Below are 72089 nucleotides of genomic sequence, written 5' to 3' on the forward strand. Positions count from 1 at the left end.
TGCAAAAATATGCAAATTTAATTGAATCATACACAATTTGCTAATCACAATAAGCTCATAGGAAAAAAAAAACCTGCCTTGTAAGTTCCTAGCTTTTGGAATGAATCATTAACTAATTAATTTAGTATTTGCACCATATGATTTTTTTTATTGAATAAGGTTTTATAGCAGGGATCTGCAATTAGCGGACCTCCAGCTGTTGCAAAACTACAAGTCCCATCATGCCTCTGCCTCTGGGTGTCATGCTTGTGGCAGTCAGAGTCTTGCTTTGCCTCATGGGATTTGTAGTTCTGCAACAGCTGGAGGTCTGCTAACAGCATATCCCTGTTTTAAAGTATACCATAATTGGAACATTTAGCAAATTAATCTGTGGACAATAATACTGATTGTTGGACAAAAAATAGAACTTTTTGAAAAGAGTTGTTGATAAAGTCGATTTGATAGCTATAGTCATGCAATCAAATTTTTACAATTTCTGATGGACCTTAGACTGCATTTTTTACAAAAAAGTGGCAACCACCCCAACCTATAACTGACATTTGCAGCTAGGTGCAAATGGAAGGGTGATGTACATCCTTAAAGGCACAAGGACATGAGGTGATGCCCAACAAAAGCACAATGGCAGTGAAGACATCCAGTGCACCCCTGCACCCAATTCAACCAACTGTACAAAAAAAGTGGCGACCACGCCTACTATAACAGGCATTTTCTGCAAGATGCCCATACAAGGGCAATGTGCATCATAGACGAACAGATTTCTGAGAAAATGTACTCTCAAGCCTGCAAAATAACCAAACCGTGCACATGCCACGGGACCTCTGTATGTACTGTGGTCTTAATTCTAAATTCTCAGAGCCTCATAGTAGGAGCAAAAATAAGAATGGATGCATTAAGGGCAGGTATGCCTGGAGGCTGGTTTGTAAGTGCTTTTACTGGGCATCCTGTCCATCTCTGCGCCTTTAAGGAGGGATCGGCTGCATCCAGGCAAATTCTTTTGTTTCTTTGTGATGTGCCTTTGCTCTTTGTGTAAACTATAGAAGGGAATGCCAGAAAAATCAGATTAAAGAGTCTGAAATCATTTACAGTATTTATCGACGTATAACACGCACCGGTGTATAACACACACCCCAAGTTTAGGAGGGAATTTTGTGGAAAAAACTTTTAGGAGGGAAATTTAAGCAAAAAAAACTTACATTTAAATGCCCATCAATGCAGCCTTATCAGTGTCCATCTAAAGCCTCGTCAGCGTCATTTGCAGCCTTGTCATTGCAGCCTGCCCTCATTGCAGCCTTGTAATGCAGCCTGTCCTCATTGCAGCCTTGTCATGCAGCCTGTCCTCATTGCAGCCTTATCATGCAGCCTTGTCATGCAGCTTGTCCGTCGTTGTAGCCATAGTGTATTGTCCGCTTATTTTTTTAAAAATGGCGCCGCCGAGATGTCCTGTGTATCTCGGCGGCGCCCGGAAGTTCGGCGCCTGGCGAGAAGGGCCGAGGCGGCCGAAAGCCGCGAGAAGGGCTCTGGGTGGCTGAAAGCCGCCCAGAGCCCAAAATATCGTGCGGAAATCACGGAGTATCGGCGTATAACACGCACCCGCACTTTTCCTCTGATTTGAAGGGGAAAAAAGTGCATGCTATACGCCGATAAATACGGTAATTGTTGATAAAAAAAAAGTCTTATAAAAACAGCCAACACATTTCAATGGCAAAATCTCTCCCTCTTCATTACGGCTCAAACTTGGATGAACTCAGTGACTTCACAGATTTATATTAGAGACAGTATTGAACTCTCCTCATGGAGAAACAACTCAACATCAGTTGCTAAGCAGCAATGGAGGGTGTTTTCTGTTTGTGCATCATGGGCAGAGCTCACGTCAGTAGATTTATTTTCCTATTGTAACCTGTCATATTCTCATATGCTGTTGGCCTGCTACAAAAAATAATAAATGCATAATTAAATCAATGCTGTAATGCCTTTAAAATGTGGACATTTGAAAACATTAATGGTATTTTGGAAAAATAAATAAAAATAATTTGTAACCAGAACAGGCTTTCCTGGTGCCTTCATGGCTGCAGACAAATGATAGAGCTCCACCCCTATCCCCACCTACAGGACCAGTTAAAATGTATACATGTGAAAGGCTCACTCCCCTCCTCATTCTTCTTTTATTCCTCAGACCTTCACCTACAGTTTCAAAAGGGTATATTCCTTACTGAACCTGTCAATGTCTGCCCGGGTTTAGCCCCTCTCAAGTGCAGTCCCATTGCCTTAGATTGATAATGCACCATTAAGGGTGAGAGCCCATTCTCAATGTATTTTGGGGACAGGGGAATTACTAATCAGCTCTAGTTCGGTGGCTAAAGGTTTCAGTGTCTGAATATTGCTATTGATCTGACCCCAAATTACACTTTTTGGGGAGCAGTGACATTATAACATTGATCAGTGCTATAAAAATGCACTGATCAATGTATAAATGACACTGGCAGGGAAGGGGTTAACACTATGGGGGATCAAGGGGTTAAATGTGTTCCCTCAGCGTGTTCTAACTGTAGAGGGTTGGGCTGCCTGGGACATGACAAGGATAGCTGTTCCCGATCATTGGGAACAGCAGATCTCTGAGATGTCACCTGTCAAAATGGAGATCCTCCTTGTTTACAATTGCAGAACCCCGTTCTGCCTTTGTATACAGCGATCGCGGGTGGCTGGTCGACATCGAGTTTGCCAGAGCCGTGGGCACACTCCTACGGTGCGCCCGCAATCTAACATGCACAGACTGACCTATGGGTACGTTGGTTCATGCAGGAGAGCCGACCTGCCACTGTATACGTACGGCGGCTGGTCGGCAAGTGGTTAATAAGTTATTTCTCACAGACAGCATGGGCATACTGAGAATTGCACATCAGAACACATTCTGCTACTCCTCCTGAATATGGTAATACCATATATGTTAGACTTCTTCACAGCCTAGATGCATCGAGGGGCTCAAAATTCATAAAGCAACTTCAGTCTTTCAAGAGACATAATTTATGCATCTAATTTCCTGACCACCTATGACATTTTCTGGAAGCCTTGGAGCTTCAGGACAGCAGAAATGGCTACAAAATTACCACATTTAGAGAGCAAAAACCTCCCCAAAGATATTTTATAAGAGATTCATTTTATGAACTATTGTTTTTACTACAAGTTTTTAGAAATTATAGAAAGAAAATAAACTTTTTTTTTTATACAAAACTGTCTGGCTGTGCCTAAAAAAAAAAAAAAAGAAAAAAAAAATACACACACTGCTATGTTCACTTGCAAGGAATTACAGGAGGCTAAACAAAGAACACTGGTCTGGAAAAACTGGCACTGGAGTGGTGGTGAGCGGGAACACTGTTGCTGCCTTATATTGGTCTGGCAACAATGGGACTGGTGTGGCAGAGATTAGGAACACTGTTGCTGGTGTGTATTGGTTTGGTAACACAGGGATCCTTGTGGTGCCAATCAGGCTTCACTAGTCTAGTGACAGTGGCTCTGGTGTGGTGTCAGTCAGGAACACTGTTGATTGCAGCACTGGTCTGGCTATACTGGGACTGGTGTAGTGGTGATCATGAACACTGTTACTGGCTTACACTGTTTTGGTGACACTGGGACTGGTGTGACAGTGATAAGAAACACACTTGTACTGGTCTGATGACACTATGACTGGTGTGATGGTGATAAGGAACACCATTGCTGATTTACACTAGTCTGGTGATATTGGAACTGGTTTGGTAAAGATCATAAACATTGCTGCTAGCTTACACTGGTCTGGTAACACTGTACTAGTGTGGCAGAAGTCAGCAACACTATTGCTTGCTGCACTGGTCTGGTGGCCTAGGGACTGCTGTGGTTGCAATCAGGAACACTACTGCTGGTGTTAGGGCCGAACAGTCCGGGTTTTGAATCATGTGTCCGGGTTTCAGGCGGACTGAAACCTGGACACTTTATTCAGATGTGGCTGTGGCTCCCCAAGTAACCAAGATAATCACATACAAATCTGTTGCCATCCGGGAGCTGTGGGTGGCTGTCTGGGGGGCAGGTTCGGCATCACTGGGTCACTGGGGTGCAGGGTGTTGATGTCAGCAAGAGCAATTTGGCCACACCCAAGTTTTGCTGAAGCACGCTATGTGCACCGCATTACTACTCTCCTTGGGGCACCCAAAGGTGTCCCAGGCTGCTAAAGTGTTCAGGTTTGGCTTTAAGAGAAGGTGGCAACCCTAGCTGGTGTACATTGGTCTGGTGACACACCAGACTTGTGTGGCAAGAATCAGGAAAACTGTTGTCTGCATTGGTTTTGTGCCACTAAGGCTGGTGAGGCAGGAACACTGGTGCTTGCTGCACTTGTCTGGTGACACTGGGACTAGTGTGGCTGCAATCAGGAACATTGTTGCTGGCTTACACTGGTCTGGTGACACTGGGACTGGTGTGACAGTGATCAGGAACAATGTTGCTGGCTTACACTGGTTTTGAGACACTGGGACTGGTGTGGCAGCGATCAGGGAAACTGTTGTTGTCTGCACTGGTTTGGTGACACTGAGGCTGGTGTAGCCACAATCAGTAGTAAAGATGAGGGTATTCTGGCCCACAGAGGTTCGATGTCCAACAAGCATGTAAATACACTTAAATGTCACTTGGGGTAAGCAAGTGACCAAACTAGTTCATAAAGTTCATAAGTCCATATAAATTAGTAAATCGGTTGTAAAGCCAGAAGGTTTTTTTATCGTAATGCTTTCCTTGCATTAAGATTAAAAAGCCCTCTGTGTGCAGCAGCCCCTCTCAGTCCCCCAATACTTACCTGAGCTTATCTCGATACAGCGATGTTGCAGAACAGTGTCGGCTGCCCGGGTCTCTCCCTCCTTATCCCTCTGCCATTGGCTCCCACTGCTGTCAATCAAAGTAAATGAGCCAATGAGGCGAAAGAGGGGGCGGGGCTGAATTGTGGCTCTGTGTCTGAATGGACACACAGAGCAGTGGCTCAGCTCGGGTGCCCCCATAGCAAGCTGCTTGCTGTGGGGGCACTCAGCAGAAGGCAGGGGCCAGGAGCACTGGCGAGGGACCCAAGAAGGGGAGGATTTTGGCTGCTATGTGCAAAACCACTGCACAGAGCAGGTAAGTATAACATGTTTGTTCATTTTAAAGAACAAAAACTGAGAATTTAGTATCACTTAGTGCACCGGTGGCTGCCATCCTCAGAGTCTGGCCAGCCCTGTGTGGAGGGAATGAAAATAGAAAAGGGAAGCGCCACCTAAGTGCAGTATTAAAATAAGCTGATTTATATGCAAAGAGTTAAAAACACTCACAAGATGTGGCATGAGAAAAAAACTCATCAAGTAAATACATACTATCGGCCGCTCCTCTCTGTCCCACAGGCACCACCAACCAGAATCCCGACAGCTGTACATGGTGTTGAATAGGCGTCCTAGCCTAACCCAAATAAATCAGCCTATTTTAGCACGGCGCTTCACTTTTCTCTTGTGGCCACAATCAGGAACACTGTAGCTGGTTTGCACTTGTCTGGTGATACTGGGACTTGAGTGGCAATAATCAGGAACACTGTTGCTGGCTGCACTCGCAACACTGGGTATTGGGATTACTGGAACTGGTATGATGGTAATCAAAAACACAAGTGGGAATAGTAACCAACAAGGACCAGGCCTAGGGCGACACTTTGCAGGGGGGGCAAAAACTGTTCAGACCGCCCGCACTTAGTACAACTTGCGGGGACAGAGCTGGAGACTAATGCTCCGCTTACCTTCATCCGCAGCATCCTTTCATCTGGCCCGGGCTTAGTGTCAACTCAATGGGAGAGAGGAGGACGAGGGGAACTTCCAGGCCAACCTGCCCGCTCAGCAAGAACTGGTGCCTCTTCTTAAATCATGTAAGTGCACTAGTTCCAGGAGGAGTTTGAATGATGTAGCTGTTGGCTCCTATCTTTGCCCACCTCCTGTCAGTCAGACCTGTGTAGCTAGCACAGAGCTGAGGAAGATTTTAAGAACACTTCCACTTCAAATCAGCAGAGCTTCCCCTCATTTCAGATCTCCCCCTCAGATTTAGAGCTACTGAACTTTCAAGTGCACTTTCAGTGCAAAGTGGATTTGCCTTTCGTAAATAACCCCCAATGTCTCTTCCTTCTGTGCTCAACAAGAGCAGTTGAGCTTAATTTACAAATGCTTTCTATCTTTGAAAAAGGTCATAGGTGTGTGGCACTACCTACTAGGCAAATCATTATATAGCAATAGGATCAATCAAATATAAAGTGCTCAGTATGAATTCAATTAATGTACAGGTACTGCAATAAAGTGCTCCGTGCTACAAATTCATTAAACAATCCACATTCAGTAAATATTCATAGGCATTCATAAAGCAAGTTATACATATTAGCCAGTTCCCGACCAGCACACGCCGATGTACGTCGACAGAATGGCATGGGCAGGCATATTGGCGTACAAGTACGTCCATTCTTTAATGCCGCCCTGCCATCGCGAGTGCTGATCGGGACCCCCGTGAGTCCGGTCACGGGTCCCGCGGACTCGATCACCACGGGCATACCCGGGATCGTCTCACGGGGAGGCTGAATGGAGAGATGCCGTTGTAAACAGCATCTCCCCATTCTGCCTAGCAACTAGTGATGCTGATCTCTGCTCCATGTGATTGAGTGTGAGTGTTCACTAAATGAAAGCCCAGCCCCCAACAGTTAGTAACACGCCCCTAGGAACACTTAAACCCTACACTGCCACCCACTGGTTAACCCCTTCACTGCCAGTGTAATTTACACAGGAATCACTGCATTTATATAGCAGTGATTGCTGTATAAATGACAATGGTCCCAAAAATGTGTCAAAAATGTCTGATGTGTCCACCATAATGTCGCAGTCACAATAAAAATCGCTGATCGCCACTAGTAAAAAAAAATTATTAATAAAAATGCCATAAAACTATCCCTTATTTTGTAAACGCAATAACTTTTGCGCAAACCAATCAATAATTGCTTATTGCAATTTTTTTACCAAAAATATGTAGAAGAATATGTATCGGCCTAAACTGAGGGAAAAAAATGTTTTTTTTATATATTTTTGGAGGATATTTATTATAACAAAAAGTAGAAAATAATGCGCTTTTTTCAAAATTGTCGCTCTATTTTTGTTTATAGCGCAAAAAATAAAAACTGCAGGGGTGATCAAATACCACCAAAAGAAAGCTCTATTTGTGGGAAAAAAAGGACGTCAATTTTGTTTGGGAGCCACGTCGCATTACTGCGCAATTATCAGTTAAAGCGACGCAGTGCCGAATCGCAAAAAGTGGTCTGGTCTTTGACCAGCAAAATGGTCCGGGGCTGAAGTGGTTAAAGTCAGAGAAATCAAACGTAAAATGAAATGACAAAGAAATTAAAATAAAAAAGGAAAATATGTTGATCATAATATAGCCAAAACTACTGATAAGGCTATAGCCAATGACATTTGAATGTTATCTGGGTATACACTGGGAACATAGACCTAGGAGGTGTTAAACAGTGGGCTGCTATGTGTAACTAAGGCAACAAGGAGATATGGAGGATGGGTGATGACCGGGTGACATGAAACTATAGGTGGGGTACTGAAGGGATTCAGGGAGGAGAACCATACTCGGAATGATACCACACATCCCAGATCTTGTCAAACCTGCAACAGCACCCTCTACCATAGCTGTCATATACTCCATTCTACGTATGTCAGTAATAGCTTGCAGAAACTGAGCTTGGTTTTGGGGGAGGGAGATAGCCAACACAATGGAATGACTCTCTTTGCAGGTAGTAAAATATTGGAAGCCAATCTATTAGAGGTCTTTCCCAGACCCAGAAAAGGGAGGCCCAGGAGGAAATGTAACGGATCCAGTGAAATGGGGGAGTCAAAAATTTGCTGGAGAAGAGACATCACCATGGACTAGAAAGGAACAATCAATTCACAATGGCAGAAGATATGGTAGTAAGTTCCTCTAGTTTTACCACATCTTAAACAGAGGGGGTAGAGGGAGGGGTCAAAATGGTGCAATACCTGGAGGGTCCTAAACCAAAAAAAATTACACTTTAAATGCTGTCTCTCTCTGCACCACACATCTGGATATTTTGGAAGCTGAGGTCCATATTTTTGCCCACTGTTGGAGAGAGGTTGGTTGTTGTATAATTTGAGTCCATTTGCGCATATAGGAGTGGAGTCTACAGAGAGTGGAAGGGTCTCCTGAAGCAATTGGTATAAATCAGATATTAGTTGTGTTTGGGGGCGCCCTTGGAACAGATGAGTTCAAAAGTTTTTTATTTGGAAAGGGTAAGGGGATGGTGAGAGAGTTGAGAAGTTGTGGTTTATTTGGAGATAGGAATATGACATATATTTCGGGATCTGATATTTAGATTGGAAGTCTACAAAGGGGCAACATTTACGTGTGACCGGTTATACACAGTGGCAAAGTTGGAACAGACCAGCCTGTGTCCAAGGGAAAATTTGGGTGTGGGATAGGCTGTCAGAGAATTAAGGGATTAAGGATTACATTAGCGAGAGGGGGGGGCATGGGGATGAGAGGGAGAATTTGGTGTGACATGAGCGCCATATCCTCAGTGGAAACGGCATAGGGCCCAAACAGAGGCTATAAAGTTTGGGATCTGAAAATAATGCAGGCAACCATACAAGAGAGCAGGGTTGAGCCAGAAACAGAGAACCCATCTCTATCTCCATCCACCTATTCAGCTGCCTTAAACTGGACCAGGCCACCACTGCACGTAAGTGGGAAGCCAGGTAATATTTGTAAATGTTCGGGGCTCCTAGTCCTCCACGGCTTCTGGGGGAAAATATCACTGAGCTTGCCACTCTATGTGTCCCGTGTCCCGTCCTTCCAGATAAAGTTAAGAAACCATTGTTTAATCAATTTTAATTGGGCTATAGGAATAGGGATAGGTATGGTTTCAACAAAATACAGTAGTTTTGGCATAACTGACATTTCCAACACATTAATCCTACCTATCCAGGATATTGGGAGGGGATTTCATCGAGAAAGCATGGCCTTGATGTCCTTGAACAGGGGGATATAATTGGCTGAATATAGGTATGTTTGTACCTTGTATATTTTCTTAAAACTTTACAAAAAATCTATCAAACATAAAATTCCTGTCAGGTTTTTATTTCTGGCTGTCACCCAATTGGGGATATTTGCCTCAAATCCTGTCCCCATGACTCCATACAAAAAGGGAAGTGTGGGGGGGGGGGGGGTGAATTTGTCACTGGACAGGAAGTCAAAAAAACTTATCAAAGTTCTTACCCTTCCTCCCTCTTTAAAAAAAAAATATATATGTTTGCACATGTTCACATTCCTGTTGTGCAATACTAGTAGCCTTTAGATGAAAAAGGGAAGGACAGTCAATTCATTTTTCAATTGAAAACAATGTTTAATAGACTTTCAGATAGATGAATTTACAAGAAAACCTGGAAGTAAAGTCAATAAACTTTAGAATTTTTTCTATCAGCTTATCAAATTACTAATTCCAGTCCAAACCTTTTTTAAGTTTAGGATAGAGTGGGGAAGGTTTAAGCCGGCTATACATGGATTGAATCTTGGGGTGTTCAGCAGTTGTCCAGATTTGATCCATCTATGGGCAGGCTGGTTGTACTGAAGTTGATCCATCAATCAACTTCAGTATATCTAGCCCATGGGATATTTGCATGTTATTACTGCCAGTGACTATAGACGCTGGCAGTAATCACTGTGTTTGGGGAGGACTCCCTACTGGCAGGACACAATAGTGTTTGCGAGAGGGATTTCTCTATCAACACTGATTGTGTTGATGGGGTAATCAATCGATTTTCTTTCCTGCAACCTACACTTAAAGTGTCTGTGAACTGGGGGCGGGGACCCGACTCTGTTTTTTTTTCTCCAATTATTCCCACCATTTTGCTTACATGACCGGGCATTCTCAACCATGTAAGTGAATGAGGCCGATGACATCAATGGTTTTCTGTAAGAACCACTGACAACAGAAAGCTCTCATACTGTATATAATAGCGGAAGTAATGCCTCTTCTATACATGACAATCATATCCCTTCAAAACAGGGCTCAAGTCCTGCGGGAATGCATGGGAACGGAGTTCCTGTACTTTTTCCACAACAGGAACTCAGTTCCCGTTAGCAGCCGTGTCCTGCAAGACTTTGAAGTATGCAAGCTGTGTGGTAGGTGCTACACCAGCATCTGCCGACACAGCTCGCAATAGTAAGTGCCGCACACCTGACCATTCAGGCATTGCCAGTAGGGGGCCCCATGACAGCTTCCGCTTCGATCTACCTGTCAATCACAGCTAGCTGACGGGTAGATCAGGTCTAGCTGATGGGTAGATCAGCTATTCTGCTCACAGGACATGCAGGGAGAGAGGTGCGCTTAGGGAGGAACATCAGTTTGGGGTGGTAAGCTGAGCACAATACCTGTCAAAGTTTAATGCCAGGAGGGAAGTTTATGTGGAAATATGTGAAGGGTTGGAATAGCAGCGAGTGTGTGTTGGAGCCCTGCAGAGTTTGCAGCCCCCCAAGCTAACATACATCTCCTAAGCAGGAACACATCACTATCTCCTCAAGCATTCTGTCCAGATAATGTGCAGTTCATTTATGACCTTTCCGTTTAACCCTGTGTTATCCAAACTCTGTTCAATGAAAAGTGTAAACTCACCACATAAACACTCTATATACAAAATAAAATTCCCCAATAAAGATCAGAACATGATGTTCACATTTGCATGGAAGCACAATTGAATGAATGCTGATTATTCAGAGAATTACCACATTTATGTTTATTGAGGATTGTTTTTTTTATGCACTAACAGTTAAGCTTCATACACACAATACAAAAATTGGATGAAAAATACCACTTTTGAAGCGTTCGTGCACATGAGCGTATGATTTTTTATTTTTGGGTGGGGGAGTGGATCTTGGGTGGGAGTTCCCACACTTTTTTCCCCAGGACTTGACCCCTGCTTCAAATCAATACATTTTCGGGCCATTCTTATGAACATCTGAACAGCCAAGGTTCGGTCCAAACTTACGTTCAGATTGAACATTCAACTCATCCTTAATAGGCAGCAGCCAGCAAGATGTAGGACACACTTCATTTGTGGTAAATTGTGTAACTAAAGCTGTATACCCAAAAAGATTTTTAGAAGGGGAAGTATAGATGTGGATTGGTATGTTAATATCCATTTTTTGGTGTTTATTGATAAGTAGTTTAGGATTCAAACATTGGAAAGGTTTAATATGAAACACTTCTGCCAATGGTTTTCTAATAGTGTTATTTTTTTTGCCTTTTAATAAAATAGATATACTGTGCTTGTGTGTATGTCTTGAAAATTACCTTAATAAAAATGTATGGCCTTGGCTATAAAGGAAAGCAGTTATTGCTCTCCTTTCATCTCTATAAACCTTTTACTCTGCAGAACTGTACAGTCAGTTTACTTGGGCTGTTCACACCCCTAGGCTGTCCTACTTTTGTTTGGTTTGTGCTCACAACCCTTTTCAATCCTAGCCTGTGTTGCTATCTTGGGTCTTTCTAATCCAACACTGAGTAATGCATATTTTGTAAGCGAACTGCTATGCTTTAGGCTATTTTTGTTTTGTTGTTATTGTGTTTTTGGGTTAGTTAGTGCTTGGATATTTTGTCTTAGCAGTATGGCCACTGCCCACAATTCCACATCAGGCAAAATGTCCCCCTTAGTAAATATATACAGTGAAAAAGTATTCATGCCCCTTGACATTTTCCACACTTTGTCATGTTACAATCAAAAATGTAAATGTATTTTATTGGGATTTGATATAATAGAGCAACACAAAGTGGCACATAGTTGTGAAGTGGAAGGAAAATGATAAATGTTTTTCACTTTTTTTTACAAATAAATATGTGTGGTGTTTGTTTGTATTCATCCCCCTTTACTCTGATACCCCTAACTAAAATCTAGTGGAACCAATTGTTTTCAAAAGTCACCAAATTCATAAATAGAGTCCACCTGAGTGTAATTGAATATCAATATAAATACAGCTGTTCTGTGAAGCCATCAGAGGTTTGTTAGAGAATGTTAGTGAACAAACAGCATTATGAAGGCCAAGAAACACACCAGACAGGTCAGGGATAAACAAAGCTTTGAACATCTCATGGACCACTCTTCAATCCATCATCTGAAAATGGAATGAGTATGGCACAACTGCAAACCTACCAAGACATGGCCATCCACCTAAACTTTCAGGCCATGCAAGGAGAGCAAGAGAAGCAGCCAAGAGGCTCATGGTAACTTTGTAAGAGCTGTGGACTGAGGTTCACCTTCCAGCAGAACAATGACCCTAAACATACAGCCAGAGCTACAATAAAATGGTTTAGATCAAATCATATTCATGTGTTAGAATGGCTCAGTCAAAGTCCAGACCTAAATGCAATGGAGAATCTGTGGCAAGAATTGAAAGTTGCTGTTCACAGACACTCTCCATCCAATCTGATAGAACTTGAGCTAATTTGCAAAGAAGAACGGGCAAAAATTTCACTCTCTAGATGTGCAAAGCTGGTAGAGACATTCCCAAAAAGACTTGCAGCTATAATTGCAGCAATAGGCGGTTCTACAAAGTATTGGATCAGGGGGGCTGAGTACAAATGCACACCACACTTTTCACATATTTATTTGTAAAAAATGTTGAAAAGCATTTATAATTTTCCTTCCACTTCACAATTATGTGCCACTTTGTGTTGGTCTATCCCATAAAATCCCCAACAAAAACAATTAAATTTTTGATTGTAACATGACAAAATGTGTAACATTTCTAGGTGTATGAGTACTTTTTTTCAAGGCACATAATATAATATAATATATGTATAGTATCTTACAAAAGATTGTACACCCCTTACATTTTTGTAAATATTTTATTATATCTTTTCCCGTGACAACACTGAAGAAATTACACTTTGCTACAATGTAAAGTAGTGAGTGTACAGCTTATATAACAGTGTAAATTTGCTGTCCCCTCAAAATGACTCAACAAACAGCCATTAATGTCTAAATGCTGGCAAAAAAAAGTGAGTACACCTCTAAATGAAAATGTCCAAATTGGGCCTAATTAGCCATTTTCCCTCCCCGGTGTCATGTTACTCGTTAGTGTTACAAGATTTCAGGTGTGAGTGAGGAGCAAGTGTGTTAAATTTGGTGTTATCTCTCACTCTCTCATACTGGTCACTGGAAGTTTAACATGGCACCTCATGGCAAAGAACTCTCTGAGGATCTGGAAAAAAGAATTGTTGCTCTACATAAAGATGACCTAGACTATAAGAAGATTGCCAAGACCCTGAAATTGAGCTGCAGCATGGTGGCCAAGACAATACAGTGGTTTAACAGGACAGGTTCCACCCAGAAGAAGTTGAGTGCACATGCTTAGCATCAGAGGTTGCCTTTGGGAAACAGACGTATAAGTGCTGCCAGCATTGCTGCAGAGGTTGAAGGGGTGGAGGGGTCAGCCTATTAGTGCTCAGACCATACACCGCCCACTGCATCAAATCGATCTGCATGGCTGTCGTCCCAGAAGGAAGCCTCTTCTAAAGATGATGCACAAGGAAGCCTGCAAACAGTTTGCTAAAGACAAGCAGACTAAGGACATGGATTACTGGAACCATGTCCTGTGGTCTAAAAAGACCAAGATAAACTTATTTGGTTCAGATGGTGTGAAGCATGTGTGTGGTAGCAACCAAATGAGGAGTACAAAGACAAGTGTGTCTTGCCTAAGGAATGATTCCGTCGAACATTTTCAGCCGGAATGTTCGGTCGTGTGCATTAGCTTCAGCATATTCCCTTAGCTAGGTAAAAAATCACTTTGTAAATAATTAATGTTCTATTTCTTTAATAAATATCTAGCAATCTACAAAGGGACAAATAGGGTATTGCTATCTAGACTGGGGTGTTTTACCAGTGACCTTCATGTTATGCCCCCTTCCAAAAATGTGTTCCTTACTCCACAAAGTTCTATCTGCTTAATGAAGCACAGCTGTGATTTTGGAAGATCTGATTTGCTGATTGATGGGTAATATTACAGTCCTCTTCTATACCATATTTTCCATAGTTTCTTTCCCTCTACTATTATTTAGGTTTAAGTTATACTGGCTCCATGCGTTTCCCAGCCAGTTAGGTGCACTACACATTTAACCAGCACAATGCTGTTCATCTGAAAGGTCTAAAAGTGTTTATAAAAATAAGTGGAAATGGCAGCCTTTATGCCCTACCAGTTTTTGTGAACTCTAGGCTTTTTGTACCCTATATATCATTACGTTGTTACCGTAGGTAGGCAAGTTAGTTACTGAAGTTCATATCCTCTACAGAAACATCTGTGAGGTGGTACTGGAGCTTGGAAGACTTCAGTCTCCCATTCGTACATACAGTATGTCATAGATGGAAATGGAGATGGAGACTAGAATCCCTCAATCGACTTCTGTTAAATCAGCTCTGTTCAAAACCACTGGTTCATGGTTCATGGGTTCCTGTGAAGCAATAGGTTTGGCCTACTCCTTTTGCATTGTTATCTCCATATGATCTTGATCTGTCTCCACATCAGCTGCTTTACCTCTTGGTCCTCTAGTGACTGACATTGAAGAGTGAGTTCTGGTATTTCAGATCTAGGTATTACCAGGTCTGTTTCTTTTGGCTAAAGCAGATGTTTCTTTAGGTGAAGAAGGCCAAAGCCCAGTGGGTGTACTATTGAGGGTCACAGGGGTCGCAATTGCAACTTAGCCCCTGCTCCAGGAGGGTCCATGCAGCCTCCCAGTCACATTAGGTTTTGTGGCGGAGGGCAATTAAAGGAACCAATCCCCTGTATGCAGCAGCAGAAAGCCAAGGGTTTGACAAAGAAGCAGTTTGCTTTAAAATGCATTACCCTTATGCCATGTACAAACAATCGGATTATCCGGCGAACTTGGTCCGGCAGACCAGAGTCCGCCGGACAATCCGCTCTTGTGTGGGCTCCGGCGGGCTTTTTCTTCCCAAAAGTCCGGCGGACTTAGAAGTTTTGACTGAATCCTCCCATCTGTGTGCTAGTCCGCAGGACTTTTGAAATTAACGGACTTGTCCACACACGGAGAAAAGTCAGTTTATTTTGAACGTGGCTCCAGGTAGACAGAACTAGCTAAGGAAGTCAATGTCGCCGCCTACATCAGCGAGATTGACACTTCCCTAGCCCCGTCACCTGGTATGTATTTAAAGGGGAAGCCCTACACCAAAAAAAGGCATGGGGTCCCCCCAAAGTCCATAGCAGACCCTTATCCGAGCATGCAGCCAGTCAGGAAAAGGGGTGGGGATGAGCCGTACCAGGCCGCGTGCACTCAACATGAGGGGGGGTGCTTTGGGGAGGGGGGCCCTGTGGCCCCCACCCCAAAGCACCTTGTCCCCATGTTGATGAGGACAAGGGCCTCTTCCCGACAACCCTGGCCGTTGGTTGTCGGGGTCTGTGGGTGGCTTATCAGAATCTGGGAGCCCCCTTTAATAAGGAGCCCCCAGATTCCAGCCCCCTACCCTATGTGAATGAGTATGGGGTACGTTGTACCCCTACCCATTCACCTGGGGAAAAAAGTGTACATAAAAAAATGCAACACAGGTTTTTAAAATACTTTATTAGACAGCTCCGGGGGTCTTCTCTTCTTCTGTCTTCGGGGTCTTCTCGCCGAACTCCTCCGCTATCTTCTGCTGGCTCTTTTACTAGTGGAGGAGGCTGGCTTTATCCTTCGTCACCGCTGTCCGGGGGTCTTCTTCTGACTTCGGGGGTCAGGCCTCCGCTTTCTTCTTCCAGCTCTTTTACTAGCGTTGGCCCGGTCTTCTCATGCTGTTGCTGTCGCTGCCGCCTTCTGCTTCTTCTGCTTCTTCTTTCTTCTTCCGATGTTGACACAATGCTCTATCCAGCCTTAATGGCAGGGACGCGTTGTGCGGCGACTTATATAGGGACAAGGGGCGATGTCACCGGGTGATGTCACATTTTGGCGCAGGGTCCCCTTATAATCCATACCAGACCTGAAGGGCCTGGTGTGGATTTTGGGGGGACCCCTATGCAATTTTTTTTTAATTTGGCACAGGGTTCCCCTTAAATTCCATATCAGACCTGAAGGGCCTGGTATGGATTTTAGGTGGACCCCCACGCAATTTATTTTTTACATTTTGGGGGTTGCCCTTAATATTCATACCAGACCCAAAGGGGCTTGTTAATGGACTGGGGGTGACCAATGCCCTTTTTTCAATGAGTTTTATCTATATTGCTGAGACCCGACAATTCATTACAGCTGCAATCAGTTTTAAATGACAATTTTTCCTTTAGAAATGTAATTTTGCTGTGGTACCGTTCTAAACATGGGAAAAATATGCCACTTTACAGGCATACTATAGACACCCCCCAGGCATGATATTTAAAAGAATATTTAATTTTTATTGTTTCACTTTAAGTATTAAAAAAATCACCGCTCCCGAAAAAATGTCAGTTTAAAATAAAAAATGTAATTAATACATGTCCCCTGGGGCAGGACCTGGGTCTCCAAACACTTTTTATGACACTAAAATAATATAATATATAATATAATTATATAAGACTTTAACCACTTCAATACTGGGCACTTATACACCTTCTTGCCCAGACCAATTTTCTGCTTTCAGAGCTGTCACAATTTAAATGACAAATGAGCGGTCATGCTACACTGTACCCAAACTAAATTTTCATAATTTTCTTCCCACAAATAGAGCTTTCTTTTGGTGATATTTGATCACCTCTGGGATTTTTATTTTCTGCTAAACAAATAAAAAAAGACCGAAAATTTAGATTTTTTTTGTTTTAGTTAAAAACGTTGTAAATAAGTATGTTTTCTCCTTCACTGATAAGCACTGATGGGGCTACACTGATGGCCACTCATGGGCACCGATGAGGTGGCATTGATGGCCGCTGATGATGGGCACTAATATTCGGCACTGATGGGTCCCTGATAGGCGGCACTGATAGGTGGCACTGATATGCAGTACAGATGGGCACTGATAGGTGGCACGGATGGGTATGGATGGACACTAATAGGTGGCACTGATATGCAGCACAGATGGGCACTGATAGGTGGCACTGTTGGACACTGATAGGTGTCATGAATGGGTATGGATGGACACTGATAGGTGGCACTGATGTACTGTAATGTATGGCACTGATGGATGCCAATCAATGCCAAACAATAATGCCCGCCAATCAGTGATGCCCATTTTGAGCACTGATTGGCATCCCTGGTGGTCTAGGGTAGCATCCTTGGTGGTCTGGTGGCATCCCTGGTGGTCCAGTCTGGGCATCCTTGGGGGAGCTGCGCTGATAATCGATCAGCACAGATCCCCCTGTCAGAGGAGCAGCCAATTGGCCGATCACTGGCTCTTCCTGTTAACATTGTGATTAATCATGTTTGGATACAGCTCATCACGTGGTAAAGAGTCTCCGTCAGGTGACAAGTGGTTAAAATTATCACTTTTGATTTTTCATGGTCGTGTCCCATAGACTTTAATGGTGTTTCTGTGTTTGAACAAATTTTTTCCCTGTTCGGTATGTTCTGGTGTGAACCGAACCGGGGCATGTTCGGCTCATCCCTAATAAGAAGAAGCTTGCAGTATTATTACTGTATATGGACACAATTACAGTATTTTATTAACATTGCTAAGTACATTAAATTATTTTATATTCTATAAATATATCATGTAACATGTAGATGTCTTCTGGGCACTGATTTCTGAAAACATTGTTCCATGATGAACCCTTAGCAATAATCCTGAGTAAATATAGTTCTGTCTATTGTACTTTAATAGAAGGCAAATGTGAGCCTGGAGAAATCTCTTCAGTGGACCATGAAAAAGCCTTTTGCATTGATTTTACAATGGATTTGCTGAAAACCTTTTTAATAAAACACAGAAGAGGAACATTTTTCTGTATTATGTCACTGGGTCGAAAAATAAATGACATCTAGAGAACATGAGAAGTATTAACAGTTTGCTAACTGTTAGGATTATTGAACTGATTTTAAACTAACAATTATTAACCTGGCCTGTTCTATCCTGGCAACAATGGGTTGAACATATTTATCTTCGTATCCCTCCTAAAGCATACAAGACATGTTCTTGACAACTGGATTCATGACATCAAACACTTTACACTGCAAACATTTTTAAGAACTTGTTAAATGGGCGCACATGATAGATAGATTGCCGATTCTATTAAAAAAAACATTTGAAAAAATGTTTTTACTCACCAGAAACCCCTGTTGCTAGGCAGTCTTCCTAATCTGCCTCTTCCTATTCCGCAGTGCTGTTTCTTCAATTCTTCCTCCTCGGCGAGTGGCCCCGTTGTCTTCTGGGACATGTGTGTGTCCCGGGAAACAATGGGGCCATTCACAAAGCGCCGTGCGACTCGCGCATGCACAGTAGGAAATTGGCAGTGAAGCCGCAAGGCTCCACTGCCTGTTTCCCTTAGTTAGGATGGCGGCGCCGGCCATCGATTCGATGGACGGATTGACCTTGGGGCAGCCGACATTGCGGGCTCGCTGGACAGGTAAGTGTCCTTATTAAAGTTAAATGTAGGACAGGGGAAGAGGTAACCAACCTCATGGGACTTTTAATAGTATCGATAATTACATAATATAGAAAGGACCACATAGGGATCAAACACAATAGACCAAAGATAAAAAAATCATAGAAATTTATTACAAAGAAAAGAAATAATTAAGAAATTTTGCTAAAAAAAACACCATGTATACAAATCCATCCAGTACACAATGATTTTGAGGAATCATTTTTGAACTCAGTCAATATGATATGATGCTCGACATGTTTCACTCACAAACGAGTTTCCTCAGGAGCTTTAAATATCTATGACAAATGTAATGCTGTATGGATAGACATATAGAAGAAATTAAATACATGATGCGTATGAAAATGTTACAATCAATGTTTCCACAAGAAAACATATATAGACATAATTTAAACAAAAAAGCAAACAAAATATATACAATAATTAGGACATCTAGGTCATCAGGGATCAAAAGGCTGGAAGATCTAACACTCACCTGTAATGGATTCAGAAAAAAATTGATCAATGATAACCGAATAAGATAACAACCAATGGGAAACGTCCGGACCTTATTAAAGTCAGCAGCTACAGTGTTTGTAGCTGCTGACTTTATTTTTGTTTTTTAAATGTATATTTATTGAAAAAAAAAATTTTTTTTCCATAACAAAACAGAGAAAAAACAAATATGGTACAGAAGAATGTCACTGTCATCATATTCAAAGAAAAAGTAGCATCATTCAGTGGGTGACATAATCTGGGGAGGGAAGTAGAAAGAAAAATAAAGGGGAGAGGGTACACCATGATTCGTGGTACAGCAATTGTATATCAATAGAATATATAGGAATAGCAAATAGACTAAACATTTGTGTATAGAGATGTATGTTGCCAGGGGAAACATTTTTTTTTAAAAGCATTTTAGAATAGTGGTTCACCATTGAAAGAGGATTTGTCCCATGGATCCCAAATCTTTGAAAATTGAGGTAGAGAGTCCTGAATCACTGCCGTCATATGTTCCATTCTAGGTATCTGCGCTATAGTTAAGATTAGTTGGGATCACGTGGGAGGGTCAGAAGATAACCAATGGGTAGGTATTACTCTCTTGGCAGCTAGGAGAATATATGACATTAACTTCTCGGCATGTTTGGATAATCCCGGGATTGGGAGACCTAATAAGTAATGTGCTGGGTCCATAGGGAAGTCCCTCTCCAATACTGATTGCAGCACTGACTGGACCGAGGACCAGAATGGCAAAATTAGCAGGCATTCCCAAAAGATATGGTAGTGTGTTCCCACATCCCGCATACATCTCCAGCATTTCTGGGAAACAGAGGGGTCATATTTATGCATAGCCTCAGGGGTCCTGTACCAAAACATGAGGACCTCATAGACTGTCTCTCTCTGCTCCACACATCTGGAGGCCTTGGATATGGAAGTCCAGATCTCCTGCCATTGAGGAAGGGATATAGGGGAGGGAGTGTCTTGGCCCATCTCCGCATGTATATGTGGGAGGCTAATGTGGATGGAGTCGAATCATGGAGGATCTTGTATACAGTGGATATGAGGCCAGGCTGATATGGGCATTGGGCACATAAAGCTTCAAAGGCATTGGGTTTTTCTAAGACCATGGCAGGTGATATGGAATGGAAGTAATGCTTAAATTGGAGATACAAGAGAAAAAACTTTTTGGGTAAGTCAAATTTGTCTTGTAAATCTTGAAAGGAGAGTAGCTTGTGGGTCACAGGATGTACTATGTGACGGAGCTGAAAAATACCCGCCTGAGTCCATGGAAGCATATTAACATAGGAAAGGCTGTCTGGGATATCCGGGTTGAAGGTAATGTTTAAGAGAGAAGGGCATGGAGAAGAGAGAGAGAACCTCTTGTTACATTTTTTCTAAATGGAAAGAGTAAATAGCATTGGTCCTAGGCATATGTGTCTGAGCTGAGATATGGAAGAGGTCAGGTCGGTCCAGAGCATTGAACAAGGATGCAAAGGGCTAGTAATGCTCATTTCCAATTCTGACCATCTACTTGTAGCAAAGTGTGATGACCAGGAGACGGTTGCTGTGAGATGGGTGGCATAATAGTATTTAATGATATCGGGTGCTCCCAATCCTCCCTGTAAAGGGGGAGCGAATACCACTGTGTTGGCAATCCTGTGCGCTTTGTCACCCCATATAAATTTGGTGAAAGCCCATTGGATATTTTGAAGTTGTGGCATTTGGAGCGCAATTGGCAGCGTTTCAAAAAGGTATAAGAATTTTGGAAGTATAGCCATCTTGAGGACATTTATCCTACCCAGAAGAGACAGAGGACAATCCACCCACCTACGGAGTAAACCATGTGTTTCCGAAATTAAGGGGAGAAAGTTAGCTTGGTACAAGGTGTGATAAGATGCCGTCAGATGTATGTCCAGGTATTTAAGGGACACAGAGCACCAATGGTAGGGAAAGTTTTTTCGTAGAGTGGTAAGAATCGTGGGGGGGGGGGATGTGGATAGGGAGAGCTTCCGCCTTGGCCGTTTTAGCTTTGTAGCCCGAAAGTTTACCAAATACATCTAATAAAGCATGGAGGTTGGAGAGTGAAATATGTGGTTTCGTTAAAGTGAGCAATATATCATCTGTGAAAAGAGACCATTTGTACTCTCTCTGTCTCAAGGAAACACCACTGATATTCGGGTGCTCACGGATTGCCACAGCTAGGGGTTCAAGGCATAGTATGAACAATAAGGGAGAAAAAGGACAACCTTGTCTGGTGCCATTGCTATGTGTGAAGGATGTGGATACAAAGGAAGCCAGCTGTACTTGGGAGGTGGGACGGGAATATAGAGCCTGGAGAGCAGACATAAAGGAACCTGAGAAACCAAAGCGTGTAAGTGTGGCAACATGTATGGCCAGCCAAGTCTATCAAACGCTTTCTGCGCATCTAAGCTCAAGATAAGGGCAGAGCGGGAGGTTTTGTTGAGTAAATCTATTAGATCAATGGTGTGTCTGGTGTTGCCTGCCCATCTACCTAAGACAAAACCTACCTGATCACCATGAACAAGGTTAGGTATTATGGAAGAGAGTCTGTTAGCTAAAATTTTTGTAAAGATTTTATAATCCGAGTTAAGTAGGCCTATGGGCCTGTAGTTATCTGGTAGTGAAGGGGGTTTGCCAGTCTTTGGGAGAACTGTGATATGAGCATGTAAGAATTGGGGGTGGGGGATAGTTCCCTTCTGCAAAGAAGAGAAAAGGGCTAATAAGTGTGGGCTTAAAATTGGGAGAAAGGTCTTATAATAGAGGTATGGTAAACCATCCGGGCCCTGGGGACTTATGCGAGGGTAGTTCTTTAACGACCGCAGCTAGTTCTTCTGGCGTGATGGCGGCGTTAAGTGCAGCAGCTTGAGCTGGTGACATTTTGGGCAATTTTAAAGGGTTGCAAAAGGAGTCAAATTCTTCCAGGGAGAATCGATGTTTGGGGGCTGTGTCTAGACAGTTATATAGCTTATTATAAAATGTTCCAAAGACTTTGGACATTGTTATAATAATATTGGGGTGCAAAAGCTATAATCATAAATTAGGGGTGGGTATCCTCATCCTTATAGTGGGCAGTAAGTTGGAGTTCCATCCACCTGGATGAGAAACTCGGGATAAGAATGGAATGGTCGTGGTTTGAGTTTATTCACTAACATCCTATGAGGCTTGTTAGCGAATTCATAGAATTTCTGTTTCGCCCAGAGTAAGGACTTGGTGCATTTGGACATATCGATAGATTTCAATTGTTTGCGTAAAGAGGTGACTGTGTGTAGACGCGCCACCATAGGGGAGGCCAGAAGCAAACCCTCTGCTCTACGTAGCTGCGAGAGAATAACTAGTCTCTGAGCTGCCAAATCTCTCTTTAGGCGGGAGTCGGCTGAAATACAGAGGCCCCTAAAGTGTGCCTTATGGGCTTCCCATAGGGTGGACACATCCGCCACAGATTTGTCATTCAGGTGGAAGAACTCAGTTAAATTTTGAGATAGTTGAGTTTCAATAATAGGGTTACGTAGGAGAGAGTCATTAAGTCTCCATTGGCAGGTTCTAGGCATTTTTTCTAGCGCCTGGACATTTTGTTTTTAGTACAAAGATATTACAGCAGGGGCTTAAGACTGCAGGTGCACAGGTGGTGCAGGGGAGGCTTGAGGCAGCAGTAAATATGCAGCAGTGGTTCAGACTGTAAATGCAATGGAAGCTTTGCTGCAGATGCAAAAAAGACTAGGCTAGGAGTACAGTGAAAACTTGGATGCAGGTGTAGTAGAGGATTGGCTGTGGAGCCTTGGCAGCAGATGCACAAGACTTCAAGGCTTCAAAAACTCTGGGGAATATAAGGCTTTATTAGATCAGGTGAGCATACTATCCTTTTGCTTGCTCAGTGAAATCATGTTTCACTTGAATTTAGCCCTTTCTGTGCCAGAACCAGTTTTTCAGTTTTTGCTCACATGTTGAAATGCAATTTAGGCTTGAAGATTAGTTTAAACCCCAAAATATTATATATTTTCTGAAATCAGGGGTCACAGAGACTAAAATTATGGCAGCTGCTCTGCTGTATGTCACAATATATTAGGGTAACTGTTCAGCAAACACATATTTCCAGTAAAAAATATGCTAAAGTTAATTTTAGGGTACACTAACACAATACATTACACAATTTTGGTAAAAACAAACAAACGATGAGACTGCATTGAGTAACCCAACCCAACATGTCAAGCCTTAAAATTAAACATGCCTAGGAAATGGCAACAAACTTTGGTATCCAAAAATTGTCCATAGGCGATGCTTTAAAAAACGTTGTAACTCATCAATTTAAGTCGCGTACACACGACCGGACTTTTCGAGGGACTAGGTCCGACAGACTTTCGACGGAGTTCTGACGGAGGTCTGACAGAGTTCTGACGGACTTTCCGAATGAACGGAATAGCATACACACACGCGGATTTCTCGGTAGGAACTGGGTCCGGCGGAGTTCCGTCGGAAAAATTTGAAACATGTTCCATTTCTAAAGTCTGTCAGATTTTTGCAAATCAAAAGTCCGCTGCAGCCCACACACAATCGAATGGTTTGCCAGAATTGTTCTGTCGGACCTTTGATGTCGAAAAGTCCACTCGTGTGTACGGAGCATTAGAGTTACTAATGAATATTGGCCCTAGAATTATTGCTATCATTGCATTGTGTATGGTAATATTTAACATTTGTTGCACAATCATCTTCTTCTTGTAGCTGCTTCTGAGGCATTTAAGTATGTTTGTGTATGTTCCTGGGGGGCTTTAAACTTTTTTTTTATTTTGTAAAACTTGCAGAGGAACAATGTGTTCCGGTGACTGTGAAAGTGATCAGTGTGCTTTACAACCAGTCAACACACATACATGCCTGTCTGCTCTGGCAGATCCAGCAAACCAATGTGCCACACAACGAAGCTGTAATAATCTGGGCAAAACCTAAAAGTGCCCGCTAGAGAGGAGTTGGCTAGTGGAAAGTAAGTAACAGTGACAATTTGTATAAAATGTATTTGAAGCTGTGATGTAGCTAATCCCTAAATCTGGCTACATTTGTCTCAATTAGGTATGAACTATTAGTTTGGGTCAACCAGGCGTTTAAAACAAACACAAACTGTTTCCTGAATGAGCAAACTAAATGAGCACATTTGGCCAGTACGTCTCTTTCCCCCTGAACCTCCAGCTGCTTCAGTCAGAAGTTATTTGTTTAGTGGTGGTATTACTACCACCAATAAATGACAGATTCTGGTAGATTGCCTGCTTGTTTCAAATTGTAGATAAACCAGTGGGTCTCCTAGGGGAAGTCACTGACTAAATATGGTCATGACCATATTTAGTGAAGGACATCAACCATCTTCCCTGGTTGGTTTGATGACATGCAGCAGCTGGCTGGGAAGTTTGTCATTTGCAACAAGAATAGGATGGGAGACGATTGTTTTAGCATTTGGCATTGGTAGTATGTAATTTCTCACCATTCATTGTGATTGTTGATGGATCTCTATCACTGGACAATGTGATTGACCTTGGATATACTTTGGGGGATAATGTTTATTTATTTTTAACAATGAACTTTTACTATGGTGTCTGTATATTTTTACATTTCTTTTGGAAATGAGTAACAAGGGGTACTATGCACCCTATACTCATTGATGTAGGGGGAAGGCTGAAGATTGTGGGATCCTCATATTTTTAAAAAGGGTCCCTGATTCTGATAAATCTCGACATTGAATAAACGCTTGAGTGGATATGGGGATAAGGGTCTTGTCCCCATAAACATGGGGACAGGGTTCCTATTTAGGATGGAAGCATTGCACCACCCAACAAGGTAGTCATCCAGTGTTCAAATGCAGCCTACTAAAAAAGATTTTCATGTGCAGCATGTTTCTGTAATATTTCTTCTTTGTGTCACTAACATAATCCAATGCAATTATGTTTCGGGATAAAAAATGCTTCTTTTCTTCCTCTTAAAATGCTGCTTACTACAAAGGTTTACATGACATTCAGTGTGTCTCTGTTATATTTCTGCTTTGTGTCTCTGACATAATTCAGTGCAATTTTTACTTCTGGATAAAAATGTCCAATCTATCATTGTTTAGCTGCGGCCTACTTAAAAACTTACATGATGTGCAGTGTGTCACTGTAAAATATCTGCTTCACATCTCTGACATTATTCAATGCAAACTCTTCAAATGCGGCCTACTACAAAGGCTTACATGATGTGCAGCATGTTTCTGTAATATTTCTGCTTTCTTTCTCTAATATTATCTCATACATTCATTTCTTGTTCATAAAAATGTCTTATCACCTAATAATGCTTATATGTTCTGCAACATGTCTCTATAATACTTCTTCTAATAATGTACTGTAATTTTAATTTCCGGATAATTCGTCCCTCTTAAAATGCAGCTATCAAGTTATTTTTTTTGCATTTTTTTTCATAGGACAAGTAGATTATAGTTGCCTGTTTTTGATAGATTTTGTGATAAGGCCTTCTCCACGCCTGCTTGTTTTTTGTTTTTGTGGGGATGGCATTGGAAAAAGGCAGGAAGGGCGTATTAATGCCCGTGGGGTGTGTTTTTTGTTAAATGTTTATACACATTGTTTCCTTTTTATTGTTATTTTGAAGTTTGTTCATTCAGATGTTTGTTGCTTTTAAGGTCCATCACTTTACAATGCATTCTGCAATGTAAATTATTAGTTAAGCATTATATTTTTTTCCTTTTAGATAGCATCATGTGACCAAGAGGTCTTTTCTAATCTGTCATGGAATGTTCGTGGCCTTAAATAACAATGCTCTCTTAAATTTTGAATTAAGTATCTGAAAAGTTACTTCCCACATATAGTGCTACTTCAAGAAACCCACCTTATGGGGAGCAAGCTTTTGGCCCTTAAAGTGGAAGTAAATTCCCCTATCGTTTTCAGCCAAGGAAGCTGCCATCTTTGCCTCTATTTAATCTTCAACTGCTATGGTGCTGCACATGTGATTCGTTATGACACCAGCCATTGGATGGTTTGAGTGTTTGGCTGAGAGCACAGCCAATGTGCAGTTAGCATTCCCGGCATGCCTTTTTTTTTTAACTGTTTAAATTGATGGGTTTACTTCCACTTTAAGAAGCTTTGGGTACAGAAGGCTTACCATGCTGCATATTCCACATTTTCTAGAGGGGTTTTTATATTGATTAGTAGATTTTTACCCTGCACAGTGGAAGATGTATTCTCTGACCCCCAGGGTAAATACATTTTGGTTATGTTTCTTCTGTGGGGCCAGAGATATATATTGTCAGTGTGTATATACCACCTCCTTTTGCGGGGACTCGCCTATATAGTCTTTTGGAAAAAAAATTATTTGTACGGTCCAGCTAAGTTATTGATAATGGGCGACTTTAATGCTATACTTGATCCTGCTTTGGACAGACCAATTACTCCTAAAAAATTCTTGGTAGAGCTCTCTAATTGGGCTCAGATAGTAGACCTGGTAGAAGCTTGGCGATGGAAAAATCCATTAATTAGATCATATTCTTGCTTTTCAACTTCTTATAAGACCGCCTCCCGCATAGATCTATCTTTTGTTAATTTGGCAAAATTTTGAGATATGGTAGATGTTAAATACTTACCAAGCGTGTTACCTGACCATGTTCCGCTTATGCTTACACTTCGCTTGCATTACTATCATGATGTAGCACAATGGAGATTGGGCACTCATTGGATTTCACATTCAGATATAGTTAATAAAATTCCGCCCCTTCTAGTAGAGTATTGGGAGCTTAATACAGGGTCGTCTACTTCAGTAATACTATGGGATGCTTTTAAGGCCTATGCAAGAGGACAATATATATCTGTAATTAAAGTGGTCAATAAGTCTCAACGAGTAAAGAATGATGCTTTGAAACTTATAGTAGATGAAATAATAGCCCAATATTCTGCGGATCCTTCAGAATCGAATTTTAATGCCTTACTCCATAGAAAACGGGGCCCTACATATGCATATGGCTGAGGCCACAAGGATGGACCAATACAAAAAAAAAAACAGAAATCTTTTGAGCAGGGAGACCATAATGGTTGTTTTTTTGGCCATGATGGCTAAACATGAACAATCTAGTATTCCGATTTCGTAAATACGCACCTCCTCTGGAGATATGGCCTGTACGCAGCCTAAAATTTTTAGGACTTTTTGGTAATTTTATTAGACATTATATACATCTCAGTTGCCTCCTGATTTCCAGTCGACTGAATTGGTGGGTTTGCTGGATTCAGTCACACTGGCCTGGTTAACAGATAATAAGAGGGAGATGCTAGTACATCCTATAACGTCGAAAAAAGTCCTTTATCTCATTGGCTCCTTTCCATTAGGGAAGTCACCGGGGCTGGATGGCCTTCCTATTGAATTCTATGAGGCTCATGGAGAGCTCTTAGCTCCTGTATTGGCTCTTTTTACTCTGATTGTCTGAAGGAGGGACTTAATGAGCCATGCTCATATAGTTTTAATTTACAAGCACCCAAGATCCATCCTCTTTAGCTTCATATAGGCCAATTGCTCTTTTGAATGTAGATTTAAAAATTTTGAAATCTCCCGACGACTGCAACCTTTGATGTTGAATATTATCAACTCAAATCAGATGGGTTTCATGTCTTGTAGGGCAACTGATGTGAATTTGAGGAGATTATATACTAATATTTATGCCTCATATCTTAATATATAATCTAGGGTTATTACTTCCCTCGATACTGAAAAGGCTTTTGAAACCTTGGAGTGGTCCTTCTTGTGGGAAGTACTCCGCAGAATGGGCTTTCCAATGATATTTATAAAATGGTTGTGGGTCTTATATAGGAATCCTGCAGCTGCAGTGAAAATGGGGAGAGGTTTTGTCATCTTCCTTTTCATAATTTAGGGGCAAGGCTGCCCTCTCTCTCCAACCCTTTTTGCGATTGCTATGGATCCGGCGGTGGAGGCCTTATGCACTTCCCTCAATATTAAGGGATTGTGAATTGGTTGGTTGGAGGATAGGGTAACTTTGTATGCAGATGGCCTCCTATTATTTTTGAACAATGCTGGACCCTCGCTACAAGGGGCCCTAGAGATACTGGATTAATTTTCAGTGGTAACAGGGCTGAAGGTAAATTGAACTAAGTTCTTGTTGTTTACAATAGATATGGAGGCCAGTAGCATGGCTTTGAATGATATTCCACTGCAGTGGGTAGAGAATTTCAAGTATTTAGGAGTTGTAATTTCACATCAAGCTTCTTTGAATTTGACTCCAATTCTGGGAGATATTGGGTCAAACTTGAAAGCATGAAAGTCTCTACCATTATCCTTATTGGGATGCATTCATTTAAAAAAAATGAAAATTATACCAACATTTATATATTTAGACATTTTCCTCAGTGGCTCCCTGTATCCTTTTTCACAAGGTTAAATCAGCTGTGTTAATCTTTTTATGGGGGTCGAAGAATCCCAGGTATAAATTAATTACCCTGATGCGCCCTTGGGAACAGATAGGCATAGCTTTTCTGGATTTATATAAATACTTTTTGGCCACTCAGCTGGTTACAGCCATATGGTGGCTAAGCCCAGATTTATATAACTTATCCACTTGGCTGGAAGCAGCAGTGGTAGGTTCCACAGAAGCTTCTAAGTTACTTTTATTTAGGGGCCGTAGGGAACCCTACTAGGTGACCAATCTTATGCTTAATACTATTTGAGCCTGGGAGGCTGGTCTTACATACGAGTGTCATCCAAAGGGTGCAATTTCTCCAAATGCCCCTCTATGGTTTAGAATGGAGACATCTCCTCAAAGGTACCACTGTGCTGGTTCTCATTCTTACTGACCATTAGAATCTCACATTTTTGTCTGAGGCTAAACGTCCCTGGGACTGTATGCTGATTCCCTTATTACTGCTGATGTGTATTTTGAAGCACTGTTATCTATGTGGAGTATGTAAATGCAATTCTTATATTACTTTTTAATAAAACACTCCTTACACTGTGCCCCTTTCTCCTTCTTCCATATCTTCCTGGTTGGGTTTATTCCTCAATGCCTCTCTAATTTACCATATTCAATGTCTATGAGAGTGACTACCTGGAAGCTATATCCATATTGAAAACCTGGATTATCAGGGCCATCGTATTAAGCCTGTTTGACACATTAGGTGTATACCTAAGTATGTCCACGCTTTCTGGTAAGCGGCTATTGCTTCTGGTGGTGGATTTCTCTCGTCACATATCTTTATTTGGATATTCACATAAAGACCCACTTTCGTGCATCATTCACATTTACATTGGATGCCACGTTTATATTGGATGTCACACGTTTGAACTTTATATTATTGAATTTTTCCCCTTTTTTAGGGTATATATGGGACTTTATAATTTTTACTATATTTTATATGTCACTATATATACTTTTTTGAGTGATTTGCATACATATTTATTTCACTTTTATTTTAGCGCTGCACTTTGCTTTACAAATACGTTTTTCCATTACATCTCTAGTTCTGGCTGCTAACATTTGGACAGCACGGTATATATATTTGCTTTGCACTTAACATGTAAAATGTGGACCAAACATGGGTTTGGTCCAAACCTGAGGCTCAACCATACTGCTGAACACCACTGTTGTAATAAAACTTGATGTGACATCCATCACCCTGGATCCATCCCCTTATGTGGCAGCTAATAGAGCTAGAAACTGAAAAAACACAGTACTGTTCAAATGTTTTAGACATGTGTGGCTAAATGCTGTCGATTAAGAATTATAGAAGTGTTAAAAGTTTATCATTATCAATTAAACAAAAAGAAATCAAAATCAAATCAATATTTGGTATGATTACCCTTTGCCTTCAAAATATCATCAATTCTTTTAAGTACACTTGCACACAGTTCTTGAAGGAACTAGGCAGGTAGATTGTTCCAATTATATTGGAGAACTAACCACAGATCTTCTGTGGATGTAAACTATCTCGAATCCTATTTAGGTGTCCGTTTAGTATATTTTGATATTTTGTATCTCTCGAGTTCTCTGCTGTTCTCGGAGATATTTGTTCTCCCCCATGTGGCAGCTTAATATATCATGTAGATCACTTCTCCCATTGAGAATAGATGTGATCTACAAACGCTCTGAGAATCCTGAACGGCTTCTGTTTCTGTAATCTCACGATAGCTCATGAGATTTCAGTATCAGAACCCCAAAGTTAAATACGAAGCATTCCACATACACTGCACATATTAATAAAATATTAAAGATATAATCTCCCTAACCAATAAAGAGACACCCCATAACTGTAAAACATTACAATGATTAATACATAAGCATAACACATGTGCACATTTATGTGAATGGTGTAATCTGAAATGATTGTACTTTATTTATCATGCAGACATGTACCATTCATATAAAAACAATAAATATATATATATTAAATAGTTCTAAATAATTTTAAAAAGCATAACAATAAAAATATTGTTAAATTATAAATTAAATTAAATATTAAATATTAAAAATTAAATATTAAATAAATTAAATAAATTAAATAAATTAAAAATATAAATTAAAAATAAAAATACAGTCACTGCCCTATGCGAACTGCTGGGAGTGTCAGTGAAACGTTAATGACACTCCCAGATCAGTTCACATATTGCAGTGCGATCTGCAAACTCGGACAGGAATCAGATCGCATGGTGTGAACACCCATGCGATCCGATTCTGCTGCGGACCAAAAAAAGGGTCCTGTGCGAGTTTGGGGCGGGTGCGATGCAAATTCAGCCATACTATTTAGGCCGGGTTCACACTGCTGCGGGGGGAGATCCGGATGTGATTCGCACCGCACTGCAGTGCAAATCACATCCGATCTCCGTAGCGATGCGAGTTCAGCCATACAGATAGTATGGCTGAATTCGCATCGCTCCCGCAGCAAACTCGCACGGGACCCTTTTTTTGGTCCGCAACAGAATCGAATCGTATGGGGGTTCACACCATGCGATCCGATTCCTGTGCGAGTCTGCAGATCGCACTGCGATATGCGGACGGAACTGGGGGTGTCATTAACATATCATTGACACTCCCAGCCGTCCGCATAGGGCAGTGTGAACTGCCGGCGGGAGGTGTGTGATGCGGTAAAACGCCGCGGATTAGCGGCATTCCCGCATCGCTATAGTGTGAACCTGGCCTAAGGCTGAACTCGCATCGCACAGAGATCGGATGTGATTTGCACTACAGTGCGGTGTGAATCACATCCGGTTCTCGTAACCGCAGCAGTGTGAACCCAGCCTTAGGCCGGGTTCACACCGCTGCGATGCGGGAACGCCGCGAATCCGCAGCGTTTTCCCGCATCGCATTACTCCCACTGCCCTATGCGAACGGCTGGGAGTGTCAATGATATGTTAATGACACCCCCAGTTCCATCCGCATATCGCAGTGCGATCTGCCGACTCGCACAGGAATCGGATCGCATGGTGTGAACCCCCATACGATTCGATTCTGTTGCGGACCAAAAAAAGGGTCCCGTGCGAGTTTGCTGCGGGAGCGATGCGAATTCCGCCATACTATCTGTATGGCTGCACTCGCATCGCTACGGAGATCGGATGTGATTTGCGGTGCGAATCGCATCCGGTTCTCCCCCCGCAGCAGTGTGAACCCAGCCTTAGGCTAGGTTCACATTGCTGCGATGCGGGAACGCCGCGAATCCGCGGCGTTTTCCCGCATCGCATACCTCCCGCCGGCAGTTCACACTGCCCTATGCGGACGGCTGGGGGTGTCAATGTTATGTTAATGACACCCCCAGATCCGTCGGCATATCGCAGTGCGATCTGCCGACTCGCACAGGAATCGGATCGCATGGTGTGAACCCCCATGCGATCCGATTCCGTTGCGGACCCAAAAAAGGGTCCCGTGCGAGTTTGCTGCGGGACCGCTGCGAGTTCAGCCATACTATCTGTATGGCTGAACTCGCAGCGCTACGGAGATCGGATGTGATTTGCTGTGCGAATCACATCCGGTTCTCCCCCCGCAGCGGTGTGAACCCAGCCTTATAAACAAATGTGAAGGACTCGGAGGATATATATATATATATATATATACACACATACAGATATATATATATATATATACATACACATACGGACACAACAGATATAAATATATACACACACAGATATAAAAAATTGTATAGATATATATATATATATATATATATATATATATATATATATATATATGTGTGTAATTGGTAATTGTATAGTTAATGTAAATCTAACCTGCTCTTGATGGATGTTCCACTGCAGTAGAGAAATTTTTTACTTTCAGTATTGACCATGCAGGCAGATGGACGAAGGAAGAATCTATTCTCTCTCAGAGATCTCCTGATATCTCCACCTCTGGGCTGGAGAAGCCAGAAAGGAGAACTTGAAAGAGAATCACAGAGATAAAGTGGCATCTCTGTATACTAAACATGCCGTTTCTATTGCAGTCAATGCAGCCGTTCTGTGGACTGAGATGAGAAGAGAAAAATAGTTCTCCATCTTCTGATCTCAGTATATTAAACCTGCAATGCTCTGAGATGAGCAGAGATCATCCTGATCTCAGCTTATCTCAGTTTACTAAACGGACACCTTAATACAGGTATTTATATAGTCCTGACAATTTACTCAGCACTTTACATATATTTTGCACCTTCACATCAGTCCCTGCCCTCAAGGAGCTTACAATCAAAGGTTCATAACTCACATTCATATATACACATACTAGGACCAATTTAGACAGGAGCCAATTAACCTACCAATATATCTTTGGGGTGCGGGAGGAAACCAGAGTATCTGGGGGAAACCCACTCAGGCAAAGGGATAATATGCTAACTCCAGGAAGGTAGTGCCGTGGTTGGGATTTGAACTGACTACTCTGGTGCTGCCAGGCAGAATTGCCAGTTGTAGTTAGCTATATACTGTATAGGCTTTTCTTGCACTTTAATTATTACCAATAGTAAGGTCATTGACCAGTCTTCTTTAATACATTTAGATGTAGAATTACATAATTTAAAATTTTATTAATCAGCTGTATAAATGTTTAACTGCCTGACAGTTTTTTTTTATCATTAGTTTTATAAGGTTGCATAATGTACTATGCTATTGTCAGATAGATGTCTTCATTTTGAAAATTGGGAAGGATGAACTGCAGCTCAATTATTTGCGTGCATTTTGGTAGCGTTCCAGACTTTATTTTGTTTGAATTAAATTTTTCGGAAGCCAGAAGTGATTTAGGTTTAATCTTTTTAAGATGTAATGTAATTTAATCCTGAATAAATCTTATCCTACCTACTGTAAATCTTACCCGTAACTTATAGTAAAACAAAAATAATGCCTAGGTAGATGTACTATACAATATTTAAAGATTACCACAAAGTAGAAAAAAAAAATTAAATCTCACAGGAACCAAGTGCATGTAGCACCTAGTTCCATTCTGATCTGTCCTAGGTTTGCTGAGCAGCATTGTTGGAAAGCTTTCCAACCTTTACCCCAAATTGATGTGAAATGTACACATCTTAAACAGGAGAAACGTATGTTCTACCTCCAGTCCAAACCTATGCCTCCACAATAAACTCAACTGATTCGAAGATGTAATCTGCCACAATATTACAAGTAATGCCGCGTACACACGATCAAACAAGCAGGTGGAAAAGTCCGGCAAACTCAAGTCCGCCAAACAATCCCCCCGTGTGTAGCCTCCGGCATACTTTTTTGACCCGAAAGTACGGCGGACTTAGAATGTAGTTTTACACTCCAATCTTCCCGCCGGACTCGCATTTCGGCGGACAATCCAGCCGTGTGTGTGCCAGTCTGCCGTACTTTTGAAATGAACTGACTTTTCCCGCCCGGAGAAAAGTCCGCTCATTTCGAGCGGGTCTCCAGGTAGGCGGGGCCCGCGAAGGAGAAGTTGCTTACCCCGCCGCCTGGTATGGACTTAAAGGGGAAACCCAACGCTGAAAAAAATCGGCGTGGGGGTCCCCCCAAAGTCCACAACAGACCCTTGTCCGAGCACGCTACCCGGCCGGCCAGGAAAGGAAGGGCGAGCGAGCGCCCCCCCCTCCTGAGCCGTACCAGGCCGCGTGCCCTCAACATGGGGGGTGCCTTGGGGAAGGGGGGCCGCATGGCCCCCCCACCCCAAAGCACCTTGTCCCCATGTTGATGAGGACAAGGGCCTCTTCCTGACAACCCTGGCCGTTGGTTGTCGGGGTCTGCGGGCGGGGGCTTATCCGAATCCGGGAGCCCCCTTTAATAAGGGGGCCCCCGGATACTGGCCCCCCACCCTATGTGAATGAGTATGGGGTACAATGTACCCCTACCCATTCACCTGTAAAATAAAGTACAAAAAAAACACAACACACAAGATAAAATAATTAATTGCACAGCTCCGGGGGTCTTCCGTCTTCGGGGGTCTTCTCGCCGGACTCCTCCGCTATCTTCTTGTAGCTCTTTTACTAGCGGAGGAGCCCGGCATTCTTCTTCGTCGCCGCGGCATCTTCTTCCAACTTCGGGGGTCTTGTCCCCCTCTTCGGTTCTTCTGCCGGGCCACCGCGCCTTCTTATAGCTCTTTTACAGGCGGTGGCCCGGTCTTCTGTCGCCGCCGCCGCCTTCCGTTCTTCTTCTTCTTCTTCTTCTTCTCCTGGAGATGTTGACTCGACGTTCTCTCCGGCCGCAATGCCAGGGACACGCTGCGCTGCGACTTATATAGGGACAAGGGGCGGTGTCACATGGGTTGATGTCACATGGGTTGGTGTCACATGGTGACCCCGCCCTCTTACGATGTCACAGTCCCGGAGGATGCTGGGACTGTCGCCATGTGACATCAACCCATGTGACCAACCCATGTGACACCGCCCCTTGTCCCTATATAAGTCGCAGACAAGACAAGACCCCCGAAGTTGGAAGAAGAGGCCGCGGCGACGAAGAAGAATGCCGGGCTCCTCCGCTAGTAAAAGAGCTACAAGAAGATAGCGGAGGAGTCCGGCGAGAAGACCCCCCGAAGACGGAAGACCCCCGGAGCTGTGCAATAAATTATTTTATCTTGTGTTTTTTTTTGTACTTTATTTTACAGGTGAATGGGTAGGGGTACATTGTACCCCATACTCATTCACATAGGGTGGGGGGCCGGTATCCGGGGGCCCCCTTATTAAAGGGGGCTCCCGGATTCCGATAAGCCCCCCGCCCGCAGACCCCGACAACCAACGGCCAGGGTTGTCGGGAAGAGGCCCTTGTCCTCATCAACATGGGGACAAGGTGCTTTGGGGTGTGGGGGCCGGCTTGGTACGGCTCACGAGGGGGGGGGGGCGCTCGCTCGCCCCTCCTTTCCTGGCCGGCCGGGTAGCGTGCTCGGACAAGGGTCTGTTGTGGACTTGGGGGGGACCCCCACGCCAATTTTTTTCGGCGTTGGGGTTCCCATTTAAGTCCATACCAGGTGGCGGGGCCAGCGACGTCTCCTTCGCGGGCCCCGCCTACCTGGAGACCCGCTCGAAATGAGCAGACTTTCCTCCGCGTGTGTGGGCGAGTCCGTTCATTTCAAAAGTAGGGCGGATAGTACGGCGGACTTAGTACGCCGTATTAGTACGCTGAAAAAGTGCCGTGTGTGGACAAGTAGCCCGTTCGGAAAGTCCGATGGACAGTCTGGCGGTAAGTCCGCCAGACTAAGTACGTCGGACAGACGGCTACGTGTGTACGCGGCTTAAGATGTGCAAGCAAAAGTCTTGGCTAAACACAGGTTTAGCAGAGCCCCATTATTTCTTCCCAGCATACTGTATGCAGCTACAATAATGCTTCATCTTTGTTAATGTGCCAAGGCAAATTAAATGGCAAATTTTGGCAAGTTCACCCACCCATCCAAACCTTTGGCTGCCTACCACCACTAAATGACAATGTTTTTTGAAAGATCGCTGGATTTTTTTATGATCATAAACAAGCTGTTGGGCATCCTGGGTACCGTTATGACAATATTTGACTGTTTTAACAGGTGTGCCATTTCACATGAAGGTTTAAGGCATACTCTAAGAATATTATTTAAAGAAATTGCAAACTTTTATTGCTTTTCCATCAGCCCACTGACCATACCAGTCAATTAAACTCTGATACAATTCACATGTACTGATGAATAAGATATGGCGATGATCCCATAATACATTGAAAACAAATATCATTGGCTAAAGTTTTGTGCACAACCTCTGGTCAATGGTAATTTTGTGAAAGTCCCAGCCTACGCACTATGAAAGGCTACTATCCCACGGATGGCCCTCCTAGGGATGTCATTATAAAATTTTACTTTTACTGCACTAAAGAGAGGCTTCTGTAAGTGGCAAGAGAACACCCTGATCTTTTTTTCCAGAATCATTCCTTCCAATTGTTTGTGGATCTTTCTCCAGTCACTTTGGTGACCCCACTCAACAAAATGATTGGATCCTCAGCTTTGCACTCTGGGATCAAAAAAGCTTTGATTAAATGATCTGGGGTTATGCTGGATGGTTCCTCAGTAAAATCTTGCAAGGAGATGTTTTAAGACCGGAAGGCTATACCACACTCCATAGATGGGGAGACAGAGAGAGAACTCATAATGAAATAACGTTTGCCATTAATTATCAAGCTCATTCAATGCGCAACTTACAGGATTTTTGGCAAAAACAGCTATCGGTAAAAAAATCATACATATAATATATATATATATATATATATATATATATATATATATATATATATATATATATATATATATATATATATATATATATATATATATATATATATATATATATATATATATATATGTGTGTGTGTATATATATATATATATATATATATATATATATATATATATATTATAGCTTGTTTCACACTTTGGTGACTTTTCTAGCAATTGTGGACCTCCGAGTTGTATGATATGTTGTACCCCATGATTTTCAATGATAACCATTCATGTCTGTGCTACTTCAAGTTGCCCCAACTTCAAAGTAGTCTCTGTACTTCTTTGGTCTAAATTTCATGCGACTTGAGGTACATAGGTCACTATATTACACAGGCATTCCCAGAAGTTGGGGCCAAGTTGCAGCGGCAAAGTGGCAGCAAAATAGTGTGCCTTTCAGGTCGCAGCAGTGTGAATGAGATTCATGGATAACACCTTTGAATTTGGCCCTATTGTCACTTGTGCATCCTGAAAGTGGGGCAAATTCGTCCCTGAACTGCCTTGGTTTGACTTTGATGTGATTTGAGGTTCATACACCGCAACATACACAGGCATTGCTTCAAGTCATGACAAAGCTGTGCAATTTTAAGGTCGCACAAGTGCAAATAGGGCCTAATTCAAAGTTATTATCAACTAATCTCATTAGGTTACTTTCACACTTGGGTGACTTTTCATGCAGCTTTGGGCCTCAGAGTCACATGAAAAGTCCCCCCCCATGTTTTTTATTAATATCTATGCAACTTCACCCATGTTCACATAGTCCCAATAGGCGCCTATTGATGGCAATGGAACTGTCGGAATTGGTGCGATGCCGCATAGATTCCCAAAAGTATTTCCTGCACTACTTTGGGTGACTTCAGGGGGGCGATTTTTTACCTCCCAATTTTTTGAGATCGGTATAAGGGACACCTGTTACCAAAAGTTATAAATTTCAAATTAAAATAGAATAAATTCATATTTTTTTTTTTACAGATGCAATCTTCCTCTTCTCTACCACAATACTATCGGCCTCTTCAAAAAAGTTATAAAAGCCGTGCTGCAATAATTTTATGCTGTTTCTCTCTTCCGACTGTGACGAAATAACCACATTTTTAAATCTGTATTCTGCTTATTGTATGAATGATATGCTCATACATGTTTCAAATCCTTTAAAAAGCCTATGTCTAATTGCTGATTGGTCAGATTGTGTGAAAGCGCCTTACTCTCTCCCTCATAAATTTGTTGCCTATTTAATTAATGCTTGATAAGTGTAGCACAATTCTGTTCAATGTTTACATTTTCATAATTAAAAAATAACAGAATTTTTAGATGCAGATGCAATATGCTTATTCGTTCATAAATTGTAGCCTGAAATTGCAGTCTGACCATAGAAGTGTAATATTTTTGTTGTAACTCTAAAACCTTTTTCTATCTTCAGTCTCCAAAACAGGATACTAGTTCTACATACAATCTGATTGCTCTTCCTCTCAGAAGTTTTGGCCTATTTAATAAAGGCTTAAAAGGTGTGCGGCAAATCTGTTTTACCAATAAACGCAATTTTTTGTTTTTCGATGCAAAATGTCTGCTTAATCCCTAAGAAATCGTGGCATGTCCAGAAAGGCTCAATAACTGTGGTGCAAAACTGTAGTTTTTTATTCCTTCTTCAGTCTCTGAATCAATTCACTATTTTTTTTTTTATTTCCCGATGCAACATGCATGCTCAATCACTAATAAATGACAGACTGCCCATTCAGGTGTAATATCTATATTGCAAAACTGTCATTTTTTTTGCCTCATCAGTCTCTGAATCAAGAATTTTTTTTTAATTTTTCTATTTCCATATGTAATATTTGTCTTCTTCCAACTTCGGGGGTCTTGTCCCCCTCTTCGTGGATCTTGTCCCCCTCTTTGGTTCTTCTTGCCGGGCCTCCGCTCCTTCTTTCAGCTCTTTTACTGGCAGTGGCCCGGTCTTATGTCGCCACCTTCTCTTCTATTCTTCTCTTCTTCTCTTCTGCTCTTCTTCTTCTTCTTCCTTGAGATGTTGACTCGATGCTGTCTCTGGCCATAATGACATGGATGTGTTGCGCGGCGACTTATATAGGGACAATGGGCAGGGTGACCAGGTGATGTCCCCGCCTTTTATAATGTCACAGTCCCAGCATCCTCTGGGACTGTGACATACAGCACCACTGGACCCAGCACCAATGGATCCTGATCTACGCTATGGACCATCTCATTAACACAGATGAGCCTTTTTAATCGTCTCTTCCTGTAAGTGTAACCTTACATTGTGTCATTAAATCATCCTTTAATACTACACTTAGGTGGTGCTTCCTTTTCTACCCTCTCTTGCCTACTACAGAGCCAGCTCTCTGAAGACAGCAGCCACCTTTCTGAACAGCTACAATAAATACCTACTTTTTTAACCCCTGAATTGTCAGATACGGCTTAACCCTTGGACTGCCATATTTAATGCTATGGACTAATTGCCTAGCTATTTAAAACCCCAAGTATTGTATGCATTTGTGTATTTGCGTTTACAGTTACCATTACCTCTTTCTAGCTTCAGTGGGATCTGTGTTGGTGCTCCAGTGGACCTGCTTTCCTGAACCACCCAGAGTTCTATCCGCAGCAGTCAGCCATAGGGTAAACTCCTGACCCCAATAGTGTGCACTGTCATCTGGCCTCAGATGACCTGACACCATGTCTCTCTGTCTTTAATTGTGGTTTAGTAAACACACTTACATAGTTTGAATCATATATATATATATATATATATATATATATATATATATATATATATATATATATATATATATATATATATATATATATACACACTTTATTTTTCATTTATTTTGAATACTGAATTTAATTTTAAATAAGGAATTTGAAATTGAAACTTTTTTCTTGGTGAATTTAATGTGGACTAGCAACCATTTATGACTAGTTTTACAGGAAAAGACTGGGATATCCTCATGGAAGGTTACCTCAAGGAATTTGGTGATAATGGCAAATTAGAATCAGAGATCTCCTCCAAATTTTTTTAAGTTATCTAAAGCATTGGAGAAAAAAATTATTATTGTTTTGGCACATTAAATGCTTCCATGTTTGCATCTTGGGAGATATGAACCCCCTTGGGTTGAGGGTCCAGATCTTTCCTACTTTGAAGTCCATGGACTCTAACTTCAAGTTGAGCTGGGAAAAAGTACTTCACACCTGCTCGCTCGGTTTGATGGATCTCCTTATAGGAGAGTACAAGAAAAGATCTAGTGTCTTGGATGCTGATATCACAAACCTATGTCATAAATTACAACTATTTAAAAACACACAAATCTCTACAAATTAAGAGAAAAAAATAAAAACACATCTAGAGATGTTTGACAAAGAAATATTAATTAAAAAGGCACAGAAATTCCTAAGAGATAAAAATGATTTGCAAGGAGGAAAAGCCTATAAATGGCGTCAAAATAAAAAGACAAATAATAGAACTAGTCTGCACCGTGGCCAATATCAATTGTCTGTAAAACCTTCTACTAATGTGTCATCTGCTCCCTTACAGGTACCCTTTCAACACAAAAATGGACAAAGCACTAAACACCAGTATTATGGTGACTCTACACAAGGCCAAAAAGCGAAAAAAAGAAGCCTGGACACACCTCACAAAATGCTGCACATCACAAACCAAACACCAGAGTGTAACCCATCTACCTCTATGGTGCAAGGTAATGGATCAACAATGGTTATGGATAATTCTCTTTCGCATATTTCACAAGTTGAGGAATCTACCTCACAACTAGGGATGAGCCGAACACCCCCCGGTTCGGTTCGCACCAGAACTTGCGAACGACCCCCAGGTTCGGTACGAACGTTAGAACCCCATTGAAGTCTATGGGACTCGAACGTTCGAATTGGAAAGTGCTAATTTTAACGGCTAATATGCAAGATAGTGTCCTAAAAAGGGTTTGGGGACCTGCCTCCTGCCTCAGGGGACATGGGTCACTGCAAAGAAAAGTTTTAAAAACTGCCGTTTTGGCGGGAGCACTGATTTTAATGACGATTAAAGTGAAAAAAAAAAGTGAAATATTCCTTTAAATATGGTGCCTGGGGGGTGTCTGTAGTATGCCTGTGAAGTGCCACGTGTTTCCCGTGTTTAGAACAGTCCCTGCACAAAATGACATTAAACGGAAATAACACCATTTAAAACTGCTTGCGGTTTTAATGTTATATCTGGTTCCTGCAATATGGTTGAAAATCATTGAGAAACATGGCATGGGTAGCCCTCCCTGCCCATTACCAGCCTATTTGGGTCTTGTACGCATATTAAGGGGAACCCCGTACCCATATTAAAAAAAGGAAATGCGTGTGGCCCCCAGGCCCTATATACTCCGAACAGCAGTATACAGGCGGTGCAAACAAGACAGGGACTGTGTAGGTTTGTTGTGTTAAGTTGAATCTGTTTGTCATTTTCAACCGGTACATTTTTAAAGTGTAGCTCCAGTCAAAAAAACTATCTTTAAGCTTTTTGGAAAACATAGGGAAGGGTTATCACCCCTGTATAATTTGTTTTGTCGTCCATCTTTTTTCATCTCACTTGCTGCTGTCTCCTTGCGTTTGCAAGTAGGAGATGTTTGTAAGTTGGATGTTTGAAAGTAGGGGCCTGCCCTATATTATAGCGGTATGTACTGGGTACAGAGCACGCAGACAGACATCTCCTAACACTACTGACTGCAAGCTCTATTATTAACCACTTGTTAGCCCAATGTTTGCATAAAGTGAAAGATGAAGTTATGCTGAGTAAATAGATATCAAACATGTCACTCTTCAAAATTGCACATGCCCGTGGAATGGCGCCAAACGTCGCTACTTAAAAAATCCCCATAGGCGACGCTTTAATTTTTTTTTTACTGGTTACATGTTTTGAGTTGCAGAGGAGGTCTAGGACTAGAATTATTGCTCTCGCTCTAACATTCTCGGCGATACCTCACATGTGTGGCACATGGGAGCACATGGGGACATGGGCGCTTTAATTTTAATTTTATTTTTTTATTGTTCATTTTACTTTATTTATTTTAGTTTGACATTTTTTTCCCCAAAAATATATTTTTGATCACTTTTATTCCTATTACAAGAAATGTAAACATCCCTTGTAATAGGAATATGGGGTGACAGGTCCTCTTTACAGTGAAATCTGGGGGGTCAATATGACCCCACATCTCACCTCTAGGCTGGGAAGCCTGAAATAAAAAATAAAAAAAAGATTCTGGCTTTGATCGTACTGGCGAGTTGGTAGAAGCACCGGAGGGCGGTGAGGGGTGGGGGGCATCTATGGCTGGTTATTTCAGGGTATCACCGAGTATGGCTGGGTATCTCTGAGTATGGCTGGGTATGGCAATTTATGGCAGGGTATTACAGAGTATTGGCGGGGTATTGGCGGGGTACTACAGAGTAATAGCAGGGTACTGCAGAGTATTGGGGGGTACTACAGAGTAATGGCAGGGTACTGCAGAGGATTGGGGGTACTGCAGAGTAATGGCGGGTACTGCAGAGTAATGGCGGGTACTGCAGAGTATTGGGGGGTACTGCAGAGTAATGGGGGTTACTGCAGAGTAATGGGGGGTACTGCAGAGTAATGGCAGGGTACTGCACTGCAGAGTAATGGCAGGGTACTGCAGAGTATTGGGGGTACTGCAGAGTAATGGCGGGTACTGCAGAGTAATGGCGGGTACTGCAGAGTATTGGGGGGTACTGCAGAGTAATGGGGGGTACTGCAGAGTAATGGCAGGGTACTGCACTGCAGAGTAATGGCAGGGTACTGCACTGCAGAGTGATGGCAGGGTATTGCACTGCAGAGTAATGGCGGCGTACTGCAGAGTAATGGCAGGGTACTGCAGAGTATGCACTGGTATTGCAGAGTATTGGCAGGGAATTGAGGGGTTAAATTCGGTGAGCAGCGATGTGGGCACTGCAGATGCAGCCCACATCGCTGCTGACACCGATCTCTTTCCCCTCCGCTGTACCGATCGGTACAGAGAGGGGAGGGAGGAACAGGCGTCATAACATGACGCCGGTTTGTTTCCAAGTGATCACTCCGTCATTTGACGGAGCAATCACGTGGTAAACGGCCGCTATGAGCGGCCGTTTACCGTGATCCGTGATGCGACCCGGCGGTCACGGATGCTCTCGAGTGCGCACACCTCGGGGCACGCGAGAGCAGAATTCTGGGAGGCCGTTAATTAACGGCCTCTCAGAGTTAAACAACCCCCCTGAAGCCGTTAATCGGCAATGGGCAGTTGTTAAGTGGTTAAAGCTAGATCACTAGCTATATAGGTGAGGTGAATATAGTGGTGTATACTGCAGTCAGGGCACAGACAACAACCACTACACAGCAGCAAGATAGGAAATCAGCCAAAAACGATTGGTGTGTACTGTGTTGAAGGTACACAGAACACCCACTGCTTCAGATGCTAAGTAACACACTACACGAGGCCGCCTCAAAGGCGGCCTTATATAGTGTGGGGCGTGCACTACACAGCCTGAGCTATGATTGGCCACAGGCAGGATGCCTGTGGCCAATCATGGCTCTCCTCGCTGCCGGCGCTGCGATTGGCCAAGCATGCGGGGTCACAGTGCATGCTTGGCCAATCATGGGGCAGCAATGCACTGCGCCACCGCAGTGCATTGTGGTCCGCGCGCGCGTCACTCGAATTTTTACGCGAACGGCCCAAACGTTCGGAATTCGCCGAACGGCCGAACAGCCAATGTTCGAGTCGAACGTACGTTCGACTCGAACACGAAGCTCATCCCTACTCACAACTTAACATTTTATCATTAGCTCAAGTCAATGGAGCTTACACTGATCCAACTTTTTTGGAATTAATTTTAGCCAGCACCAATGCAGCACCTCTCAATCCTGAAACAAACATATAGAGGACCCAATAGCTTCAAAGAAAACACTGACTCAACGTGATAACAATTTAAATATAATCAATCTCTGCTCTCATACACTGTCTGAGGATGAGATTGTAGTCCTGAAAAAGGGACTACGTTTCTGGCCGAGCAATGATATTAACAAATTTTAAGTATTCAAAGATCTTCAACTTTTTGTTCGAAAACTTATTCTGAAAAGCTTATACCAAAAGCTACACGGTAGTATTGATAAGACCCCATAAGAAAACAAGGCTCCAGATCAGCTAATTTCCCTATTGGAGGAAAGCAACACAGCAAATCTCATTGATCGTATAGATCTACCACAAATACTCAAACTGGTGGAGGTACAATAACAACCAACTCAAACAATTCCAACAAATTAATTCTTTAAAAAAAAGTCAAATATATGCCCGGCTCCTAGTACTAACCCCAATGCAGCAACTTTTCTCAAGCTGGTAAATAAATATTTGGAGAAATTGCAAATACAAACTAAAACTGATTCTAACATTAATGCACAAGAAACTAAAGCTTTAAAACAACTATCTGATAATAACATCATCACAATAAAACCTACAGACAAAGGAGGGAACATTGTCCTGTTGAACAATGGCATACATCCTCATGATCAATAAGATCCTTAAAAACCAGGACTGGTATCGTCGCATTACGGCAGATATTGTTGAAGAATACAACAAATAATTGATTTCTGTATTAATGCCAATGGTCCCAAAAATGTGTCAAAATTGTCCGATGTGTCTGCCATAATGTCATTTTTATTAATCTTTTTTTTTTACTAGTAATGGCAGCGATCAGCGATTTTTATCATGACTGCGAGATTATGGCGGACACATTGGACATTTTTGACACATTTTTGGGACCATTGTCATTTATACAGCAATCCATGCTATACAAATGCACTGATTCCTGTGTAAATGATACTGGCAGTGAAGGGATTAACCACTAGGGGGCAGTGTAAGGGTTAGGTATGTCCTGGGGAATGATTATAACTGTGGGGGGCGTGGCTACGTGTTATACGTCACTGATCTCTACTCCTGATCGCAGGGAGCAGAGATCAATGACACTGTCACTAGGCAGAATGGGGAGATGCTTGTATACATTAGCATCTCCCAGTTCTTCCTCTCCGTGAGGGTATCCCCGCGGCAATCAGGACCGGTGACCCGACTCACTAAGATCACAGCTAGTACGAGGGCGCACCAGCGGCAGCACGCACGCGATGGCACTGCGACAAATTTAAAGGGACATACAGGTACACCCATTTGCCCAGCCGCGACATTCTGCCGACGTACATCGGCGTGCACCGGTCAGGAACCTGTTAAAGGGACGCAGTGCCGAATCGCAAAAAGTGCTCTGTCAGGAAGGGGGTAAATTCTTCCAGGGCTGAAGTGGTTAAGAATAGTATGAAAATGCATATTTAGTGGGATTTGATTCCCCATGACCTTTGCTTTTTTAGTATAGTCTTTTTAAAATAAAATAAATCTAGGCTTTGGTCTTGTAATGCCAGTTTGATGGATTGGATGTGAGGACCAGGTGGCTTTCTCATCCTGTCCATCAGAGGGACAAAGTACGTATATGTAATATTCTTTTCCTATATTGCTGATAATACTTTCATGTGTCTCTTTGGGGATACACGATTCCTCTTGGGGACACATGAAATGAAACCAATCTAACTCAATTATTGTTTAAATGTTATGTACTCCTAGATGACCATATAGCTCACTTGCTGTTTGTTACATAGGTCAACTGGCAGCCTCAAAAGACCTCTATACACCTTATAAGAGCCTCTATGTCCCTATTTTGGACTACTACATGATTCAGGTAGTATGTCTTCATGTTCGACAACTCTGTATAATTTTTAACTTTTAATAGCAGGATATATACTATGACTATCTTTTATTCTTAGTTCACTTCTTACAATCCTTGGCCTCAGTGCTCTTATTTGTCCAATATCTCGTGGTCGGGGGAGTTCGTCGTCACTGGCTCTTTGATCCATCCTTGACACTGAGGAATAAAAACCTCTAATGGGCTATTGAGACACAATTTTGAGACACTGTCCTTTTTATATTCTTTGATTTTAAAAATATATCAATGGAATGTTCACCTGTGACACCACCATAGTATATGTAAGTCTACCAGATATTGGATACTGAATATACCCTAATCACTCTATTGAAAAAAAATAACTTTGTTATTAATACTCAAATATTTTTCTATAATGTGATAGATGTACAATCTGGTGTTTCTGGACACAGATTTGTATACATTCCATGTCTCTGTCTATGTGAAAATGTTTTTAATCTTATTCTGCTAAATAAATATTGTCTGTTACAAACATATATTTTTCTCAATACATAAGTGCCTATAAAGTCCACCTAGGGGGTATTCCTTTTGTTTCTTACATATTTTGAAGTGTGTCCATAAAATATTTCTGGCTCTTCATATGTTAAACTGATTTTTTTTTTCATAAGAAGATATGTCTTATCTCCAAAATAGTGACCAAGTCCAAATGCTTGCAGCAAGTCTATTCAATATTTATGGCTGCTGTCTTTGAAGTAACAGACTACTTTTTTTTCAGAAACAAAAATTGATATTCTTTCCCTATAAGCCCTTGTACACACGGTCGGACATTCCGACAACAAAATCCGTTGGATTTTGTCCAACTGATTTTTTCCGAAACTGGTGTCGCATACACATGGTCGTTGTCGGAAAATCCGATCGTTCGTATCGTGATGACGTTAATCCGTTACGACGGGACTACGTTCAGGCTAGTAGCCAATAGCTTTAGTCTAGGAATTTGATCTGAGCATGCGTGGCACTTTGTCCGATCGGAATTCTCTACAAACGATCGGACAAAGTCCGATCGGATCATGTTGTCTGAAAATTTTATAGCCCAGCTCTAAAACTTTGACAGTCGGATATTCCGACGGAAACAGTCCGATGGAGCCCACACACAGTCGGATTATCCGACAACATGGTCCGATCAGACATTTTCCGTCGGAATGTCCAACCGTGTGTACAAGGGCTTAGACTACTGCCCCAGACCCAAATAAATCTGCTTACATATCCTCCAGCTACTGTGTCATACGTTTGGCTGTTGTTTCCGAAACATAGCAATGTTATTTCATAGTTCAGCTAAACAAATGCCTTATCTCTGGAATGTGGGTTTACTTTTACAGTTCTCTTGTGTGCAATGTTATACTGAAAAGCACTCCAATGCTGTCTGCTATGCTTTCAGCGAATGTTTGTTTCCACGGTCATATTGAAACAGTTTTTCCCAGCTTTATTTTTGTGTATGATTCTAAATTATTCTAATAGGCATTATTTATAAGGATTCACACTGAAGATTTTCAATTTGCAGCATGACTGGTTCAATTTCTTGATATGGTTCTATTTCTCCTTGAGATTAATTACTGTTTAGATGTGCCTGCGAACCACTGGTTTATCTGAGCATAACTGTTTTTCTGCAATGACATTTAATCTTACATTCCCAAAAGTACACCATACTACATAAAATAGTTTTTTTTGGGCATCGGGTCCCCATCTAGGAGGATCAGTCATGCATTTCTCTGCTCCAAGGGGAACAGGTCAATTATATATATTTTTTTTACTGAATATGTCAAAGTATTTCATTTCAGCTTGATTACAGTATAGCCATCAAGAAGAAATGTTACCATTTATACTTTTGACATGTATGATTTGCTTCGCTTTAACTCCAAATGTGTATGCAGATGGAATTATTATTAAATATGATCTTCAAATCCCCTTGATGACTAACCTTCAAGTGTGTTTAATTAGCCATTATTCATGTCCACCCACAACCTGTAATCCAGCATTACCTTTTATGAGCTTGATATAAGAAGTATTTTAAGATTTTCAAATATTATCTGACCCATTGAAAGATTTCAGTATCTTTGAAATAAAATTAAAAAAATGATCCTGCCTTGCCAAAGCATGCAGCTTTCATCTTAGATTTATAGCAATCCTCTCTTTAAAAATTCACATGAATATTTCATTTCATACAAGCATTACAATAATTAAGGTTTATGCATTTTTGGAAACCTGGAAAAATGGTCAGCTAAAGTACAAGTTAACACTGACATACTGTATACATGAAACACACTATATATAATGATGTGAAAGACATTTATACATTTTTAATTAGATTTTTTATTATGTGAATAAAAATGTAATGAAGCAGTAATTTATTCCATGACTTCATAAAAGTATTTTTTTCATTTTCATATATTTTCTATCATATTGGTAATTGTAAATGTGCATTACTGTAAAGTTTCTTTATGAAAACCCCTTAGGCCACACTTAACCACTAATTCCCTCCTAGAAAGAACAGAGCCTCACTTATTTTAGGGGTTTATAAACAAAATCTAAAAGTGAACTGCTACATTTATAGGTATTATTATTCAAAATTATTCAAGTTTCCTAGAACATAAAAAAAAAACCTTCTCTGTGCAGCAGCCCCCCAGCCGCCAATATTTACCTAAGACCTAAGCCTCATCGCGATCTTGCGATGTGCACGAGAGCCTCCTCATTGTCTAAAACAGCAGCCCCTGATCTTGTTGCCAGTCCTGATGGAGGAACTCCAACATTTCAGGACACTCTCGAACTTTGAAATCAACTACGCAAAGTCTGAAATTCTGCCCATACAATTATCCCCAGCCATGACAGATAACCTAAAAACAGCATTCCCCTTTACATGGACCGAAACCTCTCTATGCTATTTAGGCATACAACTAATCGACTGTTTTGACACTTTATACATGACAAAATACCCCAAGTTGATATCCACTTTTAGACCGGAGTTGCAGCACTGGACAAAAAACCGCCTTCACATGGCTTGGGAGAGTGAATATAATATAAATTAATGTCTTACCTAGGATACTGTTCTATACGCAAATGCTCCCTATACCCCTACCCAGATATTTTTTGCCCAAATGTCCCACATGCTCACTAAGTTCATATGGAACTCCCAGAGGTCACCTATAGCCCTGAGGGTACTGAAACATCTGGGGGTTTGAGTGTTCCAGACCTACAAAGGTTCCAAAACTGGTGCTTTCACAACCAGTCTAAACTGTCGGTTACTATGGAGAAGTACATGGCTTGTTAAGAATTTGGCGTACGCACAGGGGGTTGTCGGAAGATATGTCCCCTCTGATGAGCTCTTCACTCAGAACATGGGAATAGAGTCAACTGAGCGCTGAGTCTTGCCCCCCTTTGTCCTAGCTGGCACCACTGGGATGGTACCTTTGGTTTCCCCCTGGAGAGCACGCAGACTTCTTTGGAGCCTGGATGACAGGAATACTAGCTCTGGGAAACAGTTGAGAGACAGAAAAATTATACCTTTTGAATCTCTGACGATCAGACCTGGGAGACCACAGATGAACTTCTGGAGGTACAGAGAGCTTCACCATTTTTTTGAGACACATAGTAGCACTATCAGAGATATCACATCACAGATGAACCAATCCCATGAATGGTTTCAAAACTTTACCAACTACTGGGGTCCTCGGCCTCAGCATCCAAACCCATCTTCATATGAGCCTGAGAGAGAGACTTTGGGCAGGAGTTCACAGGACCTCAACTAACACACCTTTGCCAGCTTACCCACTCCAGCTCTGCTGACTCTAAAATGCAAGAGACAAACTATAAATTATCACTGCGGATTTGGCATGGATGTACCCTATCGGCTCTGAATCATGCTGGCGGGGATGTGGAGGTCGAAGAACCCTATTACATTTGTGGTGGGAATGCCCACTGATTGTACCTTTCTTGAGAGATACTAGGGACTAGGTTAAGGAAGTTCTAGGGATAGATGTCCCCCTTTCCCTGGTCCACTTTCTCTTGCACATCCCTCCCATGGCAATAAGTCGCTACAAAAAGAGTGCACTACCCCACCTGCTGAATGCTGCTAGGTGGCTACTTCCTATTTATTGGAAGAAGGCACAGATACCAAGCAGGGAAGAGTGGAATTCACAAGGAAAATGAGATCAGGGAAGCAGAGGAATGGATTGCAACATGTAAAGGCAATAGAGATAAGCATACTGCCACATGGTCACTTTGGACATATCACTTTTCTAATCACATCCATATGCCTTCAAGCTTAGATGTGTCACTAATAAAGTTAGCAGACCCAACTCTGGGCCACCAGACAGTAGCTAGCAACAACCCCCTTAGACTGGAGCACAGACCGTGAGCATTGTATACTCATGTTTTGCAAGAAGATACGATTACTAGGCGGCTGATCGTCCAGTGCGGGCCACGTGAGACCCCCATGAGCTTAAGGTGAGATCCTGAACTCCCCCATCCCTCCCTCCGTCTTCCTCCTACCTCTCCTCTGTGACCATCCTCAACCCACCCCTCCCCTTCTCTTTCTCTCTTCTTTTTCTCCCTACCCCCTTTAACAGTTAAGCACTGCCAAGGGTTATACTGTTTACAAGCCTGATAATGGACGCCCTAAGAATATTAACATAGTTGGTCATGGCACGTCCTACTGCTAATACACATGCCTCCTACATTAAAGCAATCATATTGTAACCACCCACTGGAAACCCAGAGGAACCTGGGGGCAGCATGGGCTTGGGTGGAGCACCAGGGGAGGTTAGTTAGAGGCCTTGACCGCCCCCCCTCCTCTGGTGTAGAGCCTGGGCTGGGACGCCCATGGATCAACCCAGGGTTGTTTTGCCCATGGAGGATAGCCAAGATCTTAAACCTGCCACAAATAGATAATCGGAAAGAGAACTTGGACTATTCACTCTATTCTTGAGAATAACCTTCTTAATGTCATAATCACCTCTGTTTTCATATTTGAATCAAAAAGGTCTGGCAACTCGGATGCTCTTGAATAAAAGTCCTTTATTGTTTGTATGGGTACACAGGTACAGGCTATACCTTGATGCGTTTCTGCTAAGAAGCCTTCATCAAAGCATACGTGTTTGATTTAAATCTGATATTTATAAAAAAGTAAGCACTCCAAATGGGGCGGGTGCATCCTGATCAGAAGCAATCACAGGCAATTAAAAACACATGGAGAGAAGAAAGGAAGAAGCACAGCAGGCATATGAAGGACATATGAACAAATAAAGCATGTTCAAAGTGGTACAATAAATATATGAAACAATGTGACTATGTTAGAAAAAGATTTATGTCCATCCTATCATTCAAGCCATATGGTTTTGTAGTATTGAGAGTATGGATCCACCACATTTCATGTTTAAGCAAAATACGATGAGTGTCACCTCCTCTTGGGGTTTTTTTTAACCTGTTCAGCACCAAAAAAGGAAAAGGTATCAAGATTACCATGATGAAATTCTTGGAAATGTTTTGACACATTTGAAATATTTTTAGCATTAATATTTGTAGTGTCATTCACATGTTCCGAGATTCTAACTCTCAAAGGGCGTATAGTACACCCAACGTATTGCAGGCTGCAGGACTACATTGAATAACATAAACCACCAATTTAGAATTGCAGTTAATATACTGTTTGATGGTATATATTTTCTTAGTAGAAAAGGAAAAAAAAACTGAGGTGCTTTTTTATGTATATGACAGTGCCTGCAGGTATTAAAGCCACACATGTAGGAACCTACAGTGGAGACCCAGGTCTATGGTTTGCTTGGCTTCTGAGAGCAAAATAGACTGGGTCACAGCATGCTACCCAGACCGGGGCCCCTATACTAGAAAAATGACAACCCCCTTGGATGGACAGATCCTTGTCAGCATAAAGGATGAGAAGATGTTCTTTGAGAATCGCAACAATTTTGTTGTATGCTAAAGAAAATGTAGTGACAAAATTTACTTTATTTGTATTGAAAACACTGCACTGTTTATGTTTAATTACACTACTATTCTGAATCATCTCCACCCGATCTCTGTGAAACGCTATATTTTTACTTCTAGCTTTTGTTCATGTATTGTAGCCTGTTGCTTTTGAATCACTGTACATTCTTGCAAGGAGAACCTGTGTTAACTTTGAGCACCCAATTATGTTTAAGGGTAGATAAAAAATTTGATTTTTTGCTAGAACATACTATGGTATTCAGAGTAAACACAACTTCAACTAATTCACTACTATTCATATTGCAAAGTGGCCTTTGGAAAGAAAACATTTACCTGCTGAGGATCCTAAATCTCATAAGAAAAATCTCCCGCTGAGAGCTGAAAAAAACATATTATTATATGTAGGCTCCTCAGGATCTGGGGAAGAAGGGACAGTGATATCACCCTCATCTACAGGAAGTAGCCAGAAGGTGGGGTGTAGGAGAATAACTTTAACTTGCTTTATTTTGTATTTTCTAATGGTGTTGTTTTATTTTTATTTTTTAAATTAACTTTCATTTTTTAAATGGTGGGTAGAAGGGCCAAAATACAAGTGCTCACTTTAAAACATAATTATATTTGGGTGTTATTAAGTAAGAAAATCTCTAATTCTCAAACCTATAAAATTATAGATTACAATTTAATTGTAGAATTTACATGTACTGTCATGTATTCTGACAGTACCGATCAGAATACACTGATCAGCAGCTGCAGCCAATGATCAACAAAAGTTTGACAGATTTTCCCCCGACAGAAGCTCATCAAACAATTGACTTCTGTCAAGCAGGGGTGGCCACACACTAATTGAAATTCAACCAGACCATGCTGAACCATGTGGGTTTCGAGTCTATGGCCAGTTTAAATTGAGTTAATTGCAGCATCAGTAACATGTCTGCCCAGATTCATTGTGGGACCACAACCTATGTACAACTTGTATCTATCAATTTCAGATCATCTTTATGGCCTGCTTTGAGCCAATTAGAAAGTTTCCAGCTTATCCAGACACTGTTTTATACAATGTACCGTATATACTCGAGTATAGGCCGACCCGAATATAAGCCGAGGCCCCCAATTTACCCCCAAAAAAACTGGAAAACTTATTGACTCGTGTATAAGCCGAGGGTGAGACATGGCTGTCCATCCCTGTGTGTCCGTCCATCCCTGTGTGTGTGTCCGTCCATCCCTGTGTGTGTGTCCGTCCATCCATCCATCCATCCCTGTGTGTGTGTCCGTCCATCCATCCATCCCTGTGTGTGTGTCCATCCATCCATCCATCCATCCCTGTGTGTGTGTCCATCCATCCATCCATCCCTGTGTGTGTGTCCATCCATCCATCCATCCATCCCTGTGTGTGTGTCCATCCATCCATCCATCCATCCCTGTGTGTGTGTCCATCCATCCATCCATCCCTGTGTGTGTGTGTCCATCCATCCATCCCTGTGTGTGTGTGTCCGTGCAGCCTTGTGTGTGTGTGTCCGTGCAGCCTTGTGTGACTACGACTAATGTGCACTGCTTGCTCCAATCAAAAAGATATGGGGGAAAGGAAAGATTTGGCATTACAAGGAAGCAAAACCCACAGTGAGAAACTATTTCATGAAAAAATAGATCACCGGCCATTATGTAGGGGATTTGTATGGATTATTATTGGAGAATAAGGACATAGTTTATAGTTTGTTTGTTTTTGAATCTACAATGCCAATTAGTATGTGTAGAAATCCTGTATGGACTTGCTGCACTTTAAAGCTTACCAGTGTTTATGAAATCATTTTACACTTATACCAGTCACACAATACAATGCACACAGAGGTTGATCAATTAACTTCTAAAACAGCCCTTACTTTTCTTAATCGCTATCAGCAAAATAATTAAGGAGAACTTGACGGGAGGATCCCTTTTCTTACCTTTATACTGCTCCTTGCACAGAGCTCTGCTAGACTAATACCCACAAAGTCAATTCCCGAGCCTCCGTCCCGAGCCTCCGTCCCGAGCCGCCGTCCCGAGCCGCCGTCCCGAGCCGCCGTCCCGTGCCTCCTCCGTCCCGAGCCGTCGTCCCGAGCCTCCTCCGTCCTTCCAGGATCGCCGCTCTTCTCGGCGGCCATTCTAAAATTCAAAAGCCGCGCCCCCGCCTTCGCCTGTGATAGGCGGAACACTGAATTTCCCAGCAGCCTGTGTTCCGCCTATCACGGACATCCTCTCATATTCGTCGGTAGTACGAGGATGAGCGGATGTCCGTGATAGGCGGAACACTGACTGCTGGGAAATTCAGTGTTCCGCCTATCACAGGCGGAGGCGGAGACGGAGGCGCGGCTTTTGAATTTTAGAATGGCCGCTGTCTGTCTGCTCGATACGCTGATCGAGCAGTCAGACAGCGGTGACTCGAGTATAAGCCGAGGGGGCACTTTCAGCCTCAAAAAAGAGGCTGAAAATCTCGGCTTATACTCGAGTATATACGGTAATCAGTTATTTAGACTTTAATGTAATGTAACCCACAATGATTCAATGTTTGAATTTCTATATAGCTCTGTCTTAGGGCAATAGGCTGTAAAATCTTACTGTATGCCACGCTATATAGGCTGAGTATTGTCAAAATCTACTTCGGTATTAGCAGGGTAAACTGAAAGCAGCTTTTTATTAATACAGCAGTAAACAGAAGCAAAACTATTATTATCATTCTGCATTCAGTCCAATAATTTTATAGACCAGCAGTTTTTTTTTGTTTTTTTTTTCCTGGAGTTTAGTTTTAAACAGATGTAGCAATTAAGAATGACTAAGATCACACATGTCAGGGCCTGGAAAAAAACGCTAGTGTTTGAGATGACCTATGAACCTTGGGCACTTTATGTGAAGGCCCCTTTATACCCTGGATTTTTACTTCCTAATCTGGACTAACTGAATGGCCTAACCTTTTCCCCTCCTTCTCTGCTTTCCCTCTTCTTGGGACATTCTGGGTTATTTCTTCGTATTCCTTCTTTTTCCTCCTCATTTCTTTGCCCCCCCCCCTTTTTTTCTCTATTATACTTCTTTATTAATTTATTACTTTTTCCTTACATCTTTAAGTTCTACTATGGCTACTAGGGTGTGCTATAATATCACTAACTGTATGATATCACTAGCATAGCAATGTCGTTAGTATTATTGTTAGATTTGTAGGTCTTTCTTAGTAAGGCATTTCACTACCCATCTTCTTTTGACACTCAGAGTGTGGGGAGAGGCTTACTGACAGAACTAGTCACAGGTCATTGGTAACTCTCTCTATCTCTGAGCAGACCAGAAGTCTCGACTCCAATCTATCCAGGTCTACTGGCTAAAGTCTACAGGTGGCTGAGGGTCATTGTCTGGTCTGCCAGTGCTCCTGGATGGGGCCATCCCATCCACAGTTAGTTCCCTTTGGGGTAGCAGGGCTGCGCTCGATTAGGTGTCCAGTTCTCAAACTATGTTTTTGACCTTGAACCCCCATCTGGCTTGTAAGACTACTGTTCTACTCATTACTATACTAATGTTTTGCCTTTAATGCATCCGTTCTCGTTTATCAAGAAGTTTTTTGCCTTACATTTAACAAGCTTGTTTTCCTTTGCCATTAAGCCCTATCTTGTTTTTGTTACTCCATTTCTTGTTCTCATTTTGACCATGTAGGCTGACAAATTGTCTGTTATCATTGATTGATAATCAATACTCAATAAAAAATATTGAAAGTGTGTGAACTGAGCCTGAATGAAACACAGGATCTACAGTCCGGCAAATTCTAATTTACTTGGTTTGACTTAAATAATTTCATTTTTGATTTCAAATGAACCTGACAGACTATTATTACCATTGTAAGCCAATATGTGCCTAATGCCGCGTACACACGACCGGACTTTTCGAGGGACTAGGTCCGACAGACTTTCGACAGAGTTCTGACGGAGTTCTGACAGAGTTCTGACGGACTTTCCGAATGAACGGACTTGGCCACACACAATCACACCAAAGTCCGACGGATATGAACGTGATGACGTACGACCGGACTAGAATAAGGAAGTTCATAGCCAGTAGCCAATAGCTGCCCTCGCGTCGGTTTTTGTCCGTCGGACTAGCAAACACACGAGCGGATTTCTCGGTAGGAACTGGGTCCGGCGGAGTTCCGGCGGAAAAATTTGAAACATGTTCCATTTCTAAAGTCTGTCAGATTTTTGCAAATCAAAAGTCCGTTGCAGCCCACACACGATCGAATGGTCTGCCGGAATTGTTTTCCGTCGGACCTTTGATGTTCAAAAGTCCGGTCGTGTGTACGCGGCATTAGAGGAAAACTTTGTAGTTGAGCAGAGACTTTGACCTTGCAAAACATTGTTTTTATCTAGGTCAACTTATTAAGAGATTGTCGATGAAAAATTAGGGATCTTGATAATCAAAGGTAAACTAATAATACAATGTTATAATAAGGTATTACTATTATGTACCTGTTTTACCTACCTACATAACAAACGGAAGTACTGTGTTTCTACTGTATATTTCTATAACATTTTTATTTTTAATATATTTTATATATAAATAACATATTAATTGACAGTAAAGAATAGATAAGACAAAAAAAAGATACATTTAAAATGGAGAGTTAACATAAGGATAAGTAAATTTCATACTGTATTCTCATTAAATGCTTCCACTTAGAACCTTTACAGAAATCTTCTTTTTTATCTACAAAAGCAAGATGATCTTGTATTGATTTTCTTCTCATATTGACCGAAATAAAAAAAGTTGATTTAGCACATTGAGTGATTACAGAGACTTGAATGAAAAATAAAAACATATTTTACTTTTCTAGATGAATGTCCTGTATCATGATCTAAATACCATAATCCGAATAACAGCTGCCTCTGAAATAACAAATGCTTCAGAGTATTAAACACAAGGCTTACTGTTAAAGCAATTAAAAGCAAAATTATTTATTTTTACTTTCATTACTCTGGAATTTAAAATGTAGATCTAGGTTTGAAGGACTTCCAAACTCCAAATGTCACCAGCAAAGAATCTCATACCACATAAAACATAACAAATAAATTATACTAGCAGCTAAAACTAATTTTTGTCTTATGCCCTGTACACACGGTCGAATTTTCCAACAGAAAAGGTCCGATCTGATTATGTTGTTGGAAAATCCGATCGCGTGTGGGCTCTTTTTCCATCCGAAATACAGACGGAAAAAGTTTGAAAGCTGGATCTAAAATTTTCCGACAACAAAATCTGATCGGACTTTTTCCGATCATTTGTGGAGAATTCCGACGGACAAAGTGCTCAGATTAAATTACAAGACCAAAGCTATTGGCTATTAGCCTCTATGTAGTCCCATCATACACAACAAATGTCACCACATTCTGAACGATTGGATTTTCCGACAACTTTGTACGACCGTGTGTATGCAAGACAAGTTTGGCACAAAATCCGTCGGAAAAAATCCAATGGATTTTTATTGTCGGAATGTCCGACCCGTGTGTACAAGGCATTCGTTTTCAAGCGTGTGTATTCTTGGAGGAATGTTTTTTGCTGTCCTTTTCCCTATTGGGGAGGATTTGTCACAAATCTTGATGATGCTTACTGAGATAGGAAGCAAAGAAGCACAAATAACAGAGATAACACAAATGATGACATGTTAAATTTTTTGTCCCAGAGGGCACAGTGACATTAAGTAAGTGCAATTCCTCCAATAGAGACACAGCAATAACACCCAATAATATTTAACCATTCCTCTCTGTATTATAAAGTTTAGGCTAGAACTAAAATATGTGGGAAAAAATATGCTCTTTGAATTTTGTTTATGGAAATCTGTATTAATACTGCCCTACTGAAACTCACTAATGACCTACTAACTGCTAAAACCAACGGCCACTACTACATTCCCATAGTACTCGACTTCTCTGCAGCCTTTGATACTGTTGACCATCCCCTCTTAAAAAAAAAAACTCCACTCCCTTGGCCTTCAAGACTCTGCTCTCTCCTGGCTCTCCTCCTACCTATCACAGTGCTCCTTCAGTGTGACCTATAACTCTGTTTCCTCCTCTCCACTTCCTCTTCCTGTAGGAGTACCTCAAGGTTCTGTCCTCGACACCCTTCTATCCTCCATTTACACTCCCTCGGTCTGTTAATAAACTTCTATGGCTTCCAGTGCTACCTCTATGCTGACAACACACAAATCTATCTCTCTACTCCTCACCTCATTCCTTCAGTCTCTTCTCGCATTACTAACTTACCAACTGACATATCAACATGGATGTCACACCACTTCCTCAAACTCAATCTTTCTAAAACTGAGCTCCAATTTTTTTTCCAGCCCATGCCCCTCCCCCTGACTTCTCCATCAAGATCAATAATACAACCATCAGTCCTTCCCCTCATGCCAAGGTACTAGGTGTAATCCTAGACTCTGACCTGTCCTTTCAGTGCCAAATCCAATCACTGTCCAAATCGTCCAGACTTAACCTCCGAAACATCTCCAAAATACGCCCCTTTCTAACCATTGAGACCACTAAGCAACTTATTCACTCATTTGTTATATCTCGCCTTGACTATTGTAACTTCCTCCTCATTAGCCTACCTCTCAGCAAGCAATCCCCTCTTCCATCCATCATGATTGCTGCTGTAAGACTCATCTGCCTTACCAACCATTCAGTGTTCGCCACTCCTCTCTGCCAATCCATCCACTGACTTTCCATTGCCCAACAAATAAAATTCAAAACACTTACAATAACATACAAAGCAATTCACAATTCTGCCCTGAGGTACATCAACAACCTTATCTCCACAAATCATGCAAACCGTCGTCTCTGCACCACCCAAGACCTTCTGCTCTATAGCTTCTTTGTCTCCTCCTCCCATGCTCATCTCCAGGACTTCTCCAGAGCATCTCCCATCCTCTGTAACTTGCTACCCCATTGTTTTTTTAGAAAGTATTATGCTGTGTACACACGATTGGATTTTACAACGGGAAATGTTGGATGTGAGCCTGTTGGCTGAAAGTTCGACCGCGTGTATACTCCATCGAACATTTGTTGTCGGACTTTCCACCAACAAATGTTGGCTAGTAGGTTCTCAAATTTTCCACCAACAAACCTTTGTTGTTTGACTTTCCAATCGTGTGTACATGTACGTTGCACAAAAGTTCACGCATGCTTGGACTCAAGTACGAGCCTGTAGCAATTGGTCTTGTAAAACTAGCGTTCGTAATGGAGATATCACATTCATCACGCGTAAAGTTCTGAAATCTCTTAATGCAGTGCATTCTCTTCTTTATAATGCTATAATAATGAAGTTGCTTTGCTGCTGATAATCACAGAGTTCTGACAAACTTATTTTTTATTATTTCTAGTGATCTCCTGAATAATATCAGTTTTTTTGTGATCTCCAGAATAATCTTTTTTTTTCTTTTTTTTTTCTAGTGATCTCGACATTTTTTTTCTAGTGATCTCCATAATAATTTGTTTTTTCGTTTTGTGTGTCAAGTTATCACAACACCATTATTATCTTGTATTTTTTAACCTCAAAGAGGTTATATTTGTGTCCCTTGTTAATTTGACATTGTATTTTTTAAATGTACCTGCCTACTCACAAAACAAACTGAGTAAAACACATAGCCAAGTATTTGTCAAAACAAAAAAATGTAAAATGTAATAGGGTGCACAAGGTCATAAAAAATAAAGAGGAAGGCAATGCTGGAGAAACAGTTGGAATTGATGAAGTCTTTGTACCCCAGGGCAGACATCAATTATTTGCCTGTCAAAATTGGTAACCTGAGGAGTCCATTCAATAGGGAGCACAATACAGGCCAGGACTCTGAGAGATCGGGAGCAGCAGCAGATGACATATATGTCCCGAGGCTGTGGTCTTAAAACATCCTGCATTTTTTGCCAGACCACACCAAACCCAGGCCATAACTCTCAACATTTCCTTCCACACTTCCTTCCATGCTACTGTGGTGGGTAGGATGGCTGTGGTGTTGGTGGTGTTGGTGGAAGTGGTGGAGGAGCATGGTCCAACTCACAAAGGTGTGTTTGAGGTGTGAGTTTGCCTTTCATCCCCTTGTTTAGGGCCTTGAGAATAATCTCTTTGCATATAGTAGGTTGGGCCTCCGTCTTTTCTAATTTGCTGGCAGTGATGCATCCAAATGCCTTGTGTACACTAGGGGTCATGGCAATTGCCGCAGTAGCCTGTTTTAGAAAAGCAGCCATGGACTCCTCTAGGTTCCTTGCCTTCTTGGTCCTTTTGGTTAGAGGGCAGAGGGGAGGAACCTGGGATTCAGTCAGGTTGCTTGCCACGGCCTCCTACTGGCTAAGACTTTGCTGTGTATGAAAATGGTACATAGTTTTAGGTTTTTGGTCATCAAACACACAACATTTTGAGCTCTAGAATGTTGCAAATTGAATATATTTATTGCATTAAAAATACATATGTGAAAAAAGGATAAAACCACAGTATAACAGTAAAAAATATCAACAGAAGTAGAGAAGAGATTCTGTTACAATAAACTCTGTGTGTATAGACTGATCACTATAATAGAAAAATATACAAATCAAAAACACAATTGATAAAAAAAGAACATACAAAAACAAAGCAGCAAACAACAATCCATAGAGATTTGAGTATCATAGACTGATAAACCAATGCAGTGAAATAAAAGCGAAGAGAAAGCCCCTATATATTCAGCAAAGAGATGACCCAATCCAGTAAAGAGACTCCCCAATATATCCAGCAAAGAGATGGCCCGATCTAGCAAAGACACATCCCCATAAATCCAATAAAGAGGCAACCCAAACTAGCAAAGAGACATCCCAATATATTCAGCAAAGATGCAGCCCAATCCAGCAAGGAAACATCCCCATTTATTCAGCTAAGAGACAGACCAATCCAGTAAAGAGGCAGTCCACACCAGCAAAGAAACATCCCCATATATTCAATAAAGAGACAGCCCAATCCAGCAAAGTGACTGTTCCATATATTCAGCAAACAGACAGCCCAAATTCAGCAAAGGGACAGCTCCATATATTCAGCAAAGAGACAGCCCAATCCAGCAAAGAGACATCCCCATATATTCAGCAAAGAGACATTTGAATCCAGCAAAGAGACATCCCCAAATATTCAGCAAAGAGACATTCCAATCCTGCAAAAAGACAGCCCTGTATATTCATCAAAGAGACAACCCAATCCAGCAAAGAGACAGCCCAAAATATTTAGCAAAGAGACAACCCAATCCAGAAAAGGGACAGCTCCATATATTTAGCAAAGAGACAGCCTCATCCATCAAAGAGACATGCTCATATATTCAGCAAAGAGACAACCCAATCCAGCAAAGAGACAGACCCAAATATTCGGCAAAGAGACAGCCCAATGCGGCAAACAGTCAGCCCCATATATTCAGCAAAGAGACGGCCCAATCCAGAAAAGAAATATCCCCATATATTCAAAGTGCAAATTGGCATCCCTATATATTCAAAAATACATCCCAATCCAGATAATAGATACTCCAAAGGAAGTCATGTGATCGTGATGACACACGTAGGGTAGACCCAGGTGACACTGCTGTACACAGTAAGTGAGGTTGGAACCTTTGTATCCTGTTGTCCATCACAGGAGCTGATTGTTTCAAACTTAAATGTAAATTACTACATTTAAATAAATACCTATTTTGAAATTACTACACCATGAGGACCCCCTTTTTTGCATGAATCTTTATATGAGAAAAAACACAGTTTTAAAGGGCCACACACCCCACTAAAGAAAGGGCATCTGGATATACAGTGGAACAAACAAAGAGGAAGAGGATGTCAGAGGAGCCTACCATGCATACTCCAGCATATAGGGAAGGCAAAATTTGACCTAGTAAGAGAGGTCAAACATAGAGGTGAGCGCATTAGTTGAGAGGTGGTGGGGATCACTCAAGCACCAGCACTTTTCTGATTACGCATTATTTTCCTAATTATATGGACTCACGTATGAATTGCATATATATGTTGCACTTTTAAGGGCTTTTTCAGTTCATGCGATTATATTGTGATATTGTGTTTTTGTGATTGCACAATTTTGTAGCGATTTTTTTCACAGTACACATTGTGTTTCACATTTATTTGCACTGTTAATCACTGTATTAGAGTATATCTAGGAACCAGTGTTTGATTTCCTGAAATAGTTATTTATACATGATCCACCTATATTTGTGTATTTACCAATACTATTTACCAAGACACTAAGGAGGAAGGTTTCAGACTTTGTTTGCACTTGGTAATATTATGGACTCACTTATGAATTGCATATACAAGTTGCAATTTTAAGGTCTTTTTCAGTTTATGCAACTATATTACGATGTTGTGATTTTGTGATTACGCCAATTTGTTGAGATTTTTTTCATAGTACACATTGTGTTTCAAAATTGAATCACTGTATTAGATTATATTTAGGAATCAGTGTTTGATTTTATGATAATAATATTCATGATTAGGGATGGGCGAACAGTTCTGCCCGAGCATAAGTTCGGGCCGAACTTTGGTTGTTCAGATATTCTGCGAACACTATACACCAGTGATGGCAAACCTTGGCACCCCAGATGTTTTGGAACTACATTTCCCATGATGCTCAACTACACTGCAGAGTGCATGAGCATCATGGGAAATGTAGTTACAAAACATCTGGGGTGCCAAGGTTCGCCATCTCTGCTATACACAATATCCGGTGTTCAGGCAAATTCGAAAGCCACCGGAACTCCGTTTAAAGTCTATGAGACACTAACATGAAAAATCTAAACTGCTAATTTTAAAGGCTTATATGCAAGTTATTGTCATTAAAAAGTGTTTGAGAACCCACGTCCTGCCCCAAGGGACATGTATCAATGCAATTTTTTTTAAAACAGCCATTTTTTCGTGAGCAGTGATTTTTTTAATGCTTAAAATGAAACCATAAAAATAAAATATTCCTTTAAATATCGTGCCTGGGGGGTGTCTATAGTATGCCTGTAAAGTGGCACATTTTTACCGTGTTTAGAACAGTACCGTAACAAAATTACATTTCTAAAGTAAAAAATTGACATTTAAAACTTATCGAGGCTATAATGAATTGTTGGGTCTCGGCAATATAGATAAAACTCATTGAAAAAAAGGGCATGGGTTCCCCCCAGTCCATTACCAGGCCCTTTGGGTCTGGTATGAATATTAAGGGGAACCCCGATAAAAATGGTGTAGGGTTCCCCCAAAATCCATGCCAGACCCTTATCCGAGCATGTAACCTGGCAAGTCACAGGAAAAGAGGGGGGATGAGAGAGTGCCACCTCTCTTGAACTTTACCCAGCCACATGCTCTCAACATGGGGAGGGTGCTTTGGGGATCTGACCCCAAAGCACCTTGTCCCCATGTTGATGGGAAAAAGGGCCTCATCCCCAAAACCCTTGTGGGGGTCTGCCGGCGGGGGCTTGTGGGAATCTGGAAGCCCCCTTTAACAAGGGGACCCCCAGATCCTGGCCCTCCATATGAGAATTGGTAACAAGGTACATTGTACCCCTACTATTTCACAAAAAAAGTGTAAAAAATGGTAAAACAACAAGAGACAGCTTGGAAAATCACTCCTGAAGTCGGACTGACATGTGGGTATGAAATTGTGCAAGTTCAGCTGAACTCATACAATTTCAATACCACTGTCAGTGCGAACCTAGGATAAAACCTAGAAGCTGATTGGTTGATATGCTATCCACAGCTGTACCAGGTTCTGTGTGCATCAGTTTTAGTAAGTCTCCCCCAAAATGTTCAATACATAAAGAAAATATCAGGGCCAATGTCAGAAAAAATGTAAGTATATTTCTCTACAGGATCATTTATGGGACTATTACTACCAAGGAGATCTGGTGTACCCAGTACATGAGATCCCGGTGTCTGAAAATACCCCTGGATGAGATAATAATCTTTTGGTACTAACCATGAGCCAGTTATTGATAATTGAGATTGTGTTTTAATTTGGTGTATACATTGCTGTTGTAATAACAAAAGAAAATTGAAGAGTAAATGTCACATGCAAGGCAAAAAAAGTATATCTTCTAATGAGACAATGTAAAATTTGCATTTACTTTTATTAATTTACACTGCTGTTTTCACAGTAATGAGCACTTTGGCGCCTTTAATTTAAATCTTTGACAGCTTTGCATTAAGCTGTACAGAGATGGAGCTCTTGACACTGTTCTGTGCCTGGGTACTGCAGATAATTATTCAATTATTCAGTCTTTGTAACATTAGGCTTGACACTGAAAGACTTGGCAAAAGCAAGTTGCTTTATCTAATTTGTAAAATGCTGCTCATCAAAAAACTCTTTTGTTTGTGGCAGATTCACTTTAAAATGGCTGACATTTGTAATGCCTGATCATAATATTATAACACAAATGTAAAGTAGTGGTAATAAATGCCAGAGAAAACCCTGAAAGCAATTTTAGGATGATGTACAGTATTTATTTGTGTTATTTTTGGCTTCGGTAACTTAGGAGAGAACATGTTAGGCTCAATCTCATAGATACAAAATGCTCTGAGAAAATAAATGACCAGGCTTGAAAAGTTGAATCTCTCTAAGTAATGGGAAATCTTCCAATAAGGGGTCCAATTACAGGAAACTCTGTAGGGGAGGGGATTTGTGTCCTCACACTGTGTTAAAGACAGGGAGCAAAGGGATATCCCTTTAATGTGATGGCGACAGTGCAAAAAAAAAAAAAACTTCCTATAACCGAATTAATGAGACCGAATAAATAGTGCCAAAAACTCTGTACCTAAATTCCACATTGACAAAGGGATTTGTTATTATAATACCAGTGCATTTGCTATCCTATTGAAGACAGATTGACATAATAATAATTATAAAGCTTGCAATATTCACCCTAAACCTAATGTCTCATACACAGGATAAGACTTTCCGACAACAAAACCATGGATTTTTGTTTGTAGATAGTTGGCTCCAACTTGTCTTGCATATACATGCTCACACAAATGTTGGCCAACAATTACGAACATGGGAACGAGTCGATAAAAAGGAAGTTCAATAGCCAGTGCACCTCACTCCCCCTTTGGGCTCATTCTGCTAATCTTGTGTTTATCTCATGTTAGTAAACGTTTGGTGAGAGACGATTCGCGCTTTTCAGCCTCTTGCTTTTCAGTTTGTTTCTGCTTTTCAGTTTGTGCTTGTCGGTTCGTTTCAGTTTGTATCCGTTCTTCAGTTCATTCCTGTCTTTCAGTGCGTTCTATTTATAGTTTGCTTCTGGTTTTCAGTGTGTTCTTGTCTGATTATTTCTGATTTTCAGCTCGTTCTTCTCAGGTTCTTTCTGATTTTCAGTGCGTTCTGTCCGCTATGTTGCTGTTCCGTACTCATCGTAGAGTTTGTGCTGTTGTTGGGCTTGATGTTGAAGTTATTGCTTTGACCAAAGTCCAGTCCACGAACATGGGGAAGGGGAGTACTTGGACCAAGAATTGGTTGCTTAATGACCAATTCTGTCATATGCCTTTTTTTTGCGGGACCTCAAGGAGAATAATCGTGAGGATTTCAGGAATTATCTCCGGATGACGGACCCTATCTTTCATCTTCTGTTGGCTTTGCTGTCCCCTTATATTAGGTATATTATATACTTTCCAAAATGGAGTCATTTTTTTGGGGGGGGGGGGGGTTGTGCTATCTTGTCATTTTATGGCCTTCAAAACTGTGATAGTTAGTGAGGAGTGAAATCAAAAATGTATGCCCTTAGAAATCCTGATGTTAGTGCTTGGTGTTCGGGGTCCTGTATGCAGCTAGACTCCCAAAAAGTCTCACACTCTCACTCATGTGGTATCTCCATACTCAGGAGAAGAAGCAGAATGTATTTTGGGGTGTAATTCAACATACAACTATGGCATGTATGAGCAATAGATCATTTATTGACAACTTTGTGTATTTTTTTTTTTCACTTGTGACAAAAAAATTAATTATTCAATGGGCTCAACATGCCTCTCAGCAATTTCCTTAGGCTGTCTACTTTTCAAAATGGGGTCATTTGGGAGGGGGGGGTTGTACTGCCCTGCCATTTTAGCACCTCAAGAAATGAGATGGGCAGTCATAAACTAAAATCTGTGCAAATTCCAGAAAATGTACCCTAGTTTGTAGCTGCTATAACTTTTGCGCAAACCAATAGATATATGCTTATTGACATTTTTTTTTACAGAAGACATGTGGCTGAATACATTTTGGCCTAAATGTATGACTAAAATTGAGCTTATTGGATTTTTTTTATAACAAAAAGTAGAAAATAGATTTTGTTTCAATTTTTTTTTCCGTTTATATCGCAAAAAATAAAAATTGCAGAGGCAATCAAAGACAATCAAAAGAAAGCTCTATTTGTGGGAAAAAAAAGGACGCAAATTTTGTTTGGGTACATCATTGCATGACCGCGCAATTACCAGTAAACCACTAGCTGACCAGCCGTCGCAGTTGTACTGCAGCTGGTAGCATAAACGGCCACTGGGGGAGCGTTTGTGCGCCACCAGAGGTGCGCACGCGCACCCCCGCTCGCTCCCTGAGCCGGTGTGAGTGCCCGGCGATCTCAATTACCGCCAGGTCCACCATAATGTCGCAGTCACGATAAAAATTGCTGATCGCCCCCCTTACTAAAAAAACATTTTTTTATAAAAATGCCATAAAATTATCCCCTATTTTGTAGACGCTATAAATATATTTTATATATTTTTTGGGGATATTTATTATAGCAAAAAGTTAAAAATAATGCATTTTTTTCAAAGTTGTTGCTCTTTTTTTGTTTATAGCGCAAAAAATAAAAACCGCATAGGTGATCAAATACCGCCAAAAGAAAGCTCTATTTGTGGGGAAAAAAGGAAGTTAACTTTGTTTGGGAGCCACGTCGCATGACAACACAATTGTCAGTTAAAACGATGCAGTGCCGAATCGCAAAAAGTGGTCTGGTCTTTGGCCAGCCAAATGGTCCGGGGCTTAAGCGGTTAAAGCAGCACAGTGCCAAATTGCAAAAAAGTTCTCTGGTCATTAAGCAACCAAATATTCCGGGGGTGAAGTGGTTAATCTCCACTGTTTTTATTAAAATTTTTTGTCATATACAGTATCTCAAAAAAGTGTATACACCCCTCACATTTTTGAAAATATTTTATTATATCTTTTCATGTGACAACACTGAAGAAATGGCACTTTGCTATAAAGTAGTGAGTGTACAGCTTGTATAACAGTGACAATTTGCTGTCCCCTCAAAATAACTCAACACATAGCCATTAATGTCTAAACCGCTGGCAACAAAAGTGAGTACACCCTAAGTGAAAATGTCCAAACTGGGCCCAAAGTGTCAATATTTTGTGTGACCACCATTATTTTCCAGAACTGCCTTAACCCTCTTGGGCATGGAGTTAACTAGAGCTTCACAGGTTGCCATGGAGTCCTCTTCCACTCCTCCATGATGACATCATGAAGCTGGTGAATGTTAGCGACCTTGTGCTCCTCCACCTTCCGTTGGAGGATGACCCATAGATGTTTAATAGGGTTTAGGTCTGGAGACATGCTTAGTCAGTCCATCACCTTTACCTTCAGCTACTTTAGCAAGGCAGGGGTCGTCTTGGAGGTGTGTTTGGGGTCGTTATCATGTTGTAATACTGCCCTGCGGCCCAGTCTCCGAAGGAAGGGTGCTCTGCTTCAGTATGTCACAGTACAAGTTGGTATTCATGATTCCCTCAATATACTGTAGCTCCCCAGTTCCGGCAGCACTCATGCAGCCCCAGACCATGAAACTCCCACCATTCTTTACTGTAGGCAAGACACAATTGTCTTTGTACTTCTCACCTGGTTGCCTCCACAGACGTTTGACACTATCTGAACCAAATAGGCTTATCTTGGTCTCATCAGACCACAGAACATGGTTCCAGTAATTCATGTCCTTAGTCTGCTTGTCTTCAGCAAACTGTTTGCAGGCTTTCTTGTGCATCATCTTTAGAACAGGCTTCCTTCTGGGATGATAGCTATGTAGATCAATTTGATGCAGTGTGCACCATATGGCTTGAGCATTGACAGGCTGACCCCCCACCCCTTCAACCTCTGCAGCAATGCTGGCAGCACTCATATGTCTATCTCCCAAAGACAACCTCTGGATTTAATGCTGAGCATGTGCACTCAACTTCTTTGGTTGATCATGGCAAGGCCTGTTCTGAGTGTAACCTGTCCTGTTAAACAGCTGTGTGGTCTTGGCCACCATGTTACCCCTCAATTTCAGGGTCTTGCCAATCTTCTTATAGCCTAGGCCATCTTTATGTAGAGCAACAATTCTTTTTTTCAGATCTTCAGAAAATTATTTGCAATGGGGAGCCATGTTGAACTTCCAGTGACCAGTATGAGACAGTGAGAGTGATAGCACCAAATTTAATACAATTGCTCCCCATTCACACCTGAGACTTTGTAACACTAACAAGTCACATGACACTGGGGAGGAAAAATTGATTATTGGGCCCAATTTGGACATTTTCACTTAGTGGTGTACTCACTTTTGTTACCAGCAGTTTAGACAATAATGGCTGTGTGTTGAGTTATTTTGAGGGGACAGCAAATTTACACTGTTATACAAACTGTACACTCACTACTTTACCTTGTAACAAAGTGTCACTTCTTCAGTCACATTAAAAGATATAATAAAATGGGGGCATGGCTTGCGCGCTGAAGAAGATGGCTGCTTAAGCCTAGAGCTCTCCATAGATCTATTAAATGACAGGTTACTATTACTGTCCCGAACACAGTTTAGCACCCATAGGGGTGTTTGGGAATATATTTAGGTTCATCATCTTTGAATTACTTGAATTGGCAGTATATAAATATATGAAGATAATATTTATATTACTTTTGTGTATTGTCTCCACAATGGATGTATTAATAACCTCCCGATCGTTACCTTTATTATCCCTATTATAATTGAGATAATTAATATGGCTTTCTTTATATTATATTTTTTATTATTTTTGGATACTATTATCTATGTATCTAAATACTGTAACTGATATGTTATTTAGTCATAATTTCATTTGTCTTGATAAAAATTTAAACTTTAATAAAAAACTATTGATTATAAAAGATATAATAAAATATTTACAAAAATGTGAGGGTTGTACTCACTTTTGTGAGATACTGTAAGTGGAAAATAATAAATAATCTTTCTTTATAAATTGAGGCTGAAATGTATTCTGTTCCATGTCTTTAGTAAAAATAACCCAAATCAGTATATATTATTTAGTCTGTGTGAAAGTTATAGAGTGTACAAACTATTGTGTATATACGGTAAATTAAAAATTGTTCGGTCCTGTTGTATTGACTCTCTATTTAATTTTTTGGAGCTCTAAAATGCCATGATACACATAACCCCAAAATGATCCCTTTCTGGAAAGTAGAAAATCCATTGTATTTAGTAAGAGGCATGGTGAGTTTTTTAAAGATGTCATTTTTTGGGGGAAACTAGGACATTTTTTTTTCACAAAGTTGTAATTTTAACAAGTTTTGTTCTGCTATGTCTCCTGAGTCTGGAGATACCACATGTGTGAGCCCCTGTACACACGGTCGGAGATTCCGACGGAATGTGTCCGATCGGACTGTTTTGTCGGATATTCCGACTGTGTGTGGTCTCCATCGGACTGTTTCCATCGGAGTATCCTACGGACCAAGTTTTCCAACTTGTTGGTAAAATTTTCCGACAAAATGCTCCGATCGGACATACTCCGATCATGTGTAGAGAATTCCGATCGGACAAAGTGCCACGCATGCTCAGATCAAATTCCTACATCAAAGCTATTGGCTTCTAGCCTGAACATAGTAACGTTGTAACGAAATAACGTCATCAAGTTCTGAACATCGGATTTTCCGTCAACTTTGTCCGACTGTGTGTATGCAACAGTTTCGGACAAAATCCGTCGGACAAAATCCGACGGACAAAATACGACGGATTTGGTTGTCAGAATGTCCGACCGTGTGTACAAGGGCTGAGACTTTCACAGCCTAGCTGCATAGAATGGGCCAAAATCCAAGAAGAACTTTTGGGCTTTAAAGGAGCATAAATTGAGCATCTAATTTCCTGACTACCTTTTTTCAAAACACATTTTTGGAGGCTCTGAAGCACCAGGACAACAGAAGCATCTACACAATTTGTTGTATTCCTCCATTCCATGTGTAAGGCAAAAGTTCACTTTAGCTTCAAGCTGGAACATAAGTTGAGGTCTATGTGGACATACCAGGCCATCCTAGTTGCACTGAAAGTGGGTTTGAGTATTTTAAAGGTTCTTATGGGCACTTTAGTGGTGAATATTCTTTGACCATGTTGTCAGTTTTATACATTTATTGCGTGTGATATGCTTTCTTGTCACTATCATTCTTCACTGAAGCAGCATTTCATTTTAAATAGAACCTAGTAAGATAATAAATACCATAATTTCTATACCTCACAGATGCTACAAGAGGGAAATATTGAGCAACTGTTGATTTTTATGGCAACAGGAAAATCTATTTAATAAATAGCACCCTTCTGTCCTAGTCTGTGTATTTGGCCACTTTGCATCATACTATTTTGTTCTGTAAGTTTCTGCAAAGCATCTTTTAATGAACTTGTTTGCCAGGGAACCAATCTCTAGTGAACAGCTTGTTGCAAGTTTAATTAGAACATTATCACACACAAAACAGATCAATTGGGGAGAGCCGGTAATGCATGCAGGGCAAAATAGACTTCTATGCAAAATACATTTTAACTAAAACAGCGTGGTGTTTCAATTAAAACTTTCTTCCAAATACCCCTATATTTTCCCTCAAGTCTAATCATGTAATTACTAAACATGGAGTAGGTTTGTGAAACAAAATAACACATAATATTTTACAACCGCATTAAAGCTTTGTCATTTTACCTATTGGTTTCAGTCAGTTTTAATCCAAGATTTATGGTTGCAATAATTGGCAAAAACGAGCTTTGCTTGCAATAATTACACAGTGAATGTCATAATTTCATGATGCCACATACAAAGCTGTGCATAACTCTACCTATAAATAAAGGTTAAAAAAAAAGACCAAAAGTCTGCTTTGTTTGTGGTGTTCTGTTGTCATCTGCATATTTCTTTTCTTTGTTGCAATGGGGTTGATTTACTAAAGGCAATTAGACTTCACTTTTCAAGGGAATTCCATACCTCCCAACATTTTGAGATGGGAATGAGGGGCACCTACTAGCAAAGGTATGTAAGCATAGGACAAGCCCCCCTGTCACACCCCCTTAAAGCAGAATTAACCAAATAAAAAAGGTTAGTTAAATCCACAAGGGCTTTTTTTTTAACACTACTATTCCTTTATATTGGCTTTTACATTTTACAAATACAGCAATTTAGAAATTAGATGAAAAGTTTAGCATTGGGAGACACTTTTTGAAAGATAAAAGTGCATTTTATATACAACAATATAGATCAGGCCAAAATGAGGGACAAATGAGGGAGGAAGAGGGACAGAGGGACATTGCTCGAAATCAGGGACAGTCCCTCGAAATCAGGGACAGTTGGGAGCTATGGAATTCTACCCCGGGGCTTGGTAAATAAAGTGATGCTCTGTTAACTTCCATTATCTAATCATGTGCAAAAAAAAAAAAGGATTTTTTTTTTCTTTTTATTTTCCTTGCAAATGATTAGGTGTTCTTTGCAACGTTAAGTTTCACCACATTTACTGAGCTCTGGGAAAATATTGCTTGCAAAGTACAACTTCCCTTGCAAAGTGAACAGCCTATTTGTCTTTATTAAATACACCCCATTGTCTTTCCCTTTCTACCCCTGGTCACCTTTTCTCTATTTTTGATTCTTGAGTGCATCTTGTTTTACATTCCCAGCTATGCTTTCCCACTTTGACTTTGGCACCCTTGTTTACCTGGATAAGATAGAAAGTTTTCATGATGTAAGTTCTCAGGGCAACTAGGTAATGGTAAAAACATTAAGCTCTGGTTAACATGATCTGCTTAAAGCAGAAGGTCACATAAATGCCGCGTACACACGAGCGAATTGTCCGGCGTACTTAGTCCGGCAAACAATCCGGCGGATAGTCCGGCGGACTTTCTACCGAATGGACTTGGCCACACACGGACACACAGAAAGTCCAGCGTTTGCTAGCGCGATGACGTACAGCACGTATGACGGGACTAGAAAAAGGAAGTTCAATAGCCAGTAGCCAATAGCTTCCTTTTTCGTACTTGCTTCTGAGCATGCGTCATTCTTAGCCTGCCGGACTAGCATACTCACGAACTTATTGTTCGCTGAAACCCAAGTCCGGCGGAAAGATTGGAGTGCAAAACTACTTTCTAAGTCCGCCGGACTTTACGCTGGAAAAGTCCACTGAAGCCCACACACGATCGAATTGTCTGCTGAAATGCGTTTCGGCTGAGTAAGTACGCCGGACAATTCGCTCGTGTGTACGTGGCATAAGGCTTACTTCCTGGACCTGGCCAGGAGTAAGATGTTATTTCTTTGTA

Source organism: Lithobates pipiens, unplaced genomic scaffold (assembly GCF_037356315.1).
Source record: "Lithobates pipiens isolate NorthernLeopardFrog02 unplaced genomic scaffold, aLitPip1_a1.2 Scaffold_1, whole genome shotgun sequence".
Lineage (NCBI taxonomy): Eukaryota > Metazoa > Chordata > Amphibia > Anura > Ranidae > Lithobates > Lithobates pipiens.